General features: G+C 33.4%; 6 protein-coding genes and 1 long non-coding RNA gene across 10 annotated transcripts in view; 1 reads left to right on the forward strand and 6 right to left on the reverse strand.

Moving 5' to 3' along the window:
• Nucleotides 1-2411, reverse strand: part of LOC146926109 (NUP50 (Nucleoporin 50 kDa) protein) — a 3703-nt gene extending 1292 nt beyond the window's left edge. Inside the window, exons 1-2 of the mRNA XM_085758501.1 lie at nucleotides 2301-2411; nucleotides 1-281 (exon numbers count right to left, since the gene is read on the reverse strand). The exon at nucleotides 1-281 is cut by the window's left edge and continues 1292 nt beyond it. Coding sequence (XP_085614627.1) covers nucleotides 1-267 — 267 coding nt within the window. The 5' untranslated portion in view covers nucleotides 268-281; nucleotides 2301-2411. The remainder of the gene's footprint in view (nucleotides 282-2300) is intronic.
• An 11681-nt stretch (nucleotides 2412-14092) lies between these two features.
• LOC146926110 (uncharacterized) lies at nucleotides 14093-17445 on the reverse strand. Its single transcript, XM_085758503.1, has one exon. The coding sequence runs from the start codon at nucleotides 17304-17306 to the stop codon at nucleotides 16671-16673; it is 636 nt and encodes a 211-aa protein (XP_085614629.1). The 5' UTR covers nucleotides 17307-17445; the 3' UTR covers nucleotides 14093-16670.
• A 633-nt stretch (nucleotides 17446-18078) lies between these two features.
• On the reverse strand, nucleotides 18079-21513 carry LOC146926111 (uncharacterized). The gene is made up of 3 exons (XR_015034031.1): nucleotides 21102-21513; nucleotides 20874-20944; nucleotides 18079-19430 (listed from the first exon to the last, which is right to left on the reverse strand). It is a non-coding gene; the product is annotated as an uncharacterized LOC146926111 (long non-coding RNA).
• A 1222-nt stretch (nucleotides 21514-22735) lies between these two features.
• Nucleotides 22736-25294, forward strand: LOC146926112 (uncharacterized). Its single transcript, XM_085706862.1, has 4 exons — nucleotides 22736-23424; nucleotides 23512-23636; nucleotides 23777-23916; nucleotides 24245-25294. The coding sequence occupies exons 1-4, from the start codon at nucleotides 22736-22738 to the stop codon at nucleotides 25292-25294; spliced, it is 2004 nt and encodes a 667-aa protein (XP_085562988.1).
• Nucleotides 25295-26101: 807 nt separating this feature from the next.
• Nucleotides 26102-40785, reverse strand: LOC146926113 (coatomer subunit beta'-2-like). Of its 2 annotated transcripts, XM_085758504.1 has the most exons (24): nucleotides 40681-40785; nucleotides 40375-40395; nucleotides 39700-39761; nucleotides 39233-39287; nucleotides 37821-37857; nucleotides 37368-37693; nucleotides 37140-37271; nucleotides 36881-37029; nucleotides 36370-36438; nucleotides 35930-36080; nucleotides 35772-35837; nucleotides 34775-34963; nucleotides 34278-34418; nucleotides 33889-33963; nucleotides 33583-33759; nucleotides 33355-33446; nucleotides 33159-33275; nucleotides 30956-31070; nucleotides 30740-30811; nucleotides 29466-29662; nucleotides 29269-29362; nucleotides 29090-29196; nucleotides 28849-28981; nucleotides 26102-26723 (listed from the first exon to the last, which is right to left on the reverse strand). In XM_085758504.1, the coding sequence occupies exons 1-24, from the start codon at nucleotides 40681-40683 to the stop codon at nucleotides 26508-26510; spliced, it is 2796 nt and encodes a 931-aa protein (XP_085614630.1). In that variant the 5' UTR covers nucleotides 40684-40785; the 3' UTR covers nucleotides 26102-26507. The 2 variants fall into 2 exon arrangements, with proteins under 2 accessions (XP_085614630.1, XP_085614631.1); XM_085758505.1 differs by lacking the exon at nucleotides 40375-40395.
• Nucleotides 40786-45293: 4508 nt separating this feature from the next.
• LOC146926114 (protein TIC 20, chloroplastic-like) lies at nucleotides 45294-52210 on the reverse strand. Of its 3 annotated transcripts, none has more exons than XM_085758507.1 (5): nucleotides 52108-52210; nucleotides 51450-51511; nucleotides 49234-49332; nucleotides 48072-48208; nucleotides 45294-46066 (listed from the first exon to the last, which is right to left on the reverse strand). In XM_085758507.1, the coding sequence occupies exons 4-5, from the start codon at nucleotides 48196-48198 to the stop codon at nucleotides 45426-45428; spliced, it is 768 nt and encodes a 255-aa protein (XP_085614633.1). In that variant the 5' UTR covers nucleotides 48199-48208; nucleotides 49234-49332; nucleotides 51450-51511; nucleotides 52108-52210; the 3' UTR covers nucleotides 45294-45425. The 3 variants fall into 3 exon arrangements, with proteins under 3 accessions (XP_085614633.1, XP_085614632.1, XP_085614634.1); XM_085758506.1 differs by having other exon boundaries at nucleotides 48330-49332; XM_085758508.1 differs by lacking the exon at nucleotides 49234-49332.
• A 3294-nt stretch (nucleotides 52211-55504) lies between these two features.
• On the reverse strand, nucleotides 55505-58507 carry LOC146926115 (protein TIC 20, chloroplastic-like). Its single transcript, XM_085758509.1, has 3 exons — nucleotides 58433-58507; nucleotides 58177-58313; nucleotides 55505-56276 (listed from the first exon to the last, which is right to left on the reverse strand). Exons 2-3 carry the CDS (start codon nucleotides 58301-58303, stop codon nucleotides 55633-55635), a joined length of 771 nt encoding a protein of 256 aa, XP_085614635.1. The 5' UTR covers nucleotides 58304-58313; nucleotides 58433-58507; the 3' UTR covers nucleotides 55505-55632.
• Between the last annotated feature and the right edge of the window lie 2441 nt (nucleotides 58508-60948).

A 60948-nucleotide genomic window follows, 5' to 3' on the forward strand; every position in this document is an offset into this window, starting at 1 on the left:
AGTAGTAGCTTCACCAGACTTGGCAGTGGATTCAGTAGGAGCAGGCAAGCGTATACCAGCGAAAGGGTTTGGAGTAGATTTATTCTGTTGGCGACGTGTTACTTTGACCATTCTTCTGGTTGCAAGAACCTCCTCACTGGCTTTCTTGAAAGTCCCGGCTTCAAGGGCAGCGTCATCTTCCTCGTCGTCAATAGGAGTGTCTCGGGTGAGCTCACGCCCAGCAGCCCTTTTCTTTGACGACTGTAAGGCATTCTCAGCATCCCCCATTACAGAAAGAACTTCTATTTACACAAGTTTCAATACAACAAAAATTGCAGTCAGAAAGCACAGTATGTATTCAACATAAGAGAAAACTAAGCTACATGAATGACAATATGCGTGTGTTATATATGTGCAAGAGCTTCATATACATACTAAAAAGGCGAAGAGCCTGTTAAAAATCAGCTCAGAAATCCCAATATCATATTGACAACATCAACAACCAAACCTTTTCCCACAAAGTGGGACATTATATTATTATAACATTTTAGTTATCCATCCAAACCAAGAACCAAAGCCAATTGGGTTGCTTATTCATAAAATAAGACTTTTTTTGGAAAACTCATAAAATAAGACTTTGAAAGTTTAAACATTTCAACTCAGCATCCACCATTATAGAAAGAACTTATATACCCCAATTGTAAGGACAAAAAAAATTGCAGACAGAAATTACAATATTCATTCAATGAATGAGTAAATTAAGCTACATGGATGACAATATGTGAGTGTGCGTGTATACAAAAGTTACACACAACTACTAAAAAAGCCCACAACATTTATATATTAGCTCCGAAATCCCATTAAGATGACACTGACAAAGAAGCCTTTGAAACAAAAAACATAAACAGAAACAGAGAAGCCTACAGCAACTTAGGAAGCACAGGCAAAACGAAACCATAGTGGTAACTTCTAATTAAAACCATAGTAGACAATAGCGGCGCTATAGCTGCCGCGCGTAGCGTAGCGGCGACGAACCGCTACACTAATCGTCGTAGCGGCGCGGAATCAAATAGCGGCCGCTTCAGCTGCTACTTGATTTTAGTAGGAAATTTTCAAATTGACCCTATTTTTAAAATCTTTTTTTAGAGCATTTTGAGGATTTCGTAAACCCTAACATTTTTCAACTTTTTCTCTCTTCTCACCTGCGCCGCAAAACACACTCTTCTATCTTATGGGTTCTCTTGTTTTATGATTTTTGTTTATTTGTTCCCCTATCTTTTGTTTTTTGGGGTTTTGATTTATGAATGTCTCATGAGATTTGAGTGTTATATTTAATTTTATATAAGTTTTTTCGTTGTTGAGAAATAGTATTATTCATGTAATTTGTCAAAAAAAAAAAAAAAATCAAATATTAATGACCGCTATTTGTCATACCGCTATACGCTATCTCACTTTTGGGTTGACCGCTACGCACCGCTATCCGGGATTCACCATTATAGCAGCTCACAACTTACAAGTCTCATCTAAGCTAACAGAAGTTGCACAACAATCTTAACAAAATAAAAAAACTTGGAACATACATTTTTTGCGCTAAAATTAAATCCTTACCAACTAATAAAAGTCATCCTCTAATACCGTCGTATATGGATGAGTGACAGTGTAATAATGTGGGTCTATGTATCTAGATATATACATCCTAAAGTTACACACACATACACACTAAAAAAGCGCGGGAAATGTCAAAAAACTAGCTCAGAAATGCCACCAAAACAAGAAGCTTACAAAGATTTGGTACCATCTAAGCTACCAAATTTTACACAACAATCTTACCAAATTTAGACAGCGAAACTTCAACATATTCTTTTGAGCTAAACTAAAATCCATCTCGATTAATAAAATTATGACCGTTATCATCAATTCAAAATTATGATACTGTTGTATACTTATTTTAGCATTCAACCATTTTCATACATATAAGCAACAAAATAACAAAAATGAAACAATTTCGAAAGCTAAGTTCAATCACAATGCATAGAATTCGAATAAAAATCAGCTCAGAAATCTCATTAAAAACAAGAACTGGAATCTACAACTAAAAAACCCTTATAAGTAGCTTATAACAATTTGGTCCTATCTAAACCCTAAACTACACCAAAATTTACCCAAAAATCTCAGCAACACAAAAATGAAATCAGTGTGAAATTAACAAAATTATGATACTTTTGTATAATCCCTTTTAGCATTCTATATAGATAATAAGAATCATGAAACAAACGCGGTGCAGAAATGAAAAAGAAAACTATATCCGTGAAGTTTCTCACCGTTTTCCGGTGGCCGATGAGAGATTCCGGAAACGTTTTCCGGGAATTAGTATGCGACGATTTGATGTAGCTGCTTCGTTTAAGTTGTTTTAGGGTTTTAGTTCTTTCTTACAATGAAACGAAATCGAATGGGTTCGTTTTTTTTCTTCTCTTTAGTGGACCTGGGCTTCTTCGTGATTTGGGCTTTGGATTACAATCCTGTCTTCAGATTTACTTTCCCCACCCTACTAAATTCTCACAGGTACTCTAATTTGACCATTTTACTGTGTTTGGATTTTATAATTTGAAACATATTAGAAATTTTTGGGATTATTTTTTAATTTGAAACGTATTAGACATTTTTTTGACAAAATGAGTATCCGAGAAATATTTTTCTTCTTTTTGTCCATTTTGGGTCTAATTTATTATATTATCTAAAATAAGGTTTTACAACCTAAAACATTGTCATATTCGAGTTTGGATATTCTACGACTCTTAGCGAAAGTTTGCCATCCATTTTATGTCTCACAAGAATTGAAGGATTAGTCTCTAGAGTTACATGTACAGAATATCATGTTTACTGTCAAAATTATTTTAAAATCGTTATTTCAAGACAATCATCATTATTATAATTTTCAACATCTTAACTAATAATAACTTGTCGGTGTTTAGGACAATTCTTTTCTACATTTCAATGAGGTGCCGACTCATGAACAAATTCGGATAACTGAGGAAGTTGACATGCCTTCGAATAAAATCTTAATAGAATTTTATATAAAAAAGTTTAATGCAATTTTTAAAAAATATATTTCAAAATCATTAGAGGGACTTGAATGATTTAGATATGAATTTCTCCAACAATTTCACGAAGTAATTTTACAAAGAGTTGTTTGAGATTCACTAAAAATCTCCTTAGATAAAAGATACAATGATTCTTCTAACTCTCTTAAATTTCTTACTAGGCACTATTAAATAATCTTCTTCACTGTTAAATAATCAAAAATATGATTTAATACAACAAAAAGATGCTGGCTCGGTGACATAAAAACGACACATGCTAAATTGTCATTGGATTATAAAATATCATTTACATATGAAAGCCTATTGTCAGATTTTTTTTTTTTTTGTGTGTAACCTATTGTCTGATGTTGATTGCATGTACTTTTCTTTGGTCGAAATTTATTACCACTTTAGTTACTAAAACCAATTATGAATGTATATTTCTTTGGTCGAAATTGCTTATATTTAAGAAATAGGTAATTATATTTTAACTTTTTCAAGAAATGAAAAAGAAAAAAAAATACCTAGTATTGTTCTTTGATGGCTGGCCAAATATGTGTGACTCTTTTGTGAATAGAAGATATTTAAGTATATTAAGTATAATACCTTCTTTTTTTAGAGGAGTAACGTAACATTTTGTCTTTTCACTTTTTTTGTGTGTATTTTTTTTAATAAGTTAAAATGAATTTTATTAAGAACCACAGTTTCTAACAAAAGAGGAACAAGAGCACGTTAGTTTTTTAGCCGAGGAGTTGGACCTATATCGCACAATAATGTCGGTTCAACTCTGGCCGTCTATATGAGAACATCTTTGATGAGTGATCAATAAATACTTTTGTAAACATTCTTTAAGTCATCATGTGATATGTCTTGACCCTAATGAGCTTGTGGGATCCAGCTCACCTTTTTTTTACAAAAAACAATTCCTTAATAGTTGTGTTTTTTATGCTCTTGTTCAACCTTGTTCAATCCAATTTAGAACTCTTAAACACTCCCGTCATTTGCTTAGAAGTGCTGGACATCTTAATGGTATATTTTCCATACATTATTTGTATTTTGATCTCAGCTAAAATATCCTCGGGTGCTTGGAGATTAAGTTCCTCCATACAGGGAGCTGAGTTGTTCTTTTTATGGACACTTATGGTATGTATAATAATATCATCTCTCTCATTGGGTAGAAATTGCTCCTATCAGTATTCTCTACTCACAATTCCACCATCATAATTACCTTTTGTGTATGGTTCGCCATATTTTAAGCAAAATCTGATGAAAGTTTTAGGGTTTAGCCATGAATCACTAGATACAAATTATAGCATATCATCAATAACAAAAAAAAGAACAAGAGATTGTGTACCTTTGAATTAGGTTGATGAAGAACAACCGTAGACAACGCCGACAACTATGAGAGGGGTAACTACCCTCATTCCGTCTAACTCTAGGTTTTCTCACCAATCTTCAGAATAATTAACCGTCTAATGGGATGACGTTTAAATAGCTAAACGGCTGAGGGCAGGGACCTCTCATTGGGCTTATCTAAATGGTCCAACCCATCACGGTCCATTTAGCAACAAAAGCCCAATCACTCAAATTCATCATATAATTAGTGCTTAGCACAATAGACCATAATTTATATTATGACATCAACTTATAATAATTGATTATTGTCAATCCATAATTGATTAATTAAATAATTAATCCAACAATCTCCCACTTGGATGACAATACTCAATTACTGAAAAATAAAAAAAAATTCACTTGTCATAAAGAATTTTAAAAATTTAAAATTACATGTATGGTCAAAGCACTAATCATTCAAAAGAGAAGTAAGCTTTAATGCTGCAGAAATTGAATCCGATAGGGAAAACAAATCATACAGATCAAAGACTCACTTTTCTAACAAATGATGAATCTATAGTGACACGTTTGAATTAAAAAGAATATGTCACTAAAGAATAGCCCAAGCATTTTAAAAAATGCTATAACAAACTCCCACTAACCCAAAATAACATAGACTTGATCAAATCATTATGAGTTACAATACTCATATATATAAGTCTGTGGTTAGTGGTTCTGCCAATGAGTTTTCAATTCCATAAAAGTCATATATCCACATAGGTATAAAAATAGTAATTACTTATAGGGATAGCCTATAAAAGAGAGTAATTACATTTAGTCAAAATCGATAAATGTTCTATGACATTCAATTAATCCAAGTTTTATAAAAAAATGTGACTATGAAAATCCATAAAAGCAAAATAGGAAATTCAATAATCCCCAAATTGGATTAACATAGACACTTAGTTTAAAGAAAAATATGTGGATTAATGTGGCCACTAGAATGTCAATAACAAAAGAACATTTATGATTATCTCAAATTATAAGTACCACAAGAACACAATATCATACTCGATAGGAGTATTGATATTATACATTGTACTTACTATTTATGACCTCATAAAATGTGGAATGTTGGTAAAACAGAAGCACAATATATATTTGCATGCTACGAGGTTATTGTGCATATTCCAACAAAATTGACTTAAGCATCCAATTATGATGCTCATTGAGATTGATAGAGTTTTAATATATATCTCAATATAATAGAATGAGACTAAAGTTTAAAGTCTCTTAAGCTATGCCATATTTTATAGTGTGCACAAGAGTATATGGCAATAACGAGAATAATATTGTGTACACATTTCTCTTGATCTCACATATATATAAACAAGAGTGAGATTTCTCATTTGAGCTCATAATATATAATGTTGTGTACACACTCCCACTAATCCCACATATATATAAACAAGAGTAAGTGAGATTCTCATTAGTGATCACTGATATAAAAATATTATAATAATGTAATATTCAACAGCGGGATACTCGATTACTAGTGCAAGATCATCAACATAAGTGGTTATATAATTTTAGCCAATAGAGTTTCATGAACTCAACCACATATTTTGCACATGAGCATAGCAGAATTATTAACACAAGTGGTAACTCAAAGATAATATGAAACCCCATAAATACATATTTTATCAATGGCAGATATTATCAAGAATTGGGTTTCGTAGTTAACCACATATTCTGCATTTACAATTAAGGAGAGCGTAAATTTTCATTTAAGAATTTTATAACACAAGATCTCCTTTTCACAATTAAAATTCCACAGAATTTTATAAACATAGTAACCGTTATATGACAGAGTATGATGATTATATAAAAAATTTATCATCATATGAGTGAGATGAGTCTCTAAAAATAGGATATAAGACTCTGTTCACAATTTTAATAACTCACTCAAAACTCAAACGCTACAATTATACTTACACAAATTTGAGAAACAATTAGGTTACAAGCAGCGGAAATACACAAGACTTATATTTTATTATTATTGAGGATATAAGAGAAAATAGTCATAAGCTTCCATAAGTATTAAAGAATAGCAATAACATAATTAATATCCTCAATATAAGTCTCTATTTCATATCTAAAATATGAAAACAAATAAATATATTTGTTTATGAGATATAGTTAGTTGACATGTAGAATTTTTCTCACTTGTTGAAGAATGATAGTTAAACTATCTTACCCACAAAAGGATGATTATGTTAAGTAATGTCATACCGATAGGGTATGTCCATCACGTTACAGAATACATAGCAATGATTCTCCCACTTGATAGAGAATAGACAATGATAGTTGAATTAAAAAGGTTTGAAAGATATTTTAAATAAAATATTCAACTATTTCTCTATCACAAAATGATATGTTAAGTAACGTCACACCGATAGGGTATGTCCGTCACTCACATAACAAAGGGATAGTAGCAATCCGATATATTTATATATATATATATATATATATATATATATATATATATATATATATATAAAACACATATAGGTAGAAATTTAATTCAAAATGTAATAATATTGGATTGCAAAATTTATACAATTTTCTACATGTCTTTTAACAAAGTAACTTACTTATATTAATCTCATTCGAGGATCTTAACGATAATAAGTAAGAACTATATCATCACAATGTACCATTCTTATGTCTTACAAAATTTAAACATTGATAGAGTATTCTAATTATAATTGACATAAGTATAAACATTTTAGGTACATTGAATAATAACAATTATATTAATAACAACACACCGATAGGTTATGACTGTTACCAATATAATGCTAATCTATTTAACAAAATTTGCATAATTGTACCCACGATAGGTGAGATTACAATTATACAAAAAAATAATGTTTATGCTTAAGAGAATATGATACAATAATATCATGCATAAACAATTATACTTAAATTTACTCAACTTCGGTCATATTCAAATGATAGAAAAATGTGCTTAACAATATTTTAAATTAGCACATCATAAATATGACTTTAGAGTTTCTTTTATATGAAGTAGTATAATAACAAAAGTTGTTATTTGGAATAGAAGTGTGTCAAATAGTTTTCTAATTTATCCAGAAATGAACTCTTAGAATAAAATTTTTCAATACTCCCACTATAAATTAGAAAAAACACAAATACAAAATGGAGCATTATAGTAAGAAAATAGTATATAACAACAGAGTTCTGTTTAGAATATTCTGAAAAAGGATTTCACTTCTATATAGGATATCATAATTGCACAACAAAAGAGAAGAAGAACTAAATTTCTTCATATGTGCAATAATAAGCAATAAGTCACAAGAGGATAAAATAATTAAATAACAACTTACCTCGCAGAGTGTGACATTCATCCTTATACTTAGAGCCACTGAATTTTGATGACTTAACGAGAATATCTTATAATATAGTCATCTCAAAAATATTCCATAATAGAGAATAAACAATTATAAATAAGCATATGTGAGACTCTAATTAAAAAAATAAATCAATATGATTTATATAAGAATTCAGATGTAAGGATGATACATATTTTAAAAATTGCCTCAATTCTTAATAAGTTGTTTTGATAATAGTTAACGGATAAACAACAAAGAGGCGTACAAATTTTAATTCATAATTAGAATTTTAGCATTATTCACTATATATAAAATATATAGTTTAATATTATTGTGATCCAAATATTTAATTGCGACAAGACACATAATAATATTTGTCACAAAATTTAGAGTAACAAACTACGGGTCTAGATTAGAGAGTATAGTAGAAAGCATAATGTATATTAAAGAGAAATATGCCAATTTTAAATTTAATTAATATAAATGACATATATATACAACTCACTATACTCATTTTGAAAACAAAATATTATGAGGACCCTTCAAAACAATTTGTGACAAGAATCAAAGACAAGTGTCTTAGTTTAAATATGTCGCCAAAAAATGATCAATTAGTAAATTTTGGATCTTTATGCTAAGACAATATGAATTAAAGAATATATTATATTCAATATATTTGGCATTAGAATTAATAAATTGAACCTTCTAGAAATTCACAATAGTAACATTTCAATTGATTAAATAGTTAGTGTTACTAATGTAAGAGTGAATTTTCAAAATAGTTTAGGCTCAAATATTGAGAATATATGATTTGAAGAGAAATTATTCTCAATGATCCTTTTAAGATTTGACAAAATTTTTGAAACCCATAAATCAAGAATAGCATAATAGTCAAGTTATTCTTGACACGACAAATAATTTTGAGGGTATCAACAAATCTCAAAATATATATTAATATAGAATATTTGATGCAAGATAGAATATTTGATGCAAGAATATAAGTCTGAGTCTAAGAATTTTTCACAATTATAACACTTTAAAAAAAATAAATTTACATAAGTGTTATATTTTAGACTCAAATCTAAAGAATTCATGATTCAAAAGAACATAAGATTCTCATATTAGTATACATCAAATATTTAGAGATCTCAAAAGTAATTTAAATCCCAAATTTTAAGGGTATAAAATAAATCAAATTTTTCGAATATTTTGGGTACAAGATAAATTATATTTTTATCCCAAAATAATTTAATAGTTACTAATTAATTGGGGATTTAAAATTCCTCATGACACATTAATCTCCAAATACTAATATAAAAATATTTATAATTGTCAAAATTATGCCAAAATTATTAGAAAATTACATTATAATTATCATGCACATAAAAAAAAACACACATATATATAGGAATATTTTTGTCATACGGACTCCCACGCGCCTGTAGGCTTTGACAACAGTTTTATGTGCGTGTGGCTTTAGGAGATTGTTATCTCCCTCACCCGTTTTGCTGTAACGGGTCGTATCCTACCCGGTAGATGGCCCGGAATCAACCCGAATCTATCTCTTGCTACAGGTTTTAGAATTCAAGCTAACTAAACTGCATAATTGCGCAGAACGTTGATCGTTTACCTTTAATCAAAAGCCCTCAAAAGTATTTTTAGAAATTACACCCGTTTTAGTTGGATTCGAAATTTTACAATAATAACATAAAATAACAAACGGGGACTCGACCAACATAACAGAGAAACGAAAATTCAAAATAAATAAACAATCACAAATTACAGAATGATCATTAGGTTGTTGGCATCGATGATGATTAATTTGTGATTGAAACTTGTTAACCGTATAACTTTTGACATAGGAATTATAATAACTAGGGATCGTAAGAGTGCACACATGATCATACAGTATATATAATCAAGAATAAGAATAGTTTCAATTTAACCAAGTACGATCATGTTGTAAACATAGATCAAAATAATAGCCATATACTGTATCTAGTAGGCTCTGATACCAATTGATGAAAGTTTTAGGGTTTAGCCATGAATCACTAGATACAAATTATAGCATATCATCAATAACAAAAAAAGAACAAGAGATTGTGTACCTTTGAATTAGGTTGATGAAGAATAACCGTAGACAACGCCGACAACTATGAGAGGGGTAACTACCCTCATTCCGTCTAGCTCTAGGTTTTCTCACCAATCTTCAGAATAATTAACCGTCTAATGGGATGACGTTTAAATAGCTAAACGGCTGAGGGCAGGGACCTCTCATTGGGCTTATCTAAATGGTCCAACCCATCACGGTCCATTTAGCAACAAAAGCCCAATCACTCAAATTCATCATATAATTAGTGCTTAGCACAATAGACCATAATTTATATTATGACATCAACTTATAATAATTGATTATTGTCAATCCATAATTGATTAATTAAATAATTAATCCAACAAAATCTTCCCTACAATGGTACAAACGTTAAACTACGTATCAAGTAGGGATCTGGATCCTCTCATGTGGGATTCTCTCCAATTTCCATCCTCACTCTAATTCAAATTTGTTGCCAACGACAAGTCTGATGATAACGAAAATCATATTTTACAACGAAGGAAGTGAGAGTAAAAATAAATTGTTAACATTAAACCGTCTTAATTTTTTGAGAGGATCAAACCGTGTTAATTATTATTATATGTGAAAACGATCAAGTACACAAATTTAGATATAAATCTAAAATCCGTAACTATGTAATTTAACAATATACTTTGGGTCTCCATTTTTCTGAGCAAAAATGATAGAAAAACTCCCAAATTCTACATCAGGTTCTCTAAATAAATCCGCAAGAAGGGAAGCACAAGAATAAGCACTTGAAGGGATCTTTTCAACCTTCACATTCATTGATCGAATATTCGCCGCATACAAAATTATATTTTTATTTTAGACATACCATGCTTAGAGCATTCACAACCGGCAAAAGTTATGGTGCATAAGTTTTATTTTAGACATACCATGCTTAGAGCATTCACAACCGGCAAAAGTTATGGTGCATAAGTCCTTCCTTATGCACCATGCATAAACATATCACAGCCGTCAGATCAGAGACACGTGTTATAATCTTGTGCTTCAGCTCTTTACCATTGTTTTGCATCACGCAACTTCAGCTCTTCCTCTCTCAACCGACCACCTCCACCACACCCTCCATCCTCCGTCCACCCCATCGCCGTCACTTCCGTTTCTCCACCGCCGTCAACTCCGTTCCCCACCGCCGCCACCTCCGTCATTGTCCTCTGCCTTCTTTCTCTTTGGCTCAATTTCAATGGCACCTTCTTCTCTTGCTTCCGATTCAGCGGATTCGTCTCCTCTGTCTTCTCCGGCGAAGGTTTCCCCTTCTTCGACACACATCTTCTCCTTCTTCGTATTCTTTCCATGTTTTCCAATTGCTCTTACCACACCAAAATTGGAAAATCCCAACTTCCGTTTTCTTCTTTCAGTTTGTTGCTTGAGTCCTGTTTAGATGGATTAGCTTCTAGATATTGTTATGCAATAAGTTTTGTGCTAAGAAGTATTAGGTGTGGTGTGTCTCCGTGATGGATGTCGTTGTTCGACATTCGACACCGACATACACAATTACATTGAATTATATCATTTTTTAAAATTATTTTTGGTATCGACGTGGTTGTGTCGTTTCCGATGTTTGTTTCGTGCTTCATATGTTCCTATAAAATACATTTGATCAAATCTCTTCCTGTTCTTTTTTGCTCTAATATGTTTTTGTTTACAGGATATTGATTATGATCCGCATCTGGTACCAAAAGCCTTACAAATAGTTGAACGAATGACTTTGGAACTTCCTCAATTGATAAATATTGCTTGCTTGGTTCAAATGGCTTTGGAACTTCCTAATATCACCTGACATGGGGGTGATGCTTATGCTGAATCAAATTTGGAACTTGGTGTCAAGTTGAATCTCACACTTGAGATATACACACTCATTTACCATGATGCCTATTTGGGTTGTTCACTAGAGGGTCTTGGAAACATAATGATGCACGCTATGGTGGACATGTCGGTGTCACCAATGCTCTACATTGTTTTGTTATAGACATTGTCTTGGAAACAACTCTACAATGTAATAGACATGCATCGTCTCCTCTGTCTTCTCCGGAGAAGGTTTCTTCCTCGAAACCTAATTCCTCTTCTAACAAACAGAGATCCATACTACATCCATCCAAACAATAAATTGGTGAATATTTTGGTTCAAGCAAGATGAAAAGTGATGAATATCATGTTTGTATTTTGGGTGATAGGTTGATACCATTCGTTCATAAATTGATCTTCCTTAATTTGGGAATTTTGCTCAGTTTTCTTTTTTAACTACAATTGATTTGTGCAAAATTTATTGATTTTAGTTACTGTGGAAGAGGAGAAATGGCAACATGGTCACATAACGTGCAAACAATTGGGAGAGATGCATGTCTCTCTCCGTTTGTTGATGGTTCGATTCGAAAGATCAACAACTTCAATTCACACGACGGCGAGAGATTCATACAGCTTCAATTCATTTCTTGAATTATTCAATTGTTGTGAATTGATGAAAAAGAAAATTCAAAACCATTAAGTACATCTAATGGTTTTGGAGTACAACTCGCAGAAACCATTTCCACAGCAAAATGGTTTTGGAGTACAACTCACAGAAACCATACCCATAGGAAAACCATTAGACAATTATTTTGGTTTCTCATAGAAGACTATCAAAACCATTAAACCATAATTATGGTTTCAGTAATAATTTCAGTGTATAACATCTTAATCATTATTCAAAATCATCTAACAATAATAATTTCATTAAAAACCATTACACAATTATTTTTCATTAAAAACCATTACACAATTATTTTGGTTTCACATACATGACTATCAAAACCATTAAACCATACTTATGGTTTCCTAGAATCGAGCCACTGGTGATAACTAAAACCATTAGACAATTAGTTTGGTTTCGCAATTAAACTGATTCATATCAAGTCTTAGATTCTAAACCAAACAAAGAAATTGTTAAAAACAGTTCCAAAGCAAATCAACACTCTGAAACCATTTCCACAGCAAAATGGTTTCAGAGTAAAACTTGCTAAAACCATTTACACAACATATTGGTTTTCAGAGTAAAATGGTTTTCTATATGATTTTTAAACAAAACATACTATAATAAGAAACAAATCAACAATATGAAACCATTTCCTGAAATTAAACTATTTGAGTTGATTTTCCAGAAATTAAACTAATTCGAAATTAAACATTATGTAACCATTTTTAGAAATTAAGCAAATGTCAGAGGAAAGCTTATTGGAGAAGCTCAAACGAATGGGTGCAGATGTCAGAGAAAAATGCAGCGAAACAATTGACAAGATCATCCTCATGGTTTCCCAATTTATATCAAAATTGAAGGAATGGGCCTCCAAAACAAAATTACAGGCTGAAGAATTCGGAGAAACCGCTGAAGACCTTAGAGTAATCGAAGTTTGAACGTTGAAAATCTTCAATCATTCTCCTTTCCTTGAGCTCCGGAAGTTCGAGAATCGGAATCGAAGAAGAAGCATCTGAGCAACCGCAAACCTCGTTGTAATCATCGAATTGAGAGAAGCTTGGAGTTCTTAGCTTGATTGGAGTAGCGAAAACGCCGTTGTAAGCAGATCTTCTGGTGGCGGAGTGGTGATGTAGTATTTTTGCATCAAATAGTAAGTATTTATATATCGTCTCCTCAGGGACTAGTGTGATATCAAGGATAGTTTAACTACAAATATCATTCTAAGTAAATAAGATTGGTTTGTTTGTTTGTTTGTAACCAAATTAACTATTATGCAATAAATAAAATTAAGATTAATAAGGCAAGAGAATTGTTAGGATTAGAGTTCCTTGTCCTACTATCACATGTAACCTAATGATCATATATGGATTCTAGCTTTTTTTTGATATAATCACGTATCCCTCGCAACATTGTTTGTGTCCAACACAATATCGTGAAAGCTCTTGTATTATTCAATCGTTGATGTCTCACACTATTGAATTATACAAGAGTCGTTCTTATGATTTAATCGATGATGTCTCACTCTATTAAATTATAAGAAAGCATTAAGTTTGAATACAAAAGGTGATATCAAAACATACATCTATGTCTAGCATCTATGTTTTGACTGATGTTTATTCTAAACTTAGATTTAAAAGTATTTCTCAATCACTAATAAATCAACATAAGTAATTAGAGTGCAAGAATAAAATCAATATCAAATCAAATGCTAGAACCATATATTTAAAGATCAAAGATTACATGCTTAGCTAGGATCAAGTACCTCTAATCCCAACAAAAGATGATTAGCTCCTCATTGTCATGGAAGTCTTGCAAGGATGAATTGAAAGAGAGGAATTCATACAACTTTGTGATGTCTCACCAAAGGAAATGAAGAACAACCTTTCTATCACTCTCACTCTATTAAGAACTAGCCTTATCACTCTTGCAGAAATAAAAGTACAGAATGTAAACACTACTCTATAAACTGATATGGAAATTGAATAAGTTATGGGATATCTTCAATGCATAACTCTTGCCACTTATATAGAATATTTTCCCAAGCATACCATGTGTACAATGCTTCACCAACTTCATTCCACTTCTAGAGAACAACTCATTATTCTCTATTCCATGTGCAACAGCTCCATGTTTGTCATCTATTGCCATTAAAAAAATCACAAGCATGCTGAAAGTTTTTCTCCATTTCTTCAAGTGCATGACAGGTCATGTTGCTGGGCTATCTGTCATTACTCGCCTAGGCGAGTTAATTTATTTGCCATGGCGAGTTCCTTCTTTCTTTTCTCGCCGAGGCGAGTTGATGTACTCGCTGAGGCGAGTAGCTGCTTGCTGTGGCGAGTAGGTAGGCGAGCAAAACCTGCTCCCTGTCTCTACAGTACTTTTCCTTGCCTTTTTTCTTGGTTTTCATTTGGTCTTGTGCACGTTGGAATTTGCTTTCTGCTGATAATCTTTTCATGCTTGAGACCATTATGTGTTGGCAATCACTTCTTTTCATACCTTTATGTACTTTCTTGTTGGAACATGCTTATTATATCAATAAACAATTCTTCTTCTTTGTTAACATAACATGCTGCATTATTCCCTATCTTTTCTCACGCCACTAGCATGTGTTAAAGACACATCTCCACAACTTTTCCCAATTCACCAACATGTGGCTTAATATAATAGCTAAACCATGATTTTATCATTTTAACTTCATGTTCAGCATTTGAAAGCTTGCCACACCTTTGTTATCTCGTGTAATCATTGATTAATAGTAATAAAAGCTAATAAAACACTCCATGACTCAATAAATAAGAAAATGACAATTTATTTAAAAATGACTCTAAATTAAATACTAAACTAATAAAAATACATCAAAAACTTAACTAAAAAGACTCTAAAAATAGTGAATGACTGACTGTCATCACAACCCCAAACTTGAACCATTCCTTGTCCTCAAGGAATTTACTTGTAAAATTGATAATCGACAGTAAAATAACAATTACCTGATCAAGCGATAGTACCCAAAAGTTCAACTCCCGACTAGCTAAAGATGAGCTAGTTTGACTTGTTTGCATCCACCAATTCACAACTCCGCGCAAAAATATGAAAATGGTTCACACACAGTCGACATGCAATCTACATATTACCATACGCTTGAAAAGTTTCTAGACGTCAATCAAAATCGATGTCAATACACACTTTGAGGTCTTAAAGGGTTATAACATGGCTTAGGTAAAGGTGGGATATTATTTGGATAAGTAGGCTACACAAAATTTGAGTTAGGCACTCCTACGAAAATTAAAGTATGGATTCAATCCCTCATTCACCCTTTTGAAACAACAATTTGTAAAGGTACTAGAGAATATTTTTAACATGTTGGGACAATTGAGTTTAAAGTTACTCAGATTTTTTTTCATTTTTTTTTTCGTCCCTTTTTCTTTTCTTTTCTTTTCTTTTCTTTTTCTTTATACACCATGTTGGCATATTGTTCATGATAATGTTCTTTGTTCTCTAGTACCTCCACCCCAAACTTAGTTGGTTGCAAATTCCAAAAGCAACCCCAAACTTTATTGTTTAGAAACATTCTACATTGCCAAACTCAAATATAACATTTTCGGTTAAATTCTAAAAGTCTTTAGGCTATAGTTTGTCACCGAACAAAAAGATCTAAACCTACCGGCTCAAATTGGCTTTCAAAATGGATAAATTCAATTAAAATCAGGGTAGGCTTCAAAAGGCTCACATGACCAAGCACTTTTGCCTCAGTGTGTATACGACAAAGATCAATCAACAGTAAAGAAACAATGCAAGTTCTAGAAATGTAGATGCATGGAACACTCTATATAAGTAAAATGAAAAATAAAATTTTTGGTCATGAACCTTACAGTGTTAGATTTCTGGGAGTTGTGACTACCTATCACATTTGCCGTACACTTCGCCTTTGAATCACAAGTCACTCCTCCTTATGAACTTTTGGAATACCACTTGAACAAGCATTTGTTACTAAACTGTAAAAAAAAATCAACTAACAAACAAATTCGTCAATAATAGACAAGTTCAGATTTAAGTACAAAACACGGAATACAACTGAGTTATCCAAATAACAACACAACAATTAAAAGTTCACTGACACAACTGACATCTGACAAATACGATTGAAAAAGAACTGTTTTTTTTTTTATGTAGAAAATGCATAAAATAAAATAAAACCATACCTGAGCGGATCTAAGATCCGATGGGTTGCCTCCCAACAAGCGCTTGTTTAACGTCGTTAGCTCGACGCCTTTTCGTTAGGGTGGCCAAAATGAAACGGAAAACACATCATCTTTTGTACTCCTTCTCTTTGGGAGGAATTCCATGAATTTAAGATATAGTTGATGTGGAGTCCATATCCTCCCTAACTTTGGTTTGTTGAACAAGGCACATATTTCATCTATGACTCGATCAATTTCCACCTTGCTCAATTTCTTCCCCCTTTCTTCCATTGATTCTTCCTTGATTAGTAACCATTCCACCTTCATCTCTTCATCATTTTCAACAGTTTCGACCTCTTCAATATCTGACCGTTCTTGAGGAAGTTTTTCTTTGTGTGGTGTTTCTATTTCTAGATTACCACATTCTTCTAATGTTGTATCTTCCTCAATTCCATCAACACCTTCCTTAACAATCTCTCCGGAAAAATCTTGCTCTTCATGAAAGGATTGATTGTTATTTTGAATATTCAAAACAGTTAGTATAAAATCTATCTGTGCTTGCATAAGCTCCAACTGAAGTGATATATTCTTTAATCTTTGGTTGGTATCGTGCATGAACATATTCAAAATATTTTCTATATTTGTTATCCGTTCATCAAGATGTTGTTGATACTGTTGATATGGTTCATACTCAAATTGAGTGTAGAAGTTGAAACAACCATAATTCTCCATGATCTCATTTAAGTGGAGAATCTGAAATGGATATAACTAACAAGAAACTATTCTTTGTATAACAAAGAGGGGTTAGTGCAAACAATTATATATATAAAAAAAAAAATTATTCACAAATTATGTACAAATGCTTAAAATGATAAATAAGTCGTACTATCTATGATATCTAAACACTAGTCCTCGGCAACGGCGCCATTTTGATGTAGTATTTTTGCATCAAACAATAGTAAGTATTTATATATCGTCTCCTCAGGGACTAGTGTGATATCAAGGATAGTTTAACTACAAATATCATTCTAAGTAAATAAGATTGGTTTGTTTGTTTGTTTGTAACCAAATTAACTATTATGCAATAAATAAAATTGAGATTAATAAGACAAGAGAATTGTTAGGATTAGAGTTCCTTGTCCTACTATCACATGTAACCTAATGATCATATATGGATTCTAGCTTTTCTTTGATATAATCACGTATCCCTCGCAACATTGTTTGTGTCCAACACAATATCGTGAAAGCTCTTGTATTATTCAATCGTTGATGTCTCACACTATTGAATTATACAAGAGTCGTTCTTATGATTTAATCGATGATGTCTCACTCTATTAAATTATAAGAAAGCATTAAGTTTGAATACAAAAGGTGATATCAAAACATACATCTATGTCTAGCATCTATGTTTTGACTGATGTTTATTCTAAACTTAGATTTAAAAGTATTTCTCAATCACTAATAAATCAACATAAGTAATTAGAGTGCAAGAATAAAATCAATATCAAATCAAATGCTAGAACCATATATTTAAAGATCAAAGATTACATGCTTAGCTAGGATCAAGTACCTCTAATCCCAACAAAAGATGATTAGCTCCTCATTGTCATGGAAGTCTTGCAAGGATGAATTGAAAGAGAGGAATTCATACAACTTTGTGATGTCTCACCAAAGGAAATGAAGAACAACCTTTCTATCACTCTCACTCTATTAAGAACTAGCCTTATCACTCTTGCAGAAATAAAAGTACAGAATGTAAACACTACTCTATAAACTGATATGGAAATTGAATAAGTTATGGGATATCTTCAATGCATAACTCTTGCCACTTATATAGAATATTTTCCCAAGCATACCATGTGTACAATGCTTCACCAACTTCATTCCACTTCTAGAGAACAACTCATTATTCTCTATTCCATGTGCAACAGCTCCATGTCTGTCATCTATTGCCATTAAAAAAATCACAAGCATGCTGAAAGTTTTTCTCCATTTCTTCAAGTGCATGACAGGTCATGTTGCTGGGCTATCTGTCATTACTCGCCTAGGCGAGTTAATTTACTTGCCATGGCGAGTTCCTTCTTTCTTTTCTCGCCGAGGCGAGTTGATGTACTCGCTGAGGCGAGTAGCTGCTTGCTGTGGCGAGTAGGTAGGCGAGCAAAACCTGCTCCCTGTCTCTACAGTACTTTTCCTTGCCTTTTTTCTTGGTTTTCATTTGGTCTTGTGCACGTTGGAATTTGCTTTCTGCTGATAATCTTTTCATGCTTGAGACCATTATGTGTTGGCAATCACTTCTTTTCATACCTTTATGTACTTTCTTGTTGGAACATGCTTATTATATCAATAAACAATTCTTCTTCTTTGTTAACATAACATGCTGCATTATTCCCTATCTTTTCTCACGCCACTAGCATGTGTTAAAGACACATCTCCACAACTTTTCCCAATTCACCAACATGTGGCTTAATATAATAGCTAAACCATGATTTTATCATTTTAACTTCATGTTCAGCATTTGAAAGCTTGCCACACCTTTGTTATCTCGTGTAATCATTGATTAATAGTAATAAAAGCTAATAAAACACTCCATGACTCAATAAATAAGAAAATGACAATTTATTTAAAAATGACTCTAAATTAAATACTAAACTAATAAAAATACATCAAAAACTTAACTAAAAAGACTCTAAAAATAGTGAATGACTGACTGTCATCAAGTGGCTGTTGGCGAAAACGCCGTCGTAAGCTTCTTTGTTAGTGTTGAGGTGGTTGCTCCGAACTCCATGACGACGGCGACAGTGACAACGACGGCGAGATTCTTCTCTTTCTTCTTCGTTCGTGTTTTTCTTTTTTACTCTGAGAAAGTACGAAATGAAGGAATGAGAGGTGTAGGAAGCAAATTTGTTGGGCTACAGATTAATGGGACATATTAGCAATCCTTATGCAGGGTGCATAAGGAAAATCCTTATGCACCATAACCAGACTAACATCAAAATTTGTAAGCTTACATAGGCCACATAGTACACATTATCTATTTTTATATATTTTAATGGTATCACTACCAATAATAAAAAAAATTTAATGGTATAACTTAATAAGCATATCCCCTCTCAAAAAGAACTTAATAAGCATCAAACCTCTTGTCAAAAAAAAAAAAAGTATCAAACCTTATACATCAGCAAAATTTACTAAACGAGTCTCATCAATAATATTTTAATGGTATAACTTAATAAAATTTACTGAAATTTTGAGAGATAAAACATGATTTGACTGGGAGCGGATTCGAGTTTGAAAACACAAATTAACAAAAGTTTTTTTTCTTCTGCAAAACAAACCTTTTAGATATGAAAAACAATTACAAATGATCAATCCTCCTTCAAAAAAAAAATTACAAACGAGCAAATATAGCTTACATGTGTAGTTTAGTTTTCTTTTATAAGAGAACACAATAATTGCATACGTAATAAACAATTATATCATCACCATCATCAGAAAATGACTATAACGACAGAAATCGCGAAGGCTAAAATAAGAAAGAGAATAAGAAATTTAGAGAACACAAACTAATATTTATATGCACAAGTTACATAAAATGTAGTTGATCAAAATTATTTGCTTCCTACAAAAAGATAATCTCATCTCATCCAAAACTAACTAGTAAAAGAACAACCCGCAAACTGATTTCACATCTAAAACTTTGAAAACGGCACTACACAGACATTGTTTCTATCCTGATGTCAGGTAGCTTGAACCGACTGCCATGAGACAGTGATGGCAATGCAAGAACTGTCAATAAAGTAGAGTCCTCCAGTGAGGACGATGAATAATCTTATCAAAACCAAATTTGAAACGGAAATCCAAAATTTAAAAGACATTCATTACTATGGCAAATAATATACTCCATCCGTTTCAAAATGAGTGTCGCTTTAGCAAAAAAAAATTGTTTCAAAACAGTGGCGGAGCCAGACAAAAAATTATGGGGTGGCCGCAATCGAAATAAACTAGAAAGGGGAAGGGGAAGGGGAGTCATCTAATTGAAATGAATGGCCTATATCACAAGAATTTACATAGAATTTAGGGTGTTTTCATATCCCCTTCCCCAGTTTTCTGTCAATTCTAGTCAAACAAATGTTTGAAGGCACGATCAATTTCAATTCAAAACAACCAGGATAATGTCCTGTGTATACCAAAATAACAAAACAAAACACATTTTAAAATAACATTAAAAAAACTCACAAAGGTAAAGTTGGGAAAAACAAATTGCTACAAACATAACATGAAGATCTCAAATGTCCAAACCTTGTTCATAGACTCTTCCAAACTGCGAATGTCCATACGCCTTTGCAGAGTCATTATACACAAATGAAATCCTATAATAAATAACACAACCATTTTAACACAACTTGTTCAAATCACTGAGAAATTAAACATACATCATAAAACTAATCAATAACCATAAAAACGAATAACCAAACAAGAAAAAATGAAGAATGGATCTAAATGAAGAGAAGAAGAAGAATCACATACTAACAAAGAGGGTTCTGGAAAGCGTCCATTTCTGAGCACGACCCACGATGGAAAAAGGAAGCCATTGTGTAGGAATGAATGAATGGATAATCGATACGGTGGCGATTCCTCCGATTGTGGACAGATCTTCGGCGGTGAAACTATTCATTGGTAAGAAAAAATGAGACTTTTTTTGGCTACAATCTATGAAGAGGAAAACTAATTGTGAATTTTAATAGAGGATTCAAAAGGGTTGCTACATTAGCAAGAAATTGGAAGAGATATGTAGTGGAGAAAATGAAGGTGAGAGGTGAATCTGGTTGAAATGGAGGAGGAAGGAGAAGAAGATTGAGAAAGAGAAGAAGAAAAAAGAAAAGAAAGAGGACGGGAGAGATAGAAAGGAAAGAGCAGAATATAATTCTGTCCAAACAGTAAAAGTGAGTAACATAAAATAATTATTGCTTTGTTACTATGCAGCCCGTGACTGCTATCCAGTTTCTTCTTTGTCTTAAACGTGTTTATTCTGTCTCTTAAACGTAACTTGGACTTGTCCAGAAATTAATTAAAGAAACTTTTCCTGTCATATTTATTTTTTCATGAACATTAGTCCTCTTAACACGTTAATCCGATAATATTATGACAATTTCCCAGGGGTATTTTGGTAATTTCCCAGAAATAATGGGGAGGCCATGGCCACCCCATGTCCTAACGTAGCTCCGCCTCTGTTTCAAAATGAATGTCACTTTCAGTTTCCAATGCAATAATAACTTTTTCTTTTCAATTGTACCCTCCAATTAATACTCTGCGCACTACTTCCAAAGTATTACTTTTAAAACTAACCAATAGTTAATAAGGATAGTTTGATAAAATAACCATTATCTTTCTTTTAATCATTGCATTTCTTAATATGTGTGTAAACACCTAAAACGACACTCATTTTGAAACGGAGGGAGTAGTAAGGAAAAATTACATAGAAAGTTTGTTTGAAGGTATCATATCAGAAAGAGTATTACTTTTCCCATCCTATGGCCTTCTCGCGCGCCCTATTTTTTGACCAAAATACCCTTTATCCGGAGTATATATTCCAGACAATTTTCGGATCATGTAATCCGAAACAATTAGGAAATCACCCTACCCCATGGGACTTGCGTAACTTGGGATTGGTCAGGGTGAAATACATTCCGGAAAGCATAATCCGGACACAATGGTTGTATTCCGGAGAAGAAGTTCCGCACGCCCTGTATTTAAACCGGGCGGGAAAAGTAGTCGTTTTATTCCGGAAAATGTAATCCGGAGAGCTAGGTTATATATAGTTCTCCAGAGCCTAGCTGCAGCAGACCACCTTTATCTAAAACACTCCCTACACCTCTAAAAAACACTCTATTTGGGCGAAATCTTGGTTTGGAGCAGCAATCTGGCGATCAAGGGGTGTTAACATCATCATTTTCGACTGAATGCAAAGGTAATGTGTATATAAACCTTTCCCTAGTCGATTTTTAGGCGATTAACATTTGATCACGTTGTATGATCTTTGCAGTACTTTTTCAGAATATGTTATCCGGACTGCATTAATGTGTTTCGGATTGCGTTTTCCGGACTGTACCAGTGCAGAAACTGTGTTCATTTTCTGACTCTGCTTCACACTGTTTTCAGTCATGGTTGTTCCGGTTGATCCCCCAAATGATGATCTACCTCAGAATGAACCTCCTGTTGTGTTGCCGCTTCTTTTACTTCAAGATGCGCATGATTCCGGAAATGCCAAATCCGAGAATCCCCCACCACCACCCCCGAAAGTAGAGGATGCTCCTCCTCCTATTCCTCCTGTTGTACCAGCTCCAGTTGTTGCTGTATGTATTGACCAGCGAGATCATTTTACCACCAAACACAGGTTTGCAACACGCAGTGATTTGTTGGAGTGGGTTCGGGAGAAAGCTAGGAAGCTTGGTTTTTCCACTGTTATTGGTAAATCCGATAACGGTGGCAACAGAAGAAACGCATTTGTTACTTTGATATGTGAAAGGGGAGGTTCATACACCGAGTACAAGAGAAAAAGTCGACGGGAGATAGCTGGTTCGGTTAAATGCGAGTGTCCGTTTAGGCTGAGAGGTTACTTGTTGACTGGTGGTGATTGGAGCCTCAAAGTTGGTGATGGTAAACACAACCATGACATGACAGATGTGTTGAAAGGTCATAAAACCGTCGGTCGTCTAAACCCAAATGAACGTGTTCACCTTGAAGAGATGGTGGAATCAAACGATCCTCCGAGGCAAATGCTTACCAACTTAAAGAAGAGGAATCGTACCACTTCAACTACCATCAAACACGTTTATAATGCTACTTACAGGTATAGGCGGTCCATTAGGGGTACGAGGAATGACATGCAACATCTCTTGAAGTCTTTGGTTGATAATGGTTACGTTTATCATTGTAGGAAGTATCATGACTCTGAAGTCAGTGATGTTTTTTGGGCACATCCAGATTCTATCAAGTTGTTTAACACGTTCTCCACGGTGCTTGTGTTGGATTCAACATACAAGACAAGTTGTTGTGGTCTAGGTTGATCCGGAACATTTCAAGGGAAGCTTTGCATCATCTCGTAGTGGAGTACAATAAAGCACTTGAAATTGGTACGGATAAATCAAGATGTGGTTGTTTGAGTTTGATCACTTACAGATTACTGTGTGCGTGTATGATAGCTTTGAAGATCAAGAACAGCACCGCCATCCGTTTGGAAGAAATTCACACCCACTGGAAGCGGTTGAGGTTCGAGTACGAGGTTGACCCCAAACTTCAAAAAAAAGACATCTCTCTATTGCCAGAATGGGATATTCTTCAGGTATTTTTTTTTTTCAAAATTGTCTCTGTTTATGTTCTGCCCAGGATTTCTGTTTCTGTATTCTGTACTGGTGCAATCCGGATTATATAATCCGGACATAATCGATATGTTCCGGATAATATAATCCGGAGAGGTAGCATTTACGCCCCATGCAAGTGCATTAAAGGCTCATGCATAGGGTGTATCGGCAGTTCCGGATTTTATAATCCGGATTACCTTATGTAATTCGGAATATACTATCCGGACAGTATGAGTAGTAGTAACAGAATGCAAGTTTCTGACTGTTTTCCAGCAACAACAATAATGACAGTTTTTTTACACATTGTAGGCCCGGTTCAAGGACGCCTATTACAACATGAAGGTGCATTTGAAAGAACAATTCCGACAATTTGTTTTACCGGAAACCACCTCTATGCGTCCACCGCCAAATAAGGTCACCACCAAAGGAGCTCCAAAGAAAGATAAGCAAAGCATGCGATCGACAAGGCGGTCCCCTTCCCTATGGGAGATTGTTGACTCCCAGGAGCAAGAAACACAGGGTTCACAGACACGGTCAACAGGGACGTGTAGAAAGAGTGCACGGAAAAGCAACATGTCTCCTACTCCTCCTAAGCCAATTCCAAAAAATCCAAAGAAGCCAACACCCGTTGAAGTCCACATACCACACAAAGACCAAATCCCAATTTGGATGCATGGCTTTATTGAAAAGGTTACGGATGTATCCGGTGATGGCCATTGTGGGTTCCGAGCAGTTGCGGTCCTACGTAACTTGACTGTTGATGATCACGTATTAGTCTGGTACAACCTTTACAAAGAGCTTATCGGTGTAGAAAATGGCTGCTATCGGAGGATGATTAATGATGATAGGCGGTATAACGAGGTCTTGGAAGCTCTATCCTACTCCGGTATTGGCAATGCACCACCGGATAAATGGATGACAATGCCAGATATGGGGTTCCTCATCGCACAGAAATTCAGTCAAACGGTTGTTATGTTGTCCATTGGGAAATCAGAAACCTTTTTCCCTCTATGTGGTCCACCGCCGCCTCCAACTATTGATCCGTTGATATGTCTGGCATATGTGAATGACAACCATTTTATGGCATTGAAATTGAAGGATGGTTGTCCGATTCCTCCCACTTCCGCTCTATGGAGACAATACCATCGAGAGGATGCAGACACCTGGCCTGATAGATATGTCAGCCGGATGGCAGATTATAATGAGCTAAGTCGGGCGGCGGGTGTAGCGGTCATAGAAGATGATGAAGAATTGTACATTGTTGAAAATCTTGATCCCGATGAGAGGGTTGGTGTTGGTCCTGCTCCTGGTGTGAAGGTTGAAGTGGATGATAGTCCAATTGATCTTTCGGCGCCATAGATTAGATATATATCATTAGTTTAGTTGAAATGTATATCATTAGGTGAAATGTGTCATGATATAAATTCAACTATTTTTTGGTATAATGATATATATATAATCATTTTTTGATGGACAATGCTATATACCGCGACAGAATTTACCCAACATTTTCACGAACATCTTTTTACTATGTGTTTTAAGCACTAAAAGTTTTTTTTTTGTATTGAAAGAAGTATTGGAAGCTTATTTGCTATATACTAGAATCAAAAGGTAATGGTAATTGTCAGTTTGGTACCGCCACACCACTTGGGTTTCATAGTAGACGTGTCTCTATGTCCCATGCATATCTGTTGTGCTTATGCTCCCAATAAAACAAAATGAATGTTCTAAATAACAAATTTGGCTGGAATTGTTGATATAAATCAAATTTGAAGAAGTAAAACATGCTGGCCAGTTTTTTATTCTAGAGTAAAAAGCATTCGTGAATTTCCCGCGAAGAATGTATTCGCGAGATAAAGCATTTTCCTTTTTTGATATAATATTTAAGTTAATTGTCTTTTATACAAACATATATAATGATTTTTTGGAAAAAAATGATAAAAACCACAATGACATGCAGATCTGTTTCAGTTCTGTGCACTGGTGAATTCCGGATTATATAATCCGGAATGTCCCAAGGGTAAAATTGAAAAAAAAAAAATAGGGCGTGCGAGGAAAGGCATAGGGTGGAAAAAGTAATACTCTAACTAGGTATTTTGGACTAGAGAAGAGATTCCTAGCATAGCTTGGAACCTCTAGAAACTAAAAGATGAAAGAAAATTAAGATTTAACATAAAACTCATTTTGATATCTTCTCAAAGCAACAAAGAGAGTTTGCAGGAAATATTTGGCATAATTATAACCGCATGATTGTTTAAAAAAAACAAATGTTACAAAAACCCAAACCAATAGCCGCACAAAATTATGAAAAAAGAATAGCTCAAAAAGTTGGGAGATTTAGTACCACTGACAATGGACCTAATTTTACAATATCATATCTAATTCCCAAATATACAGCCTAGTTGTGGTAAAATATTATGATACACAATAAAACTATAATTGGTAGGACTCGGGAGGTAATAGTTGCATTAAAATAACAAGCAGTCAAAATGGGAGTTAGCAAAGGCACATCAGAAACAATCAATCACCAGAGACAAAATTTGGATTTTCACGCTGTGCCAACCAAATGCTTTTACACTGATCCTTCTTTATTAGTAGTCAACTCTTCATCAGCCTCGTTACCATTAACGAGAACTGTACCGTCAGAAGAATCGGCATCAACTACAACTGCATCCTCTTGGCTTCCTTCCTCTCCATTTTGTTCTTCCTGCTCCTCAGTGTAATCCTCTTCTCCATTTTGTTCTTCGTGCCCCTCTGTATAATCCTCTTCTCCATTTTGTTCGGTCGACTGCAACAAGAGGATTTAAAAACAACATAAAGTAACAGTCTAGTGCAAACGTTCACGATCAATAGGAGTTGTAGGTTGTTCCTTCCATTGCAGAAAACATTAGTTTATGGGAACTGCTGAAAACAGCATTGTGAGTATTGGAAACAGCAGAACATTTAACGCTTTAGGTTCAGATTTATATAAGGAGATTTTGCTCTTGCATATTTAGATATGTACGAAGATAGTTAGTTGTATTATCTGTTTTCCTTGTAATAATAATAGTAATATTATTATTATTAATAATAATAAATTTAATAATAATAAAATGTAACTAATTATAAAAGATCACAGCTGTGGACTGTGAAGTGCTAATTAGGGGTCTACAGAGGTCAACTTGTGTTGGATTTGACCAAAACTTGTTAACCGAACCAATCACATTTCCTCGTTCTGGTTTGGGGTCAAAAACCTGTACCTTCCTGTGAGCACGACCATTCGGGATGCGACAACAGGTCATGAACTATAAAATATTTTTCAAATTGCAACAAAAATGTAAATAAAATAACATTCTATTCCACAAAATAATTCAATAACTTTCCATCACTTAAAATTCAAACACTTGAACTAATTGGAACACTTTTAGATTAACACTTAAAATTCTTGAAAAAAAAAAAAAAAAAAAAGAACAAAATTTATAATTTATTTTCAGCTGGTCAGGTTTGAAAGTTCATGAATTTGAAATCATGAACCCATTACCCGAACCAAACTACTTAGCTTTGCCTGAGTTGGTTTGAGTTCAACCCAAACAACAAGAAAAACCAAGCGCTTTGTATTGGGTTGTCGAGATGATGATATTGATTTATCCCTATGAAAACTCCTAGTGCTAATTACCAAAGTATTTAGAATTTCCTATTTTATTTTCCTTCTCAAGTTTGGATAGATGGGGTTCAATTCCACTCCTGTTTTTAGCTTCCAATCGACACAACTAACGATATAGAAAATGGCTGTTATTTTGTTTTAACAAAAATTGTCTAAAGAAGTCATCACGAGTATGTCAATTCAAATGATCCATTAGCAGACATCTTGATAAAGTCTTTAAGGGGAGCATTTGGCTTACATTCTCCTAGGGGTGGCAAAACGGGTCTGACCCGCCGGGCCGGCCCGTTTGGCCCGCTATTTTTGGCAGACTGAGTCGAAGTTTTGAACCCGCTTTCTATAGCTGGCTCGTCTCGTTAAAATACGGGGCGGGCACGGGCCCGCTTAACTCGTTGGAAACGGGATGGGCACAGGGCGGGGAGGCCCGCTTAACTCGTGTTTCAATTTGTTATTGAGTCTTATTTTATGTTTTTGGATTTATTTTGGTTGTCAGATATATTTGGAGACTTATTTTATGCTTTTGGATTTATCTTGGTTGTTGAGTTTATTTATTTTGAGACTTATTTTATAATTTGATTGTTGGATTTATTTTATGATTTGTTTTATGTTGCGCATTTGCCTTATTTTGCTATTAGTTATGATGTTGAATTCAACAATTTGATAATTATCTTGTTTTTCACAAATTTACTTGCTACCTATTCTTTTATATTTTTTTTTTACGATAAAAGCAACACAGTTTTTTTGTAAGAATTAAGTTGTAAAAAAAAATTAAAAATAAAGTTTTTGTTTGGCGGACCGGCCCACCAACTCGCAAGCCCGCCACTAAACGGGGCGGGGTGAGATTTTGGACTCAGTCACAAAATTTGACTCGGCTCGTCTCGTCTCATTTTTAGCGGCTTAGACGAGGTGGGCCCAAATGGGGCGGGCCGGCCCGCTTTGCCATCCCTACATTCTCCACCTTGAGGGGAGTGTTGGAAAGAGCCTAGTGACTGGGAAATATAGTAGCATTTAAAGCTTTAGGTTCGAATTCATGTGCAGTGATTTTATTCATTCATGTACTTATGAAGTTGCACTGGCGTTTACTTTTTTTTTATGAAGTTGCACTGGTGTTTATTTTTATTCATAATGAAAATAATCATTAAGTGTATAGAAATATCAAATCTGCAAAGTGTTAGTCTCTCAAGCATTCGTCCTATCTCTGTTTTTCTTCAAAGATTTTAAAGTCAAACATTTAGATAACTTTTATATTGTGTAAACCATATATTTAGTATACCTCATGACTAAAGTCCCCATTCTCAAGAGGCTGATCCCCTTCTTCGATCTGCATATTTCTGAAAGCATCAACAAGGGTGACATGTGATTTACCAGCATGGTTAACATACTCCTCTGCAGGATGGTAAACGCCCCTATAATAAAAGAATGGAATAAAGTAAGTCAAGAACATGTTGGAAATGCATAGTACAGACTATATAAGCTGCAAGATAATGTAAGAAAGTAAGCATTTCCCAACACACCTTGTTTCTGCAGCTTTGGATTCAACAGCAAGTGCAACTTGCCAATCATCAAACAAATTAGGATACTCCTCAGGATCAGCCAAAGATTCAGCAGCTTTTGGATTAACCTGTGGATTTTACCACATAAATATAAGAATTTATTTACTAAAGCCACACACTATCTATTAATAAGAAGTTACCTTGCTGAGATCTTTTCTCCATATTGCCACTATCTCTGAGACCTTGCTTGGAAGATATGATCGAGCCATCAAGGCAGCCTCTGGAATCCGATTGCTGCCAAAAGCATAAGTCAGCTACGTGTAATGACAGTCTAATCATCCCCCACCCCCGTTTAAGTAATGTCATCAATGAAAAGAATGTGACAGTAGAATTTTACCTTTCTACTAACAATTGAAGGCAGTCTTCAAGTTTACCCAACATAAATAAGCAAAGGTAAGCAACATTGTTCTTCCCTTGCTCTTTAGCAAGAGTTGCAAGTTTTGATATTCCTTCCGCATCTCCTATAGAAGAATATAGAAGCAACAACCCACTCAAATCCATTGCATGTTTTAAACACTCCTCCGCCATTTCAAACTGCAAGAACAGAATACAGTGAGCTGTAAAAAACAAACATCAAGTGCCTCAAAAATCATTACTTATTATGACAAGAATAAATAAATATTCAACGCCTTAAGCATGCACTAGAATAAAGTCAGCATCTACAACTCACGATCTTCGGGAGTTTTGAAGGGGAGTGAAGTGTTTCCTAATGGATTGTTTTAAAATGGGATTGAGTAAAATACTACTGTACATTTTAGAAGTTCTATAGTAGCAATGGAAGGAAGGCACTCAACATTATTTGAAAGTCACAACAATGACTAAAAATATGGTGTCTCCAGAACTATCCTTTTAATGACATGGTTGCAGCAAAAGAAGGGAACTTTTTTTTTTTATGGCATTTTTTTACGACGGCAAAAGAAGGGAACTGAGGGTACAGCAAACGAACATTTTTATAAATAAAAAAAAAAGTGGAGAGTAATTTTTTTCGAACCATTCAAATTGGTATGAAAATGTGGGTGTACCTACTTGACCATTCCACGCTATCACTTAAAAGAGCTCCCAAACAATATGTTTTTGTTATTCTATCCAATCCTAGAAGCATCTGGTATCTATCGTCATGGAAGCATGGGAAGGGCCAAAAGCAGGGAGTGGTCCGACAACTCCAAAATTTGACGAGTAGAGTTATAGGTGGATGGTCCAGGTGTGAGTATTTTGAAGGCAACAAAATACATTAAGTTATGATAGTCCGGTGGGACTGGAACATTTCCACATGAGGGCAAAAGCTTTTGAATGGTAGTCTTCAAGTAAGCAAGACAATCCAAATAAATCTTGTGGACTAATGAGAAGGATGTGTATGAGCAATTCCAACCAGGAGTTTGGGATTGTCTACCAGATTAAGAAAATGTAGAGCAAGAAAAAAAAAAAGAGAGAGAGATAAAAAGGAAAAGAGCAAAGAAGACCGCCCAGTGGTAGATATGGACATGAATATTTTGATATGTAACTCAAATAGATTTAAATAGATTTGGACATGGGTATTTAGGAGCGTAGTTCAGTCAATTACTAACAGAAAACACCAAAAACATAGATTCGTTTGACAGGGGAGAAATATACATTTCCAGTAGACATGGCTAATTCTCCCAACTGCTTCCATTTGGACTCGCTCTTCACTTCTATAGCAATAGCCTGCAAAAAGAGAGGATAAACATTACTCCCAACATAAACTGACAAATCAAACTCATTAAAACGAGAAATGAAGAAAATAAAATACCAAAGTTATGATATTTCACAAGTCCAGTAATATTGCCTTCTTGGGAAAGAAGAACTTACCTTTGCAACCTCTAATCTTCCAAGCTGTATGGCTAGATCAAATCTGTACTCCGGATCAGTAGCTACTTCAAGAGCATCCTCTATCATGCCTCGTGATTCGAGGAAATGAGCCACACTGCCATAAAAACAAATATTGCAGTTAGGATGATACGACATTTGTGTTCCAACTTTTAAAACTGATGTGCTAGTAATTAGCAACACTGTGTAATAGAAAAAAATTATAAACATACGACATATAAAGAACATGCACTGCACTACATATCCCATACAAGACTATACATTAAATCATAAAAGCATGCCAAGCCATGATAAATAATATGGAAGCAGACTAGAGTCCAGACTAACATATCAAAGTGAGCAAGAAGCAAAGTGCGACTAGTATGCAAACTAATAGCCGTTGCCAAAAAAAAAAAAAACCAATAGCTTAGGATCATATAAAGGAAAAAAGATTCTCTGTCAACCACATAAGATCCACTTTTATGTCTCAGCAGGTAGACAATTTCTTAGAATATGGATTGGACCTTACTCAACCTTACAACACTGGCTTGTGAGGTGAGCGTTGTCCAAGCTATATAAACACTACATAGGTCATATCTCTAGGCAATGTGGGACTAAATCCACCCACTCACAACCAGCACAATGAAGATGTTGGAGGCTACAATGAAGGCAACCTAAATGCCACAATTAGGAGGCTAGGGGCGGACAGCAATGAAGGCGGAATTTCCAACACACATCCCTCTCGCTTGGGCCCCAATGAGCCTGAAGCGTGGAGGACGATGGAAGCTCAACAATGGATTTAGGATAGGCTCTAATACTACCTTGGAATTTGGGTTGGGCTTAACTCAACCTTAAAAAACCGGCTTGTAATGAAGGTGTTGGAGGCTACAATGAAGGCAACCTAAATGCCACAATTAGGAGGCTAGGGGCGGACAGCAATGAAGGCGGAATTTCCAACACACCCCCTCATACTTTGGCCCCAATGAGCCTGAAGCGTGGAGGACGAGGGAAGCTCAACAACAGATTAGGATAGGCTCAAATACTATCTTAGAATTTGGGTTGGACCTAACTCGACCTTAAAAATCCGGCTTGGAAGGTGAGGGCTGCACAACCTTTATACATTACATAGGCCATATCTCTAGGGAATGTCGGACTAAATCCACCAATTCACACCAACACAATGAAGGTGTTGGAGGCTGCAATGAAGGCAACTTAAATCCTGCAATTAGGTGGCTAGGGCGGACCGAAACGAAGGCGGAATTCCCAACACATTTTAATCGGAATAAGACTAAAACAACTCTAGCAGAAAGATAGAAAGGGCATGTAGTGCATGACAATTATCTTATATACACATTTTATTTCTCAGAAAAGAAAGTATTTACATAATTTTATCAAGTATAACACATTCAAGGAAATGCATTTCTTAAAAACATTAAAACATAGTTACAAAATAATGAAAGGAAAGGTTATTATCTGTGAAGCCCCGATACTTCAAAATGGATGACGTACCGTATCCCCTGCGTATCCTGCACCGATACCTGCCCGATACTTCCCGATACGTATCCGGAGAGTATCCAAATATTAAATTTTATTTTTTTAAAAATTAATTATCCGATACTTTCCGATACGTCCCGATACACACGGATACTTGTGTTTTTTTATATTATTTTGATTTCTGTTTTTTTTTTTTTTGTAAAAAATAAGAATAAAAACAGTATATTACTATAATATATATACATTTCTTTTATCTTTCTTTGGTGTCAGTACGACCCACACCACACTACACAAACAATTGCATCTTTCCCTTTCTAAGAAATTAGGGTTTCAACTTTTTCTTCCAAAGTGGTCGCCGTCCACTTTGGCCACCGTCGAAGTCTTGGTATTAGACGACTTTGGTATATATTGCGTATGTAATTGACTAATGACCACTCTCTTAATCGTCAATATTATTTATATTTATGTTAATGTGCTACGAGCCTGGTTTCTTGTGTTTGTTAATATATTTGCATATTAAAAAAATGGTTATAATTATATTGTACATTTAATTATATAATTTTTTTATTAACGTATCCCAGCCGTATCGTATCTTGATTTTTGAAATTTTCCCGTATCAGCGTATCGGTGCAGTATCGTATCCGTATCGTATCTCGTATCCGGGCTTCCCAGGTTATTATGCAACAAAGTAACCAAAAAAAGTAACTACTACCTGTTATGATGCTCTTTCGGAATTGATGGCAGAATTTCATTAGCCTTTTCCAAATCACCACGCATCACAAGAGTCTTGTACTCAATCAAGCTTAAAAGCAGTGTGTAGCCCACAACACTGAAGAACAATTGAGAAAAAAAATATCAAGATAACTGCAAGAGATATTATGAATAATGCAAGCAGTTGTCCCACTTACTTGAATTCTTTGTCAATCAAATAAACCCTACTTTGGCTGGCAAGATATCCCAACAAGTACATTGGACGGTCCAAGTGAAACATTGTTGTTACCTTGTAATTCAATAAAAATAAATATTTTAATTATTTGATAAAAGAAGAAATTCATTACGACAAAGAGACGATAATTACAAAGGGTTCGATAAATAAATATGGAGATCCTTTGAAGCTAAAAGGAGTGAGTTAATACCTCACCACCAACACAGTAATTAAGCCTCCAAGAAGAATTGGTGTAGATAAAACAGTCCCCGACCCAGATCCCTGTCCTGACACGTTCACTCATTTCATGCAGGAGCTCAAAGGCATCTTCAACACCTTGCTCATCCACAGATCTCCCACTATCTAAGTATGATGAAACAACATCACGCTGCAACAGTAGAAATGATGTTTACTGTGGTTAACTAAATATCCATTCAAACGAAAAGATAGGGAAAGCATAACGCCCTTAAGAAAAAGTGAAAAACTATAAGAAAATCAAGTCAATCAGAATACTCACGTTGTACTTTAGAATGTAGAATGATGCATCACTAGCAATCGCCACTAGATCACCGCTATCAGCCCAGTAGAGGTTCTGACCCAACAAAAAATTACAAAATTTACAAGGAATGAGGTCAGGGGAAAAGGAAAAAAAATTAGGAATCAGTTTGGTAGTAGAAAATGTTTTTTTTTTTTTTTTCATATTATTTTCAATTCTAATTACAAAAATGTCCCATTGTTTTCAAGTTTGAAGTTTTCTATTAAAAACAACGGAAACAACTTTTAGTATTTTCACTCTTTAATGTATAAAAGTTTAAAGATGGGATACAAAGTGCCATTTTTGTAACTAAATCAGAAAATAAAATAAAAAATAACAGGCCCTAGATGTCACTTCATGAAAGCACTTACTTTCACATTGACATCAATGCGCCTAATCAATCTGCATTCAGCCCAATCATAAAAGCAGATGAAATCATTTGAGCACATCGATAATACAGTGCCACCAAATATTCGTTCTGCTGAAAAGGTCGGTCGGATACTCTTCTTTTCCTGAAATACAAAAAAAAAAAAATCTCAACTTCAATTAAAAGTTCCTATAGAAGACTTGTTTCAGTAGGCATACAGCTATGCAATAAGAGAAATTTATTGAGAGCCAAGCCAGGCTTTGATCTTTTTATAAAAAAAAAAAATGTTGACAGCATTGACATTCCCAATTTTGCTTGTTAGATAATTCTATTGAGGAAAATCAATTGCCAACCTAATTAATTTTGTTTGGTTCTTTCCCTAAATATTAAATCAATAGAAAGACCCATTTTGCTCGCAGTTGGAAGAAATATTAAGGATTAGTTGGCTGTTACCGTCATTTTCAATCAAAAAATGGGAATATTTCAAAATGAAGTTCAAACCTGGAAAGTTTTGCTGAAAATTTTAATTTTTGAAGTAGTTTCCCTCACAGCATACTCTCCATCCGAAGACCAAACAATTTCCAGTGCTGAACCAAATGACCTATTTCTCCATGCCAAGGCAGTATATATAATATACTCACCATCCCCACAAACAACAACAAACCTTCCATTTGGATTGTGCCTTAAACTCTGAAAATAAAAAAGCAAATCACAAGTCAATATACATGAAGAAACAAATTAACAATCGTAATTGAAGCCAAAGAACTGATTAAACTCATTTCTTCAGGTATCGATTGAAGACTTCAAGAGCTCGATGGACCCATACTGGGGGGGCTACTCTCCCAACACCTATTTTTTCTATCATCCCAGACCTTGATTAGGGAAAATCAAGCTCGTCACCACTTGGAGCAGTAAATGTTTGTATTAGGAACCCAAGAATTGGATTCCAAAGAAACAACACTTTATTTAAGAAATATGATAGAATAGGAGAGAACCTCACCTCAAGGGTTTCCCCTTACAATAGAGAATACACTATTCACAATTACAATGTCAATATTCAAAGATACCCCCAAACTTTTGTGTTCTCCTATTTATACACGTATTTCTCTACCTAACTAACTTCCTAACTGATTCTTCCGATTCTAACTCCTAACAGTTTTCACATTACATAATAAAACCTATCTTTATTTAAAAAAATACTCATTTACACCCAGATTATCTACTACAGAAGAATGATGAAGATCAATTGAATCCTATAAAACAATAACAGACGTTTTGCATAGAGTATCAAAACATTAAAATACATGGCCAGGTTTAATAAAAATGAAAAAAAAAAAAAAAAAAAAACTGACATAAATATATCAAAATGCCAGAATTGCTAAATAATGTAAATATGCTTGTTCCCAAAAATCTGTTAAGAGGATTGTACAATGTGAGAATAAATGCCAGCAAAGTAAATAAGTAATGCAAAATAGTAAGAAAAAGGATCTTCGCTCACTTGTGGATAGAGATCACAGGTGCCCAACTCCTTAATAGCTAATGGTAACCTTTCTCCATCAGCAATCTGAAAAGCACAGTACTCGTCTGTGTCATTGATAAAAAATTAAGTTTCCATTTCTTCCTCGCATATTATACTGCCAAATAATGAGTCCATACCTCCGCATCTGCTCCTACACTCCTTATATTGACAGTTTGAATCTCATTATGCTTAGCCCAAATGATCTTCCCGCTGTTGTCCATGCTAGCTACAGGTTCTTCTCGACCGAGTTTGACCATTATAGTTCCTTCATCATAGCCAATCACAACTCTACAAAAATAGATTTTTTGTAACGTATGTCATACTCATCAAGGAGGATCAGAGATGATATTTTTTTAAGATAAGAAAAGTAAAGGAGATTCTGCATCTGTGGAGTGATCAAAGCAAACAAGACCACATAAAATATAAGAGAAGTTTTCTATTCAGATAAAAACACTTCATTATAATTATAGAGGCAATACTTGACACTATAGTCCCAGTCAAAATGATTCAAGGGCCTAAGTATGAAACTCAAATTACTTGCAGATATTTTCTTTAAGGGAAAGAAAAAAAAACTCACCGACGTGAACCCTTCAGGTAGCCAATAGCCCAAACTCTTTCAAGACCATAGTTCAATGTGTTCTCAAGCCTGCAAGCAGATTAAACCACCATGAAGTTTTTTTTTTAAAAATTGACAAGAATATATACATAATTTAAATATAATTTTAGTAAAATCTTAAAAGTATAACATGGTAAAAATAAACAAAATATAATAGTATAATAATACACTAAAAAAATTAGAAAACAAAATCTAGTCTCTGCTAGTCAGAATTTCAACGCTATATCCATTCTCACGTGAATGTCAAATTTAGACATAATAGGTCATCATAAGATAGCTAAAGCAAGCAACAAGTAAAAACAAAAGATATGCAGGGATAAGGTCTCGTTCTAAGAACAAAAGTCAACCTAAAACATACTATTCAGGTTCCTATGAGAGAGTGAAGACAATGACACACAAAAGCATGACGAATGCACCAAATAGAATAAGATAAAACTCACAACTCCTCATTCTGTGAACAGCATCAACTTACCTATAAGTTGTTGAATGCCAAATGCGGACTGTACCATCCTCAGAGCCAGTAATGATAATAGGAAGTTCAGGATGAAAGCATACAGCAGATACATTGTGAGTGTGACCATCTAGAGTCTGGACACAACTTTTGGTCTGATAATCCCATACCTGTTTCCCAGGTTATATAGGACTATTAATTGCCGTCATGTATATATACATATACGAAAACAAATCAATGGGTAGATGTAGAGTAAAGAAACAAAGAACATAAATCAAACCTTGGCCGTGTGATCATCAGAACCAGTTATTAGATAAGGTTTGTCACCACCTGTAAAATAATCAACGCAGTTCACTCCTTTTTGATGGGCATCCAACGTAAAATTTGGGTCAGGAGAACCAAGATTCCAAATCTGCCAGGGAATATAACAGTATTATGCATAATATTATTGCATTGGTGTATGTAAACAAATAAACTGCTGAAAACATCTGACAAAAAGAATCTAAACCTTTATGGTTCGATCAAGAGATGCACTGGCAAAGGTATTTGTATCTTTAGGGTTGAATGTCACTTGCATGACATAATGAGAATGTCCCTCAAATATCTGGGTACAGATCCAGCCTTTTTCCCAATCCCAAAGCTTTATGAGCATATCATCAGACGACGATAGCACATAGGGAAGGGTGGGATGAACAGCCACACACCTAATGTAATCTGAGTGTGCCTCAAATACTTTAACTTTATCCATTGTGTTGTAATTATATACACGAATAAACATATCATCTGCTCCTGCAACAACCCACTGTTTGCGTGCAATAAACTTGGCTGACCTAACTGCAAAACGATACCATACTTGAGACCAATGAAATGAAATATATAAAGAAAAAACGACTTCGTGGAAATGAATCAAGAGGCAGATTTACAAACAATGAAATAAACAGACTGAAAGAAGCTCACGCACCAGGTAACTCAGTAACCTCGAAAGACTTAGCCATGGTCTGAAATTTGAAAAAAGAATAATTAAAGTTAATTGCACAACCAAAATTATAGAAACTTATAAGTATGTGTGTACGAAGAAAGGCCTGTGAAAAATTTAAATGTAGAACAGGCGAGTAGAGAATGTCCTTTAATACCAATCTATCTATAAATATGTATAAAATGCATTAGTCTATGGAACCATATATTATCATGGAGAAACCATGAATCTATGATATGAAAAGCAAGAAGTATAGCCTCACTGTACAGTAGTGGAACCAGCAAAATACAACATGCAGTACAGGAGCAAAACTCTTCCAAGCCAGTGTTATAACTTCTTTGGCTATATAAGAGGGCCGAAATTGAAATAGCCAATGCTGGTAATAAATCTAAAAAAGCACGAACCTCACCACACTAAGAATATGTACTTCAAACAGGTCAACTAACCAAACATCCCTCACAAATACGTAAATCTAACAATATGCCTAAATAAATCACCTGGTATGGGGAGGAAAATGTAGGCTAAATAAAGTGGAGGTAAATCAGCTTATTAGGAATTTGACCCAGGTTCAAACAGGCCAACCCAAACGGACATGGTGTGATGGCGTCACTAGTGCTCTTGGGAACTTATTCCCATCAAATTACAAGGGTGATTTTACAAAACACTACATACTCTCGATCTGCGGTATAAAATGCTACAGTAATTTCTGACCAGTCTTCAACAGAAAAGATCACTGAAAGTGTTTTATTCACTAAAAAATCACAATATAAATTGCTACAGTTCAAAACTTGATGCATGTATTAAGCCAGAGTCTTTCTTCAAACTCCGTACATAAGGAAAGTAATTCTACATATAGCAATTCAGGAGATTATGAGGACCAATTTTTATATGAAGGGATTTATTTAGTTGTGGCTTTAATGTGCAAAGCTAGATAAATCAAATACTACACCGGTCTTGAATATAAATAAAAACTTATTTGGTGGTCTAAAATATAAACAAATCTTAACTAATTTTACCATATTTGATGACGTAGATCCTAAAATAACTTTCAATGAATATAATTTATATTCAATATCCCATAAAGGGCAGTTTGCAGAATAAAATTACTTTGTTGATTACATTAAGACAGTTTCAATTGACTAATATTCTTAATTAATGTGTATAGGTATTTTTGCTAGTAATCGAGACCGGTGGGAGTAATATTTTAGAAGAACACTAACATTTTGGACAGCGCTTTCACGTAATACTAGTTTTTCTTAAAAAAGAAAACGAAACAAAGAATATGTGGCTCTTTTAAATTTGAATGAAGTCATAACAATAGTCTTCTTTATTCATGAATGAGCCGTTCATTACATATAATAACAATATAAACATCTGAATTATAAAAATTTACGCACCTGAGATTGGTAGTTCCAGATACAGACAGTCCCGGAGTATAAACTTGCTAGAATCCTGCATTAATGATGGTAAAATGACACAATTCAGCAAAACATCCAAGTATCCCCTATTCACCAACAGTGTTGTTAAATAGTAGCTATAGCGGCAAATATACAACTGTAGCATAGCGAAATTTGGACAAGCCGCTTTTGTTCCATCGTACCCTATTTAGTACTACAAAATGTTGTCAACTAGCAGCGATAGTGGCGTTATAGCACGTAGCAAAATTTTGAACAATCCTACATTTTCCACTAGCCAAGATTGATAACACTCTTAATAGATGGAACACTTAATAAGGACCAAACGAATGGAACCAATTCCACATAAGGAGCAACAAAATATAAATACGGTTTAAAATTTAGCTTCATTTCATAAAAACAAATTCCATAGAAGAAATGACACAACACAGCGAAGAACAAGGTATTACCATGGTTCTGTTGGATGTAGATCCACAGACTTTACTCTTTCTGATCTTTGCGCAAGCTTTCGCTGATCAAATTACACAAGAGCACATCAGTTTCATCAATCTAAAACCTAAACACTCATAATCTTCTTAGTTGCTAAGAAATCTAATTCACAAAAAATCTTGCTGACTAGCCAAACCGCTATAAACACTTCCACCATACTTTCTTTATGAGAAATCTAATTCGCACAAATAATCTCACTAACTAGCTAATTAATCATTTTTAAGCAAGAGAACACAAAATAGACCTCAAATCAAAATCTAAAAAAATACATCGGTTCAATCAATAATCAATTAAAATCTAAACACTTGCACTCTGCTTAGTTTATGAGAAATGCAATTCACAAAAAACAGCATTTCTCAACAGGCTAAAACAACATATCAGTTAAATCAATAATCAATTACAAATATAAACACTTCAACTCTGCTTAGTTTCTGACAAATCAATTCACAAAAAAATCTCACAAACTAGCTAAAACACAAAATTAATTTCGAATCAAAAGCCAAAATAAAAAGCTAATTAAACAATTCTCAGAAATCTAATTGACACAATAAATCTCATTAATTAGCTAATTAATCATTTCTAAGCAAGAAAACACAAAATAAACCTCAAATTAAAAGCTAAAAGAAAAGAATTACCTTGATTTCGAGTCTGAGAGGCTGTAAAATCAATCAAAACAACAAACAAAAACAAAATTAGATTAGATCACAAATTAACTAAAATCGCATAAGTTTCTTCAAAAAAAAAACTAAAATCGCATAAGCTAAACAAATCAAAATTACGAAATGGTTCGCATTTCTGAGTTATGGAGACGCAATGAATTGAATGAAATTAGAAACGGAATATGAAAAACGTGAAATCTAAGTAAGTGAGTTTCAGATCTAAGGTTGTTAAGAATTTCGAAACCGTTAGAGATAGAGAAGAGATCGAAGAATAAACTTTACCATTTCTGAAGATTGGAGAAAGTGGTTAGGTTTTGGTTGAGAAAAGTGGATTTTGAAGAAACCTAAAGAGAGGTTTCAGATAATAGTGAAAATGTTGAGATCGATGGGGAAGAAAGAGAGAGTGTGTGATGATTTGCACTTGCTCTGTTTGTAAAAATAGCGGATAGCTAATAAGTTAGCTGATAGTTTTTAGCTGATAGCTTATAGCTGATGACTGATAGCTGACAAGCTAATTGAAGTGTTTGGTAAAATGAACGGCTCAACTAGCTGATAAATGTAAAATGACACAAAAGGACATTCTTAATTCATAATAAAATTTACAATAATTGATATTTAAAATACTTTCTTTTACCAAAATATTTAGAATAATTAAAATTTAGTAGTTTAAATTTACTAATTTAATACTCCCTCCGTCCCGGAATAACTGACCTATTTTCTAAAAAAAAGTGTCCCAAAATAACTGACCAATTTCAATTTTCAATACAACTTTCATCATTCCCAATACAATATAACACTAAATAATACTACTTTTTTTTGAAGGAAAATAATACTACTTTTATCATTCCCAATACAATATATTCCACTTTCCCCTTTATTTATACATTTTTCTTAATATGCGTGAAAAACAAAATTGTGTCAATTAAATTGGGACGGAGGTAGTATATATTTTATATGTTATTATTAAATTAATTATTTTCCACTAAAATTTTATTTTAAACTTTTATTCATTAAGTTTTATAACGTAACAAAAAAAATATGTTTCTATCTATCCATTTTAACTTATAAACCTAAGAATAAAAAATTAAACTATAAACTTAACAAAAAGAACGTCAAATTCAACTAACAAAGAAAATTATAAACATAATTTATTGTAGCAACTCACAGTAGTAACAATGAAAGTAACGTAACAGCGCATATAATAAATTAAGTTACTTCTATAATGTCCCTTAAAAAAAGTGTAACAATATGACATATATAAAACCAGCCCAAAAAAATAATATATAAAAGCACGTAAAAACGTAACATTTTGTAAAAAAATAATATATAAACATAATATGTTTTTTTTTGAAAGGATATAAACATAATATGTTAGTCGAAACAAAATATATAAAGGTAACTTCAACAAATTATAAAGGGGTAGAATTGGTTTTTAGATAAATCAATAAGGGTAAAATTGGAAGAAAAGATAAGAAGCTAAAAGCTATAAGCTCAAACGCTACTTGAAGTAGCTTCTGAAAAATAGCTTATAAGCTCCTGAAATAAGCTATAAGCTCGTTGTAAAAAGTGTTACCAAACAAAGTTATTTTTTGTCAGACGAGCTTATAAGCTATAAGCTAAAAGCTAAAAGCTCTTTTGAGGAGTTACCAAACAGAGCCTTAAGGTGTAGGTTTACGATAATGCCATTGGGAAGGGACAGTGAGTCACCACATTGTAAGGAATAGTAATAAAAAATGATACGATAAACTGAACCGAATCAAATGGTTGACTGATTGAATCGTAAATTAACATTGTCTACCATTTGGTTTTTTAAGTTACTTCATTGCATTTTCGTCGCAATGTAAACAGTTTAAAACATTTATAGAAGATTTCTCGGTTTGATGCGCATTGATTTTTTAAACATATTTGATGGGAGTTAAAGTGACTTTGTAAGAATCCGATTTCTTAATAAGATTGGTTAGATTTCTTATTTTCATATTTTCTCTTTATTTTTAAGGATTAAATTAGACTAGCATTTCTTCATTAATAGTGTAGTGTTTTGTCTTATTTTTTTAATTGACTTTGATTTGAGTCGTATGTGATATACACATCTCTATATACGCTTTTAGGAAGCAACACAACACGCAAGTATCAACTACGACGCAATAGGAAAACATCGTATTTATTTTGCTTATTTTAAGATATCATACTAGATTAATTATATTTCTACCATTATTGCGAAGATTTCATTTAACTTCCCAACGCCACTTAAAACACCTCAATCAGATTTTTTTTTACCTCAAATTACGGTTAAAACAGTGCAATATTGGTATAGTTGTTCCATACTGACAATCGATTGAGACTTCTTAATCATCAAGGTGTTATATAATCGATTAAAGCATATCAGAAATACGATTTTTGCTTATCTTAACTGCATAACTGATCCCTTTTCTAAATGATATAGGTTCGAAATTGAAATTGCCCTAACTATTTTAATTTAACTCTTAAAAACTCATTCAATCAAATTTTATGTCTCGCTAGTCATTCTTTGTAAACCCTAGACTTGTCTCTTACTCTTCTTAGTAGAAAACTCTACCACAAAGCTTAACTCATGAAATATAATAAAACAATTATGTTTTCGATCAATCCATAATTGGTATTAAGGTGGTATTATTCTAATTCATTTTCCTCAAAAGTTAATCCTTGTCTATTTTGATTTCTAATATCATATCCTATTTTCATTTTATGCATTATACTTCCATTAAAGGACTTTGGACAAATTCTTCACATTCTTCTTGTTGTTTGTGAATCTAATTTAGGTATGGAAGAACAATGACAATTCTTATTATGTAGGTTTATAGGAAGGTAAATTTATGATCAAAGTTACATGATTTATTGTATTACATGTGTGCTTTGTTAGGATTGAATGATGTGTGTTTATGATTATATGCTTAATTTTATGTAAGATATATTTTTTCCTTCAAAAAAAAAAAATGTAAGATATATTTTTTCCTTCATGATTATGTTATATTTATGTTCATCGTGTATAAATGTAAATCATTTATAGAGGATAAGTTAATCAATTAGATGAAATAAAAAGGACGCGTTAATCGATTAGAGAAATGTAATACTCGATTACGATAATTAATAATTAATTAGATGAATAGATTAATTTGTTAGGCTTAGTAAAATTGACAAGATAAAGTAACTAATCAATTAAGTGTTGATTAAAACTTATAAAATGCTTCAATGGAATAGATCTTTGAAGTACCATTTCAAAAATATTGAGTTTCTAAGTTTCAAAAAGGTTGAGTCGATTGTCTGCCTTTGAGATTTCATACATTGATTATAACATAAACATTGGTGGATTGCAATACATGCTTTGAGATCTAACAAGAGCGCAAAAGTTCTCTCCTTTGGGATCTAATACATTACACAAATAGGGTAACCTTGCAAAAAGCTCCTTCACCATAATCCTTGGAGATGTATAATGTTTTAGTATTCTCATCCCTACACCTCTGCAGCTGACAGAACCAACATATGGAGGTACCAAGACAAGAAAACAAATAAAAACACACATAGTAAACTCAATATTTCAATTACATTAGAGTTTTACAACAAATGCATGGATTACATTTCTCTCAGAAAAGGTGGTCGAATCATAGTTTTTTTAGGTGGAAGAAAGACCGTGGATTTTCTGAAAGTAACAAAAAAAAGAGAGAGAGGAGTGTGAGAGTAATTGAATTTATTTCAATCTCATATTGACAACTCTATGGAGTTTGGTTTATGCTTGGTGGTTAAGCCTTTGTTGCCTACTTTGGCATTTGGTTAGTCATAATAAGAGTGGCGTTTCTTGATTCATAGGGCGTGTTTGGATTGAGGGTTTAGGAGGGGAAGAGAGGGGAGGGTTCACTTTTCATTTTTAAATTACGGACACTATGAAATGTCTTTTAAAAAATCATGTTATATAGTCCGTAGTTTAAAAAAGAAAATTAAACCCTCTCCTCCCCTTCCTTCCCCTCCTAAACCCTCAATCCAAACACACCCTTAGAGTGAATGTTACGAAGATGGAGGAAGGTCAAAGGGTCCCAAGTTGAAGACTTCCAAGAGCTATTCACCTCGAATGCTAACAATTTGATTGTCTAGTACACCCACACTGAGTTTTCATTGGAGAGTATGATTCATTTTGACTTTATTTACACTACTCGTTTAAAGTTGAAAAATGCTAATATTAAAATTCTAGCATGCAAGTAGCTGTTGAGAATATAGTTTAGTTAGAATTACTTGTTTGTAAGCATATAAACTTAGTATATAAGTCAAAGACTTGACTCATTTGTATCTCATTTTTACTAACATTGATAGAATAAACTTCTAAGCTTTTTCTATATCATAGGTTGATATTTGATCTAAGCATTCAAGAACACAACTCCTCACGGATAAAATATCAGGTTCTCCATTATCTACTTTTAAGTTAGAATTCTTCTTATATATTATAACTTTGTATATAGTTATTGTCTAGAATGTCCAAGTATGATTATATTATGTGCAAAACACATGTATTTTAGCATACATATGAGAATTCCTAAAAAAATCACAAGGATTCAAATTTGACCACCACCAAGGTCTTGAAGCAACAATTAATTACATCCAGAGGAGGGACAACCCAAAATGAGCATACTTAGCCAAATCGTGTCCTTGATCCAAAAAAACCAAACAACCCATGGCAAGAAGTTGCTTCTAATAATCTGCCAATAAGTCAATTTTAATATGTTTAAAATTGCCATCTCTTCATAAATACTGTGAAAGGTATGACAAACAACACACACAAAACACACATAGAAAGAGCAAGAGAGATTGAATCCCGAGAATACAGATAAATTTGATGCACATACAACTAAAATGTACTCAAGGGAAAATATCAAAGAGGTACTATTTTAATATAAACAACAACAAACTGATTAGCCATTCTATGGTTCTGCTTAACAGAAAGAACAATACAAACACGAGTAGCAAAATATAAAGGTGTTTCCTTCCATACATATTTCACCTTATTCGTATGGTATTAGGATATATGCTGCATCACAGACAAAAGGGATATCCGCATACATACCAGTAAGGGCACACCTAATGCACTCTATAGTAGTAAAGAGATAAAGGAAAAATGCAGTAGTCCAGAAATGCATTCCAAGTTTACCCCAATAGAGCCCCAGTGGCATCCAACGGCTCACAAGCCCTGTAACTTGCAAGGCTATCTCGATTAACATTCCGACAGCAACGTGATATCTGAAGAAATGAGGCCATTCTTTTCTCCTCACAATTGTAAGATACGCAATCAAGAAGTATGCTATGAGAGACCATCTAGGTAAACTGCCGATTGACATAAGAAAAAAGTTCGTTAAGAACTCGAATGACTCGAGAAACGGGTGAAGATTGTATGCTGTCTGAGCATACATCCACACCTGATGGAATGGAAAGAGATAAGGGATGCATGCTAATGTTCTCCACCACCATCTTGGTTTTCTGGTCATCGGAGGAAACTTAAAGCCGGTAGATGAGCCTTTCTTCATTGCTCGAGGGGCCCTGCAAGACTTGCGCAGCGAAGGTAACACAGGGATAGTACGAGATAGAAGATTTTGACCCCCACTTAAAAGTAGGCTTGATGCGGAAGATATGTCTGTGTACGCCATTCCTATCACAGAAAGATTGATAATAAATTAAGAAGCCGAAACAAATTTTTCAAGGATGGTTATTGCCAAATATAAGCACCGCAGTCAACAATTCCTACAGTCACTACAGTCAGCTGATCAAAGTCGTTGGATAGAGATTAGACGTATCATATTGTGACTATGACAGATCAGATACTGGGAATCTCGACGTCTGATCATAAAGACTGAGCTCATTGACTGTAGCGAGCTACGTAGCACCGACACTTCAGAAGACACCGATGCATGTAGTTCGCTATAGTCAATCATTTCAATTTTCTCAAACTATTAGTGGTGTCAATGTGTTAAGTGTCATGTTTAGTCTCTATGCCAATGCTTCATAGGCAGTGATTGCAAATTGTCTGAAATCCAGTCCCATTTAAGGAGAGCTTGACTTTAAATTTCTGAACATTATATATCTGTATTCCGAATCACCCAGATGCTATATAAAAGTAGGAAAATGTAAACCAGTGCCCCTGGGTCATTGGTTAAGGAATCAAAGATAGTAATATTACATAGTAATTTGGAAGTTGTGCGCCTCAAAAGTCTAAAAAGTGGCATTTTCAATTTAAAACTTTCTCTTCCAGTGCCCCGTATGTATCATATTTAGTAAAATTACACCAAGGCCATTTTTTACCAAAAACCATACACAGGTAAACAATGGTCTCTATTGTTTCTAAATGTCACTGCAGAGAATGGTAACGAAAAAACCCTCGATTTAGTTCCTCGAATATCACTTCCTCACTTACTTAGCCCATAAAACATGAAAAAAAGAATAGTCTTTAAAGTATATGAAAATCCATCATATTAATTCTTAGCCTACTGTTAAAATCCTAAGAACTAACGAGACGGATTTTCATATACTTCGGTGAGACTAACAAAATAAATTTTCATATACTTTATAGACAGCTTATTACTTTCACATACTTTATGTACTAATTAGGAGACTGAGTAATACTTGAGATTTACTTGAATGGTAAATCAAGTCTGGTGAGTTAGATAATTCATATCATAGATAATAGATATATTAATTAACTATGAAACATTGATACGAACACCAAACACGACATTCACACTTCGAATACCGATAATAATTTGAGAAAATGGAAGTAATTAATTGAATTAAATTAACTACACGCGTCAATGTAGTGTTGATGTCCGGCACTCAGACACCAGACACGCCTTCTATCTATCTGAAGTTCACTAGTGTCATGTTAAGATACTAACGATTAACGAGAAATTGTCATATACTTCGGTGACTGAAAGAATAAATCTTCATATGCTTTAGAGACTGCTTTTCACTATCATATACTTTAGAGACTAAGGCCCTATTTGGATAAACAACTTATCTGCAGCTTATAGTATAAGTGCATATCATGATAAGCACGTATGTATAAGCTATTTCTACAGCAAAAGATAAAATAAAGTTAAATTGTTTTTGTACAAGCTACAAGCTGTTTTCATAAACTATCTTGAAGAACTTATGAAAATAAGCTGAAAACAGTTTATGAACAATGCCATAAGTTGTTTTCATAAACTCTTCAAAAGAAGCTCACACAACTTATGCTTGTAGATAAGCTCAATTAAGTCACTCCAAAGAGACCCTAAGTAGGAGACTGAGTGATACTTGAGATTTACTCGCATGGTAAATCTAGTCTGGCGAGCTAAATAATTCATATCATTGAGATATTAATTAACTATGAAACACCAATACTCACACGAACACCGATATTAATTTGAGAAATTGAATGTAATTGAATTGAATTAACTACATGTGCCAGTGTCGGTGTCCGACACTCAGACATCAGACACTTCTTCGATTTGAGGCGTTGGCGATACAAAACTAATTAATGAAACGTTGAATTAACTACATGTGTCAGTGTCATGTCTGATACTCAGACAACACACCTTCGATCTGAAGTGTCGGTGCTAAACTACTACATAATAAATTAATGAAAAAGTGACAAAAAATTGAGCAACCAAGCAACATACCTCTTGGTTTATTCTCTGCACTATGTCCCCAAAAACTTCGGAAACTTGAGGCAGAAACCTTAGCAGGCATTTGACAAGCGTAACACAAAACAGAACCTTGGGATATAGTGCCACCATTTCCAATCATGCTTGATTAACTACTTCAACAAAAACCCAATTTTTATTATTATTAAAAAACAGCAGCAACAACAATAATAAAGAACAGTGAAAAATTACAATTAATAGAAAAATGGGATTTGGTAAAAACAATGATAGTACCTGAATAATGACACAAATCTGATTGCTCTGTGAGTTTTCAGAGGTTACACAGTGTTGTTGTTGTTCATTGTTTTACACAGAAAGAAGGAGATAAACTATGCGTTTGTGAATTATTATTTTTTTGAAGAAGGAAATAAGATATTGGGCTTTCTATTTTGAATCCAAAGAAGAAAGAGATTTTTATAAATTCATAATAGAGGATTACTACCTCCACCCCCATAGTACTTCTCACACGCTATACATAAAGTGAATCCTCTATTAACCCCGTCAGCTTAGCTCAGTTGGTAGAGATATTGCATATTATATGCAGGAGCCAGGGTTCGAACTGGACACTCCACTTCTCCACAATTAAATTGTGTGAGCTCTAGCCACTAGGCTACTTGACCAAAAAAAAAAAAAAAGTTTGGATACATGTATAAATTCTACGAAAACTAGGCGCCGACGACATTTATTGACAATGGCATCAAAATCTGATTTTTTTTTTTTTGAATCGGCAAAAATCTGATATACTATTCCGCTTCCCATAGATGTTATCCACCACCATTTTTTGAACCACCTCAAAGTCCATATTTTGAAGTTAAAGCTCTCTCACCCATTGCATAGTAGTTAGTAGTCCTAGAATTTCACTAATATCAACCTCTAACATAGGTGAGAGCCATTTCCTTTCTGGCTAAAACAAAGTTTCACCCCGTGAATAATTTTTTTTTAATCTATGAATTTATGATTTTTTTTTTTTTTTAAATTTAAACAAGCTCAAGTATTCCATTAATTACAATAGAAGAAATACAATTAGAAATGTAATCAAAGGTGTTATGAGTAGCATAAGAGATGGATGTTCCAAACTTTGGTTGCGAATAAATGATACGACGTCCGTTGTTGAAAAAAATATTTCTATGGCAAATACCTGATTAGCTGTAACTTCTTTTTGTTGAATAGTTTGGTGACTACAAATTCACCCCTTAAAGTGTGAATAGGTGGAGAGTCTCTTATTCGAACCTCATCCCTGCATGGTCATAAGAATTTCATAATTGTTTGATGAAGTCTTGTATGGTCATAAGATTTAGACACACTTAAAAAAAAAAGAAGAAAAAAGAGTTAAATTATATATATTTTTTACAATAATTAAATGATATTTAATTTTATATAAATGTCTTATTTATTTATTTATTTTGGGTTGTGACCACTTACCAAACAAATTAATTTCTCTTCTGTTTAAGATGAAATGGCTACCTAAGAGTCCACCATACTCACTAGAGGGAAACTGTCCAAAACATCAATTCAAGTAGAATGAAATCCTTGCAGGGATTTGTTTATAATTTCGTTATTGACTTTTAAGTATTTTGTTTGGGTAGAACACCACACCTTTTTTAAGCATAGCACTAATTCTAATTGAAGCATTCACTATAATATCAAAACACAAGACATTTCAGTTGGTTTTGAACCTTTGCACAACTGATGAAGTACGCCGAGATAGAGATTTTTTTTTAGGTCAACCCCACACAGAGTTCAGTTTGCAATTAAGCCACATCTTGTGGTTCAGTTCACTTGCTCTTTAGGCTTTAATTAGCTTATCATTTTTTTCCCACCCTACACTAGGTAATACATCTCGTTTTTTTTCTTTTTAAAGAAAAATGTTAAGTATCCCCTCATTCTCTTTTTTTTTCCTTTGTCGAATAATTTAGTCGTGTTTTTTTTTCCTGAGGGAGAATAATTTAGTGGTTAGAAATTTATTTTTTTAATGAAAAAATATGGTGTTTGATGTTCTTTAAAACGAATAAATAAGGTGTTTGAGATTCGAACGTCATTTCCTAAATATGTTATGCACTATCCCTACGTCCCGTATATATATTAACCAATGTTTAACATAATTCACACGTCTTAAAATAATTATATTAATTTGTTTCGTAAGTATAACTCAAACAATAAAAGTTGTAGAAATATTACTATGTTTGGATCCAGGTTTGAACGAACAACTTTCTACTTCTCAGCATTTAATGTATATGAGTGTCATGTTGGACTATTTAAAACAATAAGAAAAAAATATATTGATTTTAAATTTTAATGTAAAAAAAAGTATTATGGTTAAGATGTTTGATTTATACTCTCACACTTCTCTTACGATCATAAATACTCTCATTTATTCATTTCTCGCACCATAAATATTTTGATAAATAAGGATAATACAGGAAAAAGTATTACAAGTACTTTCGTGATACTTTGAAGTGACAAATAATATAAAAAAGGGTTAGCTAAGTGTGACTATGGACACATGCTAAGAAAATAAAAAATAAAAATTACGTATTGAAAAAATAACATCCTTATTTTTCAATAGTTTTTTTTTTAGAGGTTTTCAAAAGCTACATACACAGTTTTTAAAACAGATATTTATACATTAGGTTTTTTAATCTATATTTTTAAGACAAATGTTAGCATTTGCTACATCATAAAGAAGAAGAAAAAACCAATCAAAACACTTGGGACTTGTTTGAAAATGTTTCAAAAATCCTTTAAAAAATGGATTTGAAAAACTGTTTTTAAAATAAGTATTCTCTTCAGTTTTTCAAATAAGAAACTAAGGGGCCACCTAAAAAGGCATAAGAAAAGGTCACCTGAAATAAGAATTGTTTTTGTAAAATAGCCTTACATTCAAAAAGGAAATAAATAAAATTTTATCATAAGGATATTTTATCATAAGAATCCTGCATTAATGATGGTAAAATGACACAATTCAGCAAAACATCCAAGTATCCCCTATTCACCAACAGTGTTGATAAATAGTAGCTATAGTGGCAATATACAACTGTAGCATAGCAAAATTTGGACAAGCCGCTTTTGCTCCGCCGTACCCTATTTAGTACAAAATGTGGTCGACTAGCAGCGATAGTGGCGTTATAGCACTACTGTGTAACGAAATTTTAACAATCCTACATTTTCCACTATCCAAGATTGACAACACTATTCACCAATGCAGCAAAGTATCTTAATAGATGCAACACTTAATAAGGACCAAACGAATGGAACCAATTCCACATAAGGAGCAATCAAATATAAATACGGTTAAAAATTTAGCTTCATTTCAGAGTTCAAAATCTCACAACACAGCGAAGAACAAGGTATTACCATGGTTTTGTTGGATGTAGATCCACAGACTTTACTCTTTCTGATCTTTGCGCAAGCTTTCGCTGATCAAATTACACAACAACAGATCAGTTTCATCAATCCAAAATCTAAACACTCGCAATCTGCTTAGTTGCTAAGAAATCTAATTCACAAAAAATCTCTCTTGCTAGCCAAACCATTATAAACCTCAGAAATCAAAAGCCAAAACAACAAATCAGTTTAATCAATCAGAAATCTAAACACTTGCACTCTAATTAGTTTCGGACAAATCTGTGTCACGAAAAAAAACTCACTAACTAGCTAATTAAACATTTTTCAGCAACTAAACACAAAATAAACCTCATAATCAAAATCCAAAATAACACATCAGTTCAAATAAATAATCAATTAGAAATCTAAACGCTTCCACTATGCTTTCTTTCTGAGAAATCTAATTTACACAAAAAAAACCTCACTAACTAGCTAATCAACTAAAATCGCATAAACTAAACAAATCAAAATTAGGAAACTGTTCGCATTTCTGAGTAATGGAAACGCAAGGAATTGAAATTCAAAACGGAATATGAAAAACGTGAAATCGAAGCGAGTGAGTTTCAGATCTAAGGTTGTTAAGAATTTCGAAACCGTTAGAGAGAAGAGATCGATGAAGAAAATTTACCATTTCTGAAGATTGGAAAGTTGTTAGGTTTTGGTTGAGAAAAGTGGATTTTGAAGAAACCTAAAGAGAGGTTTCAGAGGATAGTGAAAATGTTGAGATCGATGGGGAAGAGAGAGAGTGTGTGATGATTTGCAGTTAAGGTGTAGGTTTACGATAATGCCATTGGGAAGGGACAGTGAGTCACCGTACTGGAAGGAAATAGTAATAGAAAATCAACTGATAAACCAAACCCGTTGATGATTGAATCGTAAACTAACATTGTCTACGATTTAGTTATTTAAGTTATTTGATTGTATTTTCATCACCATTTAGACGATTTAAAACACTTGAACTAAGATTTCTCAGTTTGAAGTTTGGATTGATTTTTAAAACATGTTTGATGGAAGTTAAAGTGATTAAGTTATTTGATTGTATTTTCATCACCATTTAGACGATTTAAAACACTTGAACTAAGATTTCTCAGTTTGAAGTTTGGATTGATTTTTAAAACATGTTTGATGGAAGTTAAAGCGACTTTGTAAAAGTCCGTTTCCCAAATCAGATTAGTTAGATTTCTTATTTTTCATATTTTCTTAATATCAACATTTCTTCATTAATAGTGTAGTGTTTTATACAACTCTAGATACGCTTTTAGGAAGACACACAACACGCAGGTATCAACTACGACGCAATAGGAAAAACATCATATTTATTTTGCTTATTTTAAAACATCATATTAGATTAATTATATTTCTACCATTATTGCAAAGTTTTCATTTAACTTTCCAACGCCACTTAGAACACGTCAATCATTTTTTTTACCTTAAATTATGGTCAAATCAGTGCAATATCGGTATAGTTGTTCCATACTGAAAATCGATTGAGACCGCTTCTTAATCATTAAGGTGTTATCTAATCGATTAAATCATATTAGAAATACAATTTTTTGCTTATTTTAACTGCATAACTGATCTCAAACTTTTCTAAAAGATATAGGTTCGAAATTGGCCTAACTATTTTAATCTAACTCTCTTAAAAACTCATTCAATCAAATGTTTGACTCCCTAGTCATTCTTTGTAAACCTTAGACTTGTCTCTTACTCTTCTTATTAGAAAACTGAACCACAAAACTTAACTCATGAAATATAATAAAACAATTATGTTTTCGATCAATCCATAATTGATTAGAACTCATAAAATGTTACAATGGAATAGATCTTTGAAGTACCATTTCAAAAACATCGAGTTTCTAGTTTCAAAAACATCGAGTTTCTAGTATTCCTTTGAGATTTCATACTTCGGCGGATTGCAATACATGCTTCGGGATCTTACAAGAGCGCAAAAATTCTCACCTTTGGGGTCTAACAAATTACACAAGCTCGTCGGGAAACAATGAAATACATAAAATGAATAGAGTACCTTACAAAAAGCTCCTTCACCAAAGTCCTTAGAGATGTATAATGTTTTATAGTATTCTCATTCCTACACCTCTGCAGCTGACAGAACAAACATATGGAGGTACAAAGACAAGCAAACAAATAAAGACACACATAATAAACTCAATATTTTAATTACGTTAGAGTTTTACAACAAATGCGAGATTACAATTCTCTCGGAAAAGGTGGTCGAATCATAGTTTTTTTAGGTGGAAGAAAAACCGTGGATTTTCTGAAAGTAACCAAAAAAAATGAGGGAGGAGTGTTAGAGTAATTGAATTTATTTTAATCTCATATTGACAACTCTATGTAGTTTGGTTCTGTGTCCATGGTTACTATTGAATTATTTGGGCTAAGTCATACCTTATGCAGCCTCGTGTTGGTATCTTATGACACTTGTTGTTTTCACTTTGGCGGTTAAGTCAGCTGTAGTTAACTACAGCTGCAGTGTTTTTGGTCATTTCCATGTGTTTCTAGAAAACAATGGATGTGAGAAAAGCAATTGTCGTATCTTATTTGGGTGTTGTTTTAATTTTCTACATTGATGGTATTGCGGATGCACAATTATGTTAGCTTTGGAAGCCTGATACTAGTGATTGTTCCTATTTATATGTTCTCTACTTTCAAGAGTTGCTCTTAATTGATCAACGATTTCCTATAATTTGTGAACTTTGTGGAATATGATTTTGTTTTTCACGCTTCTTACTTTGTGCCATGGTTGGTTATGAAACTTTCATGTTACTGGGGTAGGAGTACTTTCATTGGGTCTCGACTTAGGCAACAAATTTTGTTCTACCTTTGCTGAATTTGCTACGGAATCTCGACACACGTTTATGGTTTGTCCTCAACAGTGAAGATTGAAGACATGATTGGTTTCGGGCTTGATTTTAGCTTCAAGTGTTGATACATTAGTTGATTTGCTTATGCCAAATGGTTAAACTTTAAAGTATAGTTTCTGTTCGGTGGTTAAGTCTTTTGCATTATGATTTTGTTGATATTCGCTTCGAGTTCTGCTTTATGATGGTTAACCTTTATTGATATCCGATTTTTTTTTTTTTCTTCTTATGGTGGTTAAGCTTCGCAGTTTCTATTAAGTGGTTTATGGTTGATGGTTAAGCATTTGATTGTTGCTTCCTCTAGGTGGTCAAACATTGAGTTGTGGTTTCTGCTTGATAGTTAAGCTTTTGTTGCCTCCTTTGGCATTCGGTTAGTCATAAGAGTGGAGTTTCTTGATTCATTTAGAGTGAATGTTACGAAGATGGAAGAAGGTTGAAGGGTCCTAAGTTAGTCGAATACTTCTAAGAGCTATTCACCTCGACTGCTACCAATTTGATTGTCTCGTACACTTTTCATTAGAGAGTATGATTCATTTTGAATTTATTTACACTACTCGTTTAAAGTTGAAAAATGCTAATATGCAATTCTAGCATTCAAGTAGCTGTTGAGAATATAGTTTAGTTAGAATTACTTGTTTGTTGGCATATAAACTTGGTTAGTATATAAGTCAAAGAGTTGACTCATTTGTAGATATTGGTCTAAGCAGTCAAGAACACAACTCCTCACGGATAAAATATCAGGTTCTCCATTATCTACTTTTAAGTTAGAATTATTCTTATATATTATAACTTTGTCTTTAGTTATTGTCTAGAATGTCCAAGTATGATTATATTATGTGCAAAACACATGTATTTAATTTTAGCATACATATGAAAATTCCTAAAAAAATCACAGAGAATCAAGGATTCAAATTTGACCACTTCCTTGATCCAAAGAAATCAAACAAACCATGGCAAGAAGTTGCTTCTAATAATCTGCCAATAAGTCAATTTTAATATGTTTAAAATTGCCATCTCTACATAAATACTGTGAAAGGTATTGACAAACAACACACACAAACACACATAGAAAGCGCAAGAGAGATTGAATCCCGAGAATACAGATAAATTTGATGCATATATAACTAAAATGTACTCAAGGGAAAATATCAAAGAGGTACTATTTTAATATAAACAACAACAAACTGATTAGCCATTCTATGGTTCTGCTTAACAGAAAGAACAATACAAACACGAGTAGCAAAAATATAAAGGTGTTTCCTTCCTTACATATTTCACCCTTCATATGGTATTTGGATATATGCTGCATCACAGACAAAAGGGATATCCGCATACATACCAGTAAGGGCACACCTAACGCACTCTATGGAAGTAAAGAGATAAAGGAAAAATGCAGTAGTCCAGAAATGCATTCCAATTTTACCCCAATAGAACCCCAGTGGCATCCAACGGCTCACAAGCCCTGTAACTTGCAAGGCTATCTCGATTAACATTCCGACGGCAACGTGAAATCTGAAGAAATGAGGCCATTCTTTTCTCCTCACAATGGTAAGATACGCAATCAAGAAGTATGCTATGAGAGACCATCTAGGTAGACTGCCAATTGACATAAAAAAAGGGTACGTTAAGAACTCGAATGCCTCGATAAACGGGTGAAGATTGTATGCTGTCTTAGCATACATCCACACCTGATGGATAGGCAAGAGATAAGGGATGCATGCTAGTGTTCTCCACCACCATCTTGGTTTTCTGGTCATCGGAGGAAACTTAAAGCCAGCAGATGAGCCTTCCTTCATTGCTCGAGGGGCCCTACAAGACTTGCGCAGCGAAGGTAACACAGGGATAGTACGAGATAGAAGATTTTGACCCCCACTTAAAAGTAGGCTTGATGCAGAAGACATGTCTGTGTATGCCATTCCTATCACAGAAAGATTGATAATAAATTAAGAAGCCGAAACAAATTTTTCAAGGATGGTTATTGCCAAATATAAGCACCGCAGTCAACAATTCCTACAGTCACTACAGTCAGCTGATCAAAGTCGTTGGATAGAGATTAGACGTATCATATTCTGACTATGACAGATCAGATACTGGGAATCTCGACGTCTGATCATCAAGACTGAGCTCATTGACTGTAGCGAGCTACATAGCACCGACACTTCAGAAGACACCGATGCATGTAGTTCGCTATAGTCAATCATTTCAATTTTCTCAATCTATTAGTGGTGTCAATGTGTCAGTGTCATGTTTAGTCTCTATGCCAATGCTTCATAGGCAGTGATTGCAAATTGTCTGAAATCCATTCCCATTTAAGGAGAGCTTGACTTCAAATTTCTGAACATTATATATCCGTGCCTCTGGGGCATTGGTTAAGGAATCAAAGATAGTAATATTACATAGGAACTTGGAAGTTGTGCAGTCAATGCCTCAAAAGTCTAAAAAGTGACATTTTCAATTTAAAACTTTTCTTTTCCAGTGCCCCTTATGTATCATATTTAGTAAAATTACACCAAGGCCATTTTTTACCAAACACCATACACAGGTAAACAATGGTCTCTATTGTTTCTAAATGTCATTGCAGAGCATGGTAACGAACAAACCCTCGATTTAGTTCCTCGAATATCGCTTCCTCACTTACTTAGCCCATAAAACATATGAAAAAAAAAAAAAAGAATAGTCTTTAAAGTATATGAAAATCCATCATATTAATCCCTAGCCTACCGTTAAAATCCTAAGAACTAACGAGACGAATTTTCATATACTTCGGTCAGACTAACAAAATAAATTTTCATATACTTTATAGACAGCTTATTACTTTCACATACTTTATGTACTAATTAGGAGACTGAGTAATACTTGAGATTTACTTGAATGGTAAATCAAGCCTAGTGAGCTAGATAATTCATATCATAGATATATTAATTAACTAGGAAACATTGAAACGAACACCAAACACAACACTCACACTTCGAACACCGATAATAATTTGAGAAAATGGAAGTAATTAATTGAATTAAATTAACTACATGCGTCAGTGTAGTGTTGATGTCCGGCACTCAGACACCGGACACGCCTTCTATCTATCTGAAGTCCACTAGTTACATGTTAAGATACTAACGATTAATGAAAAATTGTCATATACTTCGGTGACTGAAAGAATAAATCTTCATATACTTTAGAGACAGCTTATTACTATCATATACTTTAGAGACTAAGTCCCTATTTGGATAAACAACTTATCTGCAGCTTATAGTACAAGCGCTTATCATGATAAGCATGTATGTATAAGCTATTTCTATAGCAAAAGATAAAATTAAATTAAATTGTTTTTGTACAAGCTACAAGTTGTTTTCATAAACTCTTCAAAAGAAGCTCACACAACTTATGCTTGTAGATAAGCTCAATTAAGTCACTTCAAAGAGACCCTAAGTAGGAGACTGAGTGATACTTGAGATTTACTCGCACGGTAAATCTAGTATGGTGAGCTAAATAATTCATATCATTGAGATATAATTAACTATGAAACACCAACACTCACATGAACACCGATATTAATTTGAGAAATTGAATGTAATTGAATTGAATTAACTACATGTGCCAGTGTCGGTGTCCGACACTCAGACATCAGACACTTCTTCGATTTGAAGCATTGGCGCTACTTAACTAATTAATGAAAAATTGAATTAACTACATGTGTCAGTGTCATGTTTGTGTCTGACACTCAGACAACACACCTTCGATCTGAAATGTCGGTGCTAAACTACTACATGATAAATTAATGAAAAAGTGATAAAAAATTGAGCAACCAAGCAACATACCTCTTGGTTTAATCTCTAAAGTATGTCCCCAAAAACTTCGGAAACTTGAGACAGAAACCTTAGCAGGCCTTTGACAAGCGTAACACAAAACAGAACCTTGGGATATAGTGCCAACATTTCCAATCATGCTTGAATCACTAGTTAAACAAAAACCCAGTTTTTTTATTATTCAAAAACATCATCAACAACAAAATAAAGAACAGTGAAAAAATACAATTAATAGAAAAATGGGATTTTGTAAAAACAATCATGGCACCTGAATAATGACACAAATTTGATTGTTCTGTGAGTTTTCAGAGGTTACACAGTGTTGTTGTTGTTCGTTGTTTTACACAGAAAGAAGGAGATAAACTATGCTTTTGTGATTTTTTTTTGTTTTGTTGAAGAAGCAAATAAGATATTGGGCTTTGTATTTTGAACCCAAAGAAGAAAGAGAATTTTATAAATTCATAATAGAGGATTGCTACATCCACCCCCATATTACTCCTCACACGCTATACATAAAGTGAATCCTCTATTAACTTACATATTTTTTTTTATGGAATCCTGTAATCAAAATTTATTTCTATTTTTTCAAATAAAATCTGTATAAAATTTAATTTAATTAATAAAACATCAAAAAGTTCATAAATTTTATTAAAATATAAAAGATTGATTTACTTGATAAGAGAAAAGTACATGAAATGGATTTATGAAATTTTGTATCTAAAAAAAGAAAATAGAGCTATTGCAAAAATTACTAATCGAGGAAATGGATCTTCGGCCATGACTATATTTTTTTTACAAGAACAAGCTTAATGCATTTCGTTTAAAAGTAAAGTTTGGATACATAGGAATGCTAATATGGATACGAAAATTAGTTAAAGATGGAGTTGTCTTAGTTAAATTATGAACAATTCCATTGATTTCTCTTCTAATAAACTTAACATAAGAGGTTGCAAGATCTGTAGCTAAAAGCTGACGACATTTACTGATAATGACTAAAGTCAGATATACTACTCCGCTTCCCATAGATGTTATCCACCACCATTTTTGAGTCCACCTCAAAGTCCATGTTTTGAAGCTGAAGCTCTCTCACTCATTGCATAGTAGTTAGTAATCCTAGAACTTCACTAATATCAACCTCTAACATAGGTGAGAGCCATTCCTTTCTGGCTAAAACAAAGCTTCACCCTGTGAATTTGTTCATGTTAAAAAGTTTAAAATAATAACTTTACATTAGAACTTGTACATTTTGTATTAAATATAATATAACTTTTCAATAAATAAATGTTGTTTTCCAATAAAAACTTATTACTTTCAGTTACTTTAACATGTGAAATATTGTACATGTTAGACAAACCCTAACTTTATTATTTAACATGTGAAATATTGTACATGTTAGACAAACCCTAACTTTAGGGTTAATAGGCTTTTACCCCCCTGTAATATAGGTCACTTTTGGTTTTGCCCCCTAGGAAATTTTTTTTTTAGATTCCGTCCTCGTAAAATGAAGATTCTTTGGTTTTGCCCCCTGAGCCAGTTGAGTCAGCAGAATCTCCTATGTGGCATGCGACGTCAGCAGATTCTGCTGACGTGGCGCGCTGACTGTATAATTATTTTTATTTTTTTATTGGGGTACACGTGGCATTTTTGTTTTTTTTTTTAAAATTTTAAAAAAAATTAAAAAAATCTGGAAAAATTAAAAATTAATAAAAAATTTAAAAAAAATAAAAAAATTCTGGAAAAATGAAAAATCAATAAAAAAATTGAAAAAAATATTAAAAAATTCTGGAAAATTGAAAAATTAAGAAAAATGAAAAAATTGAAAAAAAAACTGAAAAAATAAAAAAAAATCTGGAAAAAATTAATAAAAATAAAAAAATTTGAAAAAATTTAAAAATTCTGGAAAAATTAATAAAAATAAAAAATGATTAAAAAAATAAAATAATCTAATAAAATGAAATATAATGAAAAAATTCTGGAAAATATTTAAAAAAAAATTCGAAATTTTCAAAAAAAATTAAAAAGATTAATCATTTTAAAAAAAATGAAATTTTTGAAATTTTCATTCGTTTTTTTCGAAATTTTGATTTGTATATATGTCGAGCTTAGGTTTTTTCTAGGGGTGTAAGTGGTTCGGACAAAACCAACGAAACCGAAAGTCCAAACTGAACCAAACCGTAAAACTATCCGACCTTGTTTGGTTCGGTTTGAAACCGATCCGAACCAATCGAAACCGATCTAGTTTGGTTTGGTTCATGGTTTTTCATTTCGAGATCCGTGAAACCGATGAACTAATCCGATGATAACCACACTCCTTATTTTACTAATATTATCCTACCTCACACAAACTTATGGTTATTGGTTAGGCCCAAAATTAAACATAAAATACTTTATAATCCATTCACTAAAAAGAAACCCTAGTTGTCAGCCATACTCCTTTAATTTCAATTTCCATGGATTTGTTATTTTGACTATGTTTTAATTTTAGGATGTTCTTTTTGGAATTTTTGTCTTTGTTGATGAATGATGCATGTATGGATCATGAATGATTGAAATATTTGAGTTTGATGAAGTTATTTTTGAAGAATGATGGATGAATGAATCTTGGATCATATGTATGAAATATTGAGTAAGGTTAATCATAAAAAGTTGTTTGAAAAATAGTGAACATGAAAAAACAAAATATGAAATCAATTATACAAAGTTCTATAAAATATTTTGTGAGAATATAATTTTTTTTAATTGTACTTTTAAATAAACCGATCAACCGAACCAAACTGATTAGTT

Source organism: Medicago sativa, chromosome 4 (assembly GCF_051527215.1).
Source record: "Medicago sativa cultivar Bolivia chromosome 4, Bolivia_mono, whole genome shotgun sequence".
Lineage (NCBI taxonomy): Eukaryota > Viridiplantae > Streptophyta > Magnoliopsida > Fabales > Fabaceae > Medicago > Medicago sativa.

Excerpts from the sequence above, each read along its gene's own strand:
- LOC146926110 (XM_085758503.1), bottom strand. The coding sequence starts at position 17,306 with ATGGAGAATTATGGTTGTTTCAACTTCTACACTCAATTTGAGTATGAA.
- LOC146926113 (XM_085758504.1), bottom strand. Across the intron at positions 35,838-35,929 it reads GTGTAGGAGCAGATGCGGAG|ATTGCTGATGGAGAAAGGTT; the intron begins GTATGGACTCAT and ends TGTGCTTTTCAG. Across the intron at positions 26,724-28,848 it reads ATGGGGACTTTAGTCATGAG|TCGACCGAACAAAATGGAGA; the intron begins GTATACTAAATA and ends CTCTTGTTGCAG.
- LOC146926114 (XM_085758508.1), bottom strand. The coding sequence starts at position 48,198 with ATGATTGGAAATGGTGGCACTATATCCCAAGGTTCTGTTTTGTGTTAC. Across the intron at positions 46,067-48,071 it reads TGCAGAGAATAAACCAAGAG|GAATGGCGTACACAGACATA; the intron begins GTATGTTGCTTG and ends TTTCTGTGATAG.
- LOC146926115 (XM_085758509.1), bottom strand. The coding sequence starts at position 58,303 with ATGATTGGAAATGTTGGCACTATATCCCAAGGTTCTGTTTTGTGTTAC. Across the intron at positions 56,277-58,176 it reads TTTAGAGATTAAACCAAGAG|GAATGGCATACACAGACATG; the intron begins GTATGTTGCTTG and ends TTTCTGTGATAG.
- LOC146926112 (XM_085706862.1), top strand. The coding sequence starts at position 22,736 with ATGGTTGTTCCGGTTGATCCCCCAAATGATGATCTACCTCAGAATGAA. Across the intron at positions 23,425-23,511 it reads GTTTATAATGCTACTTACAG|GAAGTATCATGACTCTGAAG; the intron begins GTATAGGCGGTC and ends TTATCATTGTAG. Across the intron at positions 23,637-23,776 it reads GACAAGTTGTTGTGGTCTAG|CTTTGAAGATCAAGAACAGC; the intron begins GTTGATCCGGAA and ends CGTGTATGATAG.